The sequence below is a fragment of the Haliotis asinina genome, chromosome 2 (genome assembly GCF_037392515.1).
Source record: "Haliotis asinina isolate JCU_RB_2024 chromosome 2, JCU_Hal_asi_v2, whole genome shotgun sequence".
NCBI lineage: Eukaryota > Metazoa > Mollusca > Gastropoda > Lepetellida > Haliotidae > Haliotis > Haliotis asinina.
This window is the reverse complement of record NC_090281.1, coordinates 88,511,558-88,583,646: the sequence shown is the minus strand read 5'-3', so window position 1 is coordinate 88,583,646 and position 72,089 is coordinate 88,511,558. Positions and strand designations below refer to the sequence as shown.

Here is a 72,089-nt window from a genome sequence, read left to right as displayed (position 1 = left end):
CACAAACTACACTCACTAGGCCAGTTACGAGTGAGTCACAAACAACACTCACTAGGCCTGTCACACGTGAATCACCAACTACATTAACCAGCCCAGTTACGAGTGAGTCACAAACAACACTCACTAGGCCAGTTACGAGTGAGTCACAAACTACACTCACTAGGCCAGTTACGAGTGAGTCACAAACAACACTCACTAGGCCTGTCACACGTGAATCACCAACTACATTAACCAGCCCAGTTACGTGTGAGTCACAAACAACACTCACTAGGCCAGTTACGAGTGAGTCACAAACAACACTCACTAGCCCAGGCCAGCTACGAGTGAGTCGCAAAGAACAGTCACGAGTAAGACAACAAAGTTGTTGACTGTGAAACACATTTGTGTCAGCATCAGTTCGGGCTGAAACATGTGAGACATCAACGACATCGGCTGCGACACACATAGTTTCGCTATAATCATGTTCATGATGAATTAATGTATATTTTATTCACCAGTATTGAATTGCATATGCTATGTTTGATTCATACAGCACAGCTTTGTATCCATACATAAATATACAAAAAGACATGTGCATGTTTATTGTTGCATTGATGTTTGCTGACACATTTACATTTATTATCAATGTAATACAGTGGAAGCTGTCTAAACTGGTACTCACTGGGACTGAAGAAATAATCCAGTTTAGGCAATGTGTCTGATTGTAGAGCTGATGATAAATGTACAAGCCAGGGATGGGACTGAGATTATAATTATGCTGGTGTTGACAACTTGCCGGATTGGACAGATGCCAGTTTTGGCAGCTTCCATTGTATATTTACATGAGAGACACATGTGCGATAATACGCGATCCAGATGTATGCTGTTGTAATTACTTCTGCTATTATATGTACTTGTATAAGTATTTCTGTATAAACTGACCGGGATAAAAGAATACACATAACATACACGTAACTAGGTTGAAAATATTCAACGAAACCATGCAATCCATGTATCCATGTATTACGAATATTTTAGCGTTATGAGAGCTTCGAAACTCTAGAGACCAGATCTTCAAGGGTTACGACAAGCATGATTGTTGAGGATCATTTTAACCCTGATGTTCACGGGTTCTGGTGTAGGATGCGAGGTGTGATGGTGCACCAAAACAATTCCGGCGAAATGTGATTTCACATAAAAAACAGATTTATACATAAAACCATGGAAAAGCATAAAACACAAGCCGAGTGGAGGACGAGTATTCTTGTAACGCAACACTTAGCAATTACAACGGGAAGCTTTGAAACATCAAATCTGAACCAGATAATTCAGTGATTGACTTCATCAGATGCATTCACGAATTACTACCAAATGGTGATGATACCAAGTGTTCTTGAAAGGTTGAGCGTATCCTGCCCCGTCGGTGTCATCCGGCTTAAACATATGAAAATACTAATATGTTGTTTAGCCGAAACAAAAATCTCCGTATTTTACATGTCAAAACAGAGAACAGAGGTGTCGGATTTTGAAATGCTTTCACACATCTACATCAAAACATGTTATATCTTTACTGAGGCATTAAATGTAACCTTGATAGAACAAGCACGAGCCGTATGGCGCTCTTTGGAATCTTGGTAACAAGACCAAGCTCGGTCATAAATCAAAAGTTGTGAAATGTTAACCATGGAGCTGATATTGCTCGACATTAAAAGGAAGTTGGAAAGCTGAAACCATCTCTTTTGTCACAGAGCCTTGTGGAATGGTTTTGTCAAACTGAACCTTCTTGCATAGCTCTATGGTGGAGGGGTAGGGTAGCCTAGTGGTTAAGCTTTCTCTCGGCACGACGAAGATCCGGGTTCGTTCCCCGTCATGGATACACATTTCTGGTGTCCCTCGCCGTGAATATTGCTGAAATGTTGCTAAAAGCGGCGTAGAACAATACTCATTCACTCGCCCGAACTATGGAATACATGTGGTGGTGTCACTTCCTTCCTTTATAAGCTCAATTAACACTCATAACTCATAACGACAACGTGTTTGTATTGTCCAAATAATATTGGTAACAGAACATATCAGTACATTGTACTGCACCTTCCATTTTCGCCACCAAAATGGCGAGTGGCTATCAAAGAAGTGTATGTCACTTTAAGAAGGTCTGTAGAGCCTTAAATAGTCCATATGCACGGCTTCCGATACAGTATATAAGCACGTGATAAAAAATTACTGATGGATGTTATCGTTGAACTGACGGACGATTGATGCTGTAACAACGACCCCTTCCCCCCCCCCCCAAAAAAAAAAAAAAAAAAAAATAGAAAGAAAACATTATTGCCAGTGTGATAGTTTCGGGGTTTCCTACACGTATGCCTGACCGCGTTATGGCGAGTTGGCGCGGGATGTAATAGAGTCAGACGAGGAGTTCAGCCTAATATTGAAGTACGTAATTCGCGGTCACCCATCAACGGATTGTCTGAGCTCGACGTTGCTTAACATCAACTGATTCGTGACCTGAGCTCCGTGCACAGGACCACATGCAATTAGATAACTAGATTAACAAAATCGACTGAGAAACATGTATCATGTATACTTGATACCTATTCAGGGATCCCAGGCACGCACTGATCTGTACAGACAGTTCGTGAATATGATGAACCTGGGACGAGAAAAGAACCCATTCATCATGATATTGAGCTATCGCCCCAACCACAGGACTACCTGTCCCAGCACCTCCTCCCCCACAGGTCCAGTTGCCTGACAACACACATCCAGTGGTAACAACGCGACACAGAAGCAGAGTGCATGTCTTAAATTGAATTTGTACACGGCAGCACACAATAACAATGACATATCAATGTCATAAAAGCACACGTTTGGTTTATGGCACCTTGAAGAGCAAGCCTAACCTTTGTTAAATAGTACACTCTACTTTAAACCACTTTAATATTGCCTCCATACATCGTTGAATGAGCCAGACTCTCGGGTAGACGAGCATATATAACGCGATATGAAACAACTACGTCCTTGCGTCCGTGAGGCGTGTTCCAGCTGGTTTCGATGATAAAGTGTGAATTATGTTCATGCGCCTGAAGGGGGTTTTATGTGGTCGTATTCGACTGCAGTGGAGGGGCGGTTGAAGAATAAAATACCCAAATCTCTGTAGCGGGACGTAACGACAAGCAAAGCTGTTTTTCTGTATTGTTTGTATGTGTTTAGCTTTGATGTTATCTCATTTCAGTTTTTCATTTAAATATTTTCATGGGTGGTGTTGCTGTGTATGGGTTATTAGTGTCAATATTAATCTTTATCTATCATTCTCTTTTTTGTGTCTTACTATAGTCATGTTTCATAAATTCGTTCAACCCGTTAAGATCCTGGTTCGAACCGGTCTTCAGTAACCCATGCTTGTCGTAAGAGGCGACTAATGGGGCAGGGTGGTGGGGCTCGTTGTCTTGGTAGATACATGTCATCTGTTCCCAGTTGCATAGATTGATGCTCATGCTGTTGATCACTCAACAACTCAACACTTAATTATCTGACCCAGGCTTAATTATTTACTAAGCTCAGTGCGTTGTTAATTCAAACTCATTCATTCATTCATTCATTCAATCATTCATTCATTTCGACCAAAGGGGGCATCGCATGGGTAACCATGAGGTCCGAGGTGAGGCAATTAGCTGCTTTACACTGACCTCTGGCTGAACAAATATTGATCCAATCATTGCTTGTAAGAAGCTACAAAACGTATCGGCTGACTCGGCTCGGTTACCTGGCTGATTGCATGGCAACAATTCCCAATTAAACGGATCGTGATCGTGATGGCGTTGGCGTCGATTAAATTAATTAAAAGTGCTATTGCAGCACTTACGCTGTCCATCGTTAAACAACATAGAAAACATACGCAAAATTAGCATGCAAGAAATGTAATATGCAAAATCGATATCACGGTGTTGACTTTTTATAGTCTCTGTTATATAGAGACCGACGACATAGAGCTGGAATACAGCTCTTATTACTCGAACAGCACGTACAGATTGTACAACTCGAACAGCAGGTACAGATTGTACAACTCGAACAGCACGTACAGATTGTACAACTCGAACAGCAGGTACAGATTGTACAACTCGAACAGCAGGTACAGATTGTACAACTCGAACAGCACGTACAGATTGTACAACTCGAACAACACGTACAGATTGTACAACTCGAACAATTCAAACAACTGTTACAACATTAACAACTTCAGCATCTGTTCTGTGGTTCTTGACATATTAATAATACAAGAAACGTTATTTTATCAGTGTCGTCTGCCAACACTCCCAAACCACAGTCACATCCTCAAACATATTTCAGTTGAAACTTTAAGTAAACAAGAAAGCCCTTGCACAATACAGTGGTCTCGTTATCATTTCCAAGCTCAGCTGATGTAGCAGGACTGTTTTTTCTGGGGTTCTAACCACTTAATTATATTTTGTAACACGTGCTGGTATAAGTCTCACTTGCATAAATGTATTAACAGCTTCATACAGAAATTAATGACTCATGTGTTATGCGACATCCACGTGACAAGGTCACCTTCACAAGATGGCATCCTGACACAGAGATTAGTCACTTGACAAAGGACTCAGTTGTCTCAGCATCTGTCTGGCCAGGCAGACGTCGTGCATAGACGGAATTCCAGGTTGCATCAAAATACAAATAACCTCTGAATACAACCAAACTCTAGATATCCTGTTATCTGACGATTATGTTATGTTATTGGATGGCGATATATATGCAATACAGCAACAGACTTAATACCATGGATCATTACGATTTCAAGAGACGATTTGAAAAGAATCGTTATGACCTGGAGCCGTAGGCGCCATAACAGAATTACGATCTTGGGATTACACTTTCTTAGTAAAGCACAAATTCTTGTACTGTTGCTGGGTTCCATCCCATCTGAGATTCGAACCCACACCCTAATCAGACACCACAGCAGTGGCAACCCAACACAATGCAACGATCTGTACTTCACTGAGATAATGTAATCTTAAACATAACACATGTTACATGTAACCACTTTCTAAATGGGATTGTGTAATCACAGAATTACGATCATCGCTAGTTATGAAAGACACTCGGACGAAACAAGAACCTCAGGAGCAACACGAACTATTAGATCTATAGGAAGGGCAAGAAGCACATGGGCTTTGAGAATCCAAGCTGCCGCGGGAATGTGTTCAATATGCATGCCCCACTGTAGTGAGTATGTTCTTGTACAGTTACGAGAGCCTCGACACCTCTGTAGCCTTGACAGCCTCTGATCGGAAGCCTGGGTAGATCATAAGTAATCAATAGCATCATTATCCCGCGTGACGCCTCGGGCCTAGCGTTTCGAAGATCTCTTAGCACTAAGTTAGTCGTAAGTGCCATACATTAACATCATCCTCCCACTATCCTAGCTGTAAGAAGCTTCGTTCTCAAATCTGGGCACTATCGTTGCACAAGGGCTGTCGTAACTCCTATACTGGGCCCCTTTCATAAAGCTCCCGTAGCCCCACAACTGTCGTAAGTCAGTGTCACAGCATAGGAGCTAGGAATGTTACGAAAGTAAGTTACGAGATCTTCGGCTTACAACTTTGTGGAATGAGGCCCAGGTCCTAGCTTTTCAAAGCTGTCACAGCGAAAAGACAATCGTAAGTGTCAGGCTTAGCGCTAAGAGAGTATGGAAAATCAAGACACTGTAACACACACATACTTGACATCCCAGCATTCCGCATACTAATAACTTGTCATCTTTAAAAGCATTTGTTAACTGAAGTGACCCCATATTTGCATATTTGCAACGAAATCAAACTTGACTATGATGTGGTTATAAATAGCTATGTAGGGATTAAAATTCGGAGGTGTTGCGATGCAATTTCATATTTATATAGTTCATAGCAGTTTCAGTCACGTAATGCAAAAATTAACCCAAAGAAAACCCTGAACACCCACCTGTCCTTGAGTGACAACACTGTTTTTGAGCTCGGCTCTGTTCTCAAGGACAGTATGTCATAGTTACGCCAGTGACACCTGAGTTACATAATACGACAGTGTTATATTGTCACCAAGTAAATTTTCAGTCTCCGTCCCCAGTACACTGCAGTCAGTGTTAGATGTAAAACACGAGTGTCTATTATACAAGTACAGTCTATCTATACTCCACAAAGTCACATTGGAGTGGAGAAAGTCTCCTAGTACTAATACGGTTATTCTAGTTTCTGAAATGAGCATATTTTATTACAGAAAAAAGCTCATAACAAAAAATAAAAAATAAAATATAATGAAAAGGAGCCCTGAGACATTCATCATTGTCGACCTGTAGCTGTAGAAATCTGGACTTTCTACATTTTCTAGACTGGCGTTGATCAGGGCCTGTATAACAGACTATAATACGGTTATATTATTTTTACCTAATATGGGCCTTGTTCTACAGTGTGTCGTGATCGCAGCCCTGGAATGACCCTTGCTTTAACGGGGGTACAACGTGTAAAGCACATTGCTGGTGTCCCCGTTCATATTGCTGGAATACTGATAAAAGTGGCGTAAAATTGACCTCAATCAGCGATCTTCTCGTGGCACGGGGTGGGAGTGTGTGGTTTGAGCTGGGTTGGATTGATGGTGATTGGGGATGGGGGTGTATGGGGCTTAAATGAAAAATTAATAATTTCTGGGTTTTTTTGGTGTTGTTTTTTTTTATATAATACAACACCAGGCATAATTCCGGTTCTTATTCCAGTTATTGTGTCGTCGAGGAATATATACTCTTCAAAAACGGTAGCGGATAATGAACTTTCAATTTGGATGGGAAGTGTAAACGTTAACAGACGTTTCAAGGACAGAGAACTTGTGAACGCACCACCATTTCCCTCCATTACCACAGCTAAACATAACGAACGATATGTACGTGCACAACGCAGTAGCCCCATACACGTGCATGGGGTCGCATTCTTGATTTTGGCGTTTTTTCAAGATGGTCGAGAAATCACTTAGAACATTAATTTTGACGCTCATCTTGCATCACACATTTGTTAGTGTTTGTTTCTAGTCGTTTGTTTTAAAATGAAAATTACATGCCATACACCAATCATCTTTCAAAGGCGACTACAAGCCAAATAACTATGGTTGTAAGGAAATGCAAATGGTGGTGCACTCTCAAAACATTCAATAATTGCATATCAACATGGATTGACTCACATAAATCTCCTAAATATTTTTAATCGTAAATAAAAAAAAATTAAGATCCCTACTTTTTTTTAAGAGTAAGGGTGCAAGCCATTCCAGGACAGCACAGGTGTTCTTAATTAAAGAATCCTGAAAATAATGGGCCAAAGTGGTCAATGCCTCAGACATTGTCTCTGGGCTCGTCCTACTTTACTCCTCGACGTGTCTTGATAAGTAACATAGTTATTTAAAAAGCGTTTGAATTCCCCACTGTCTGGATGTAAAGAATAAAGGAATTCACTACGTTGGGGATTAGAGTTCCACCAGTTAACATCTACGACTCTTGAACTAATCTTCCTGGCTTTTGAAAGTGTGCATTTGTATTTGCTGGTGACAAAACGTGAAGCAAACAAGACGTGGTTGGTGAGTGAGTGACTTTAGTTTTACGACGCACTCTACAATATTCCATCCATGCGGCGGTGATCTGTAAATAATAGTCCGGAAAATCCAATGATCAATAGCATGAGCATCGATCTGAGCAATAGGGGCACGATGACATGTGTCAACCAAGTCAATGCGCCAGACCATCCGATCTCGGTAGTCACTTCTTACGACAAGCACGTGTTACTGACGATCGATTCAGTTCACACGACTTGTTATAAACCGTCTCCAAATAGCTGGAATATTGCAGAGTGTGGCATGAAACAACAAATGTCACATTTGCATATCATTTATGAACTGACAGTTTATTTTGACAACAGGACAACTCATGTTAGACAAGAATAATCGAGCAAGAATGTACATGAAGTAAGAACAATGTGGTAAACGGTATGTTAAGTGCACGCAAGTACAAATCTACGTGTTGAACTAATCGTGACAAAATTCCAACCGAAATAGATAGGACTGTTTTCACAACATATATGATCGAACTTTCATCATTTCTCGTTGAAAAGGAACGAAAGATCAACATAGCTGAAAAGAATTCAGACCCAAAAGATTCGGCGTCGAGGGGGAATATTTCTGAGGTAAAAATACCATGTAGAGGTTGATCTGCTGGGAACCATTTGTTAATGACGCAAGCACCAAAGGACCAGACGGCAGGGAAGACTATCTTGTCGACGTATTGCCAAGATGGCACAGACTTCCTCGAGGAGTACATAAATGCTCGGCATCTTTGTTATGTTACCTTGTGATGTTACATCATCTGTATCTAATGTTCATGTATATACGTTACTGAAGATTCGCTGCCCTTTAACAGCGTGCGCTCGTTACAACGTGTTATATAATACACGTACACTTACATCAACTGATCGTGCTGGTTATCTGCTGTTATACTGTATAGTTAAAGAACCGCAAATTTCGAAAAAATGAAATCTGTTAAAAGTAAGCGTTTATGTTTATGTCATCTTATTTTAAAACTTGACAAAAAGCCAGAGTTATGTTTCTTTAGTTGTTCAGTATATTAATACTTTTGACGATCTCCTGGCTTCTTTTTCAAAATGCCCCCTCAAATAAGTGATTAGCTATGCTCATCATTGGAATAAAGGAAGGTGAAACGAATGCCGAGGATCGTCCTCCACCCACAAGATTCTTCCTGTATCACGCTCTTCTATATAGCACGTAATTGTACTGGATAATATATATAACAACATCGTTAGGCTAAATAAAAAGGTGAAATGTCATTGTGCGTCACTTTTATTTGTGTTCGTAACAATTTTTTATTGCTATTAAAAAATGATTTTGCCGCGTCCCGACCATCCATTTGTCCACTGTAAGGATGGCTGTCTGTAAGAACGGGTGTGACTGAATCTTCAACTAATTAACATGTGATAAACTTTCCAAGCTGTGTTTCTCAGAAAATAATATGTTCCCTGGTCAATTTTTTTATCAAAATTTAAAAGAAGTCCTACCGCCCTCGTCACTTTTGAACAAAAATGTGTCCGAGAATCATTATTTTTTTTAAATGCAGCCTTAGGTAGAGACATTCCGTTTATAGAGTTGATTAATTAGAACATGACTCTGATCATCAATGAGGTGGATAATTATGAACATGCATCATTTACAATGTGGTATTTGTTTCGTGTTTAATCGTCTATGACGACTTTGATCTTACATAAACTGTACAAGGACATCTCCAACACTAGCGGTGGGATAGCCAATTTGTGCAAGGGTTCCCTCGTCACATGTTTTACTTACGGCATGGGTACAATGACATAATTAACATCATATGTTCATCTAATGCTCCAGACTCTACCCCCATTGTCAATGCTCATTCTATAGTATTACCCACGATGAGCTCGTACTCATATTTCTCGACTGCCTGGGGAATATACAACCCAGGGGGCCTTTTAGCCACAGAGCCCTCCCACGTCACCACGTCACCACGTCACGCCTCAATGACGCAGATATATATAACCATGAGATTATGAGAGAATTTACGTGTCAGTTTGTTTGGGGCTCGTAACGAATCCCTGTTATCAGCTGAAGCATATCTCAAATTTACCTCACCACCATTATTTATATGATATTGGGGGTGGTGGGGTAGCCTACTGGTAAATGCGTCCGCTCGGCACGCCGAAGGTCCAGGTTCGATTCTCGACATGGGTAAAACGTGTGATCCCGCCGTGATATTGCTGGAATATTGGTAGAGGCGTAAACCCATACTCACTCACCAAAGTTAACTAGCCAAGTGGTGAAAGTGCTCGTCATGAGTACAGTGTTCAGTAGATGTCTGATGTCACCTGCCATTGTATTGCTGGAATAGTGCAAACAGCGGCGTAAAAACCCCACTCACACGATCCCTCTTCTGAAATCCGTTTGTTGTCACTTACAAATCAATGAATAGCATTTCTGCAATTATAACGTGATGGAGAGCGGAGATTATAGAGCTACAGCGTTGTCAGTTCTGGCATTGGAGCCCTGGGTTGTTTGAACGTTCCTGGAACCTGCGTGAAAATCGGGGTTAACAACGGTACAGGTACCTGACTACACAGTGTAGGCGGCCTCTCGGGTTACATTGCCTGCATTCCCAGCTGCGTTCCCTACGAAGATCACGGCCCCTTTCTGTCATGGCGGGTCAAAATGAGCTATATCTACCATCACCTGAAGTGCACTTCGGGTCACGCTCTATAGTTATACAACAATCCCCAACCCTACTGAGGCCTTCATCCAGGTCCACATGGGGCATTAGACATAAAGATAAATGTTCCAACCCTACCAACGCAGAGGGTAAACAGAGGGTTGTTTCCAGGCAAGGGTATACCCACGTGAAAGATTGCTGTTTGGTGGTTTATTTGTTGCGTGAAACTCCTCAGTTAAAGCCAGTATTTATCAGATTTGACTTAGTATTGCTACATTTATCATTTGCAATATCCATACGTTTGCATGTGTGATTTTTTTTATTTTTATTTATTTTGTGGTATCGACATTTGTAACAGGAAGTCAGAAATGAAATTGTAATTCCCAAAATAATATTTTGATGTCTTTATGGATACAATAGTTTGTTTACATAGAGGCGAGTGTGTGACCCAAAGGGACGTTTTGTTAATTATTCTGCACTTTTATCCCAGTTATTTCTATCGGCAACCGCATTTGCATAATAATATATTACCAGATTAACTTGTCTGTATGAGCAATCACTGTTATGCGTACATGTTTGTCTCGTTACAGACCAGCTGACGTCACTGACACAGAAATGGTGTACGGCTGTCAGTCTTTGATGGTCGTGATGAATGACTGTGTGTTCTCGAAAAGGAGAAACCTGTGTGTGTGTCTTTCATTCACAAGAGTAACCCAGGTGCGATGTCCATCACGGGAGGATTGTACAAGTGGACGAACCAATAGCTGGCACGGTGCCATCCTCTCAAAGTTTACTGCTCCTGTATTACTAAATACGACTTCAGTGTCACAACTACACTTTTTCAGTGTCACACATGCATCACAACTACACTTCTTCAATGCCATGTTTACACTACAACTAGCCTACGCCAATGTCACATTTACACCGTGGTTATACTTCAATGTCATGTTTACACGTCTACATCAATGTCACATTTACGTCACAACTACACTTCTTCAATGTCATATTTACACAACTACCCAACGACAATGTCACATTTACAACACAACTACACTCCTTCAGTGTCATATTTACACAACTACCTAACGACAATGTCACATTTACACCACAGCTACACTACGTCAGTGTCACATTTACACCTCTACGTCAACGTCACATTTGCGTCACAACTACATTTCTTCAATGTCATATTTACACCACAACTACACTTCTACAACAAGTCCTACAACAGGACATGATCGCAATAACGTGACGTGCTCACCGTCTGAACACGGATGATAAATATTGTCACTTGTGCAACACGCTATTACTGGTATTTCAGTGTGTTGCACAACAACATCACATGCACCATACATCAGTAGAGTATTACAGCTATTCACATGCTATGCCAGTGCGTTGATGCAAACAGTGTAAAATTCACCATGGCTTCATCATAACCCCTAGAGTCTCCTTTGTCACTAGTATATCTACGTTGCATCACATGTATACCACCAAGACTTCACTGGTTCATCACGGCCATATTACCCCACTGCAACAAAACAAATGCACCTCGGGTATAATACAAGTACATCACAAGAACAAAACAAATACATCACGGTTATATTACAAGTACCTCAAAGCAGCAAAACAAATACATCACTGTTATATTACGAATTCAGCCAATCAGCTTACTGCAACTTTTCAAATACATCAGACCCGTGAAGGTCCCGGGGTAGAATAGGCCTTCAGAAACCCATGCTTGCCATACAAGGCGACTCAGCTTGTCGTAAGAGGCGACTAACGGGATCGGGTGGTCAGGCTCGCTGACTTGGTTGACACATGTCATCGGTTCCCAATTGCGCAGATCGATGCTCATGTTGTTGATCACTAGATTGTCTGGTCCAGACTCGATTATTTACAGACCGTCGCCATATAGCTGTAATATTGCTGAGTGCGGCGTAAAACTAAACTCACTCACTCAAATACATCACTGCTTCACCACGACTACATCATTGATACAGCACAGTGCAATATATTTCATGAACGAGATTTCCTAACTTCACCGTTGTTGTAGCACAGGGGGTCATGTTAGCGACTAGTTGTGCACTCGACAACGTTTTATGCATCTGTTACTCATATTAAATATGCATGTGGCCCTAGCCTTGGGTGAGTACAAAGCTATTATTATGGTATGAGAAAAAATGACAGTTGCATATTTTAAACAGACACACGTTTCAGACAGCAGTTAACTCCAAGACGTTAAAGGGACGCTGGCTAAGTATGTTTTCAGAGGACAATACAGAGAAGCCCCGCAAAGTGGTTGCACAGAGCCACATTGTCAGTAGACAGGTGATTCTCCGGTGATACGCTCCGGTGTGAATACCCTGAATACCTGGGAGGGGAGGGGTGGGGGTTGGGGTGGTGGGGATGTGATACCAGGAACGGGAACAGAGAACAACAATTACTACCGGCTCGTTATTGCACGCTCACTTGGCTGACATTTGTGCACAAGGTCTGTTCTCTCTGCGACGTGCCAATTTCCCTCATCCGCGCACCCTCTCTTTTCACCCTTACGCCGCAAGACATTCACCTCATGATCGTATAGTCGTCTTAAAACGCGTTACCCATCGAAATATCAACTACAGTTCACACTACGATCCGTGAATTTAGCTTTCGTCCTCGCTCCCTGTCATTCCCTCATTCTTCTACATTCTCATCCTCCCCCACCCCCATTCTCTCATCCCTACACTTGCATTCTCTCATCCTGCCGTCCTGTCAATTCCCTCATCCTACCACATTCTCATCTTCTCATCATAAAGGCTCTCATCCCCTCGCCATGTTATTTTCTCATCCTACAACCCTCACACCTTCTCTTCCAACCACACTCATTTTCTCAGCCTCTCAGTTCTCTCATCTTTTACCCTCATCGTTCAAGCTTATCATTTGACACCCACTCTCTCACCCTCTTACCACCATTCAACATCTTCATCCATCCATACCTAAACGTTCTTCCCTTTCCCTCTCATTCATTATTCTTTCTGTCTCTCATCGCATCAGCCCATCGCATCCTTTCTCCCCTCCTACTCTCGTCGTCTCACCCACCAGCCTCTGCTCGTATTTCCTATTCTCACGAACAATTCCGTTGTCCTCCGTCCACCACGATGTATTTTTAGTGGAAGAGTGAGTACGGTTTTACGCCAATATTAGCAACATTCTAGCCATATGACGGCAGGGGACACCAGAAATGGACTTCACACATTGTACACACGTGGGAAATAAGGCCCGGCCCTCCGGCTTGACGAGCGAAGGCTTTAACTATCAGCTGCTGGCCACTCCATCGTGCTATATGGATGTACGATAACCAAGTTCTTTTCTAAACTGTCTTGTAAAGGAAACGAAAGTATTCATTAACGTTTGTTTGGTGGAGGCAAGAATGAATAAGGAAAGAAAGGGTTAATCTGATATATAGGTATTATGTTAATGAGGTTTTAGTCTGGTAACAGCTGTAATCATTTCGTCAGAAATGCAAAAAATAATAACAATGTAAAGGAGTGAGGCGTTCAGCATACTATGAACAGAACTGCATCAAAAAAATAAACCAGACACGACTAACACAAAGAGGGCCAGGACGTGAAAGCTTCTTAATGGCTGGATCTCCTGGGCACGACACGGCGCTTGGTGTTCACCTTGAGCTCTAGACATACGGTAGCGAGCATCAACACGAAACCGGCAAAACCCGATGTCATCAGAGAACTGGGTTAGTCCCCAGGCCTCCCTGTCAACGTAGTTCCAAAGTGGATCGTGGACGACATGCTGGGATGCCATGATCCCACTATCGTCGACGTTTGTCTAGACTACGACCTAGTCCATGAAATGGACCTATTTTATACAAAAACAAAACACAGAGAACTCAATGAAAAGAAACCCTGAGATTCTCTTCATTTTCAGAAGCTGTGGAAAATAGTCCTGGCACATTTTCTAGACTTGCATGGGCTTTCTTGGATACATTTGTTTCAGGCGACCGTCTGATCCCTGTCCGCCGTAAACGCCAGCCAGGAGTCTCCCAAAACAAGATCTGTCAGTTGTCTCTCCTTTCGGTCACACTCATATAACCGAATAACATGTGTGTCTCACTCCTGCACTGCAACACTACAACAAATCTCCCTGTTTCTCTCTCTTTGCTTATCAGTTTTGCACGAACATTTTCTTCTACGAAAGGAGGGACAATGTACATTTTTCATGAAATCTTACACTCTTGCGCATTGATTCATCGAATACGTCCAGTTGTATTTGTGTGGCAAACGTCACCACGATATATATGTTTTACAGTTGTTAAAAAAACCAAAACTATTTTTGTGGGCGCCCATTTTGTCCAAGAGATTTCCAAGCAATATGTGAGTAAAGACAGCATTGCTACCAGACTTTCCTTACGCTTGTTTTGAGAACAAAGGGACACATTATTGCAAGGGTCCTTCCGCCTCGCATTTCCATCGGGCCTGGTTGCTTTTTCAAAACGTTTAAGTATGTGCACACTGACCTGGACTTGCCTGTCGTCAATTGCGTCATCGGATGTTGCACGTGGAGTTCATGTACCTATTGAACCTTTACACACATGCAGTCGGAGTTGAACAAAAGAGCAATTGATCGTTCAGACGGATGTCAGGCACATGTGCTGTTCAGGCTATAAACTCCAACGGCCTTCATCTGCTCGCATAAACTCACCATAAGCAATCCATACAGGTGAAAATTAGGTGACTGGTCTACCCCCACCATCAATCATCCGGCTTCTATCCACAACCTGCTGACTTCAGTGTACCCCTTCGATCAACCATCTGCTTTCTATCTATCCCTTCCACAATCACCGTACTTCAATCTATACCTAACACAACCACCTGACATCTATCTACCCCGAACGCAGCCACCTGACTTCTATCCATCCCTAGCATAACCACGTAATGCCTATCTTCCCCTACCATCAACCACATAATTTCTGTCTATCTAACAACCAGCAGGCTTCTATCAATCCTACCACAACCACATGACTTCTAAATACCCCTACCACCAACTGTCTGACTTCTATCTATCAACACCATCAACCATCTGGCCTCTATCTACCCCAGCCATTAACCTCCTGACCTCTACTCACAACCATCTGACTTTTATTCAACCCTACTATCAAACACATGACTTCTAACCACCCTAAATATCAACTATCTGACTTCTATCCACCCCAACCATCACTCACTTGACTTCTATCCACAACCACCTGACCTCTCTCCACAACCACCTGATCTCTATCCGCCCCGACCATAAACTACTTGATCTGTTCCTAAAAGAAGCTGACTACTATCTACCATCAACCATTCTTTCTACGAGGTAGTGGTTAAAGTATGGGTTCGATTTTCCAAATGGGCACAGTGCGTGAAACCAATTTCTGGTTTTCTACGCCGTGAACCAGCTGAAATATTGATAACAGCAACGTAAAACTACTCTCAATAACTCTTTATTCATCCATTTTTAACTTTAACAACATTCCATTATCTACTGATGTGGTAATGTTGACAAGCATTCCCTAATTCGTTAAACTATCTACATAAGTGCCCGAAACTGTAAGGTACCCATCACATGTCTTCCGATACATTGTAACCCTATCTCCTCCATCTGGTTGAGACCTTTCAGTGAGCGCACCGCTCTATTGTGCCATATACATTTCATCCAACAATATACATGTTACATCCACGTCTACATAGTCCCATTAAATGGATTACACTAGAAAACCGAAATAGCTTCATACTAGCATCTGAGGATTATAATATCCATCTTGTATTCTTAACATTTGATATTTAAGAATCAAACACAGCAGACAATAGTGTAAGTTTTACTATTGCCGTTGAAAAAAACCCCGAAACGTTAAAACAAACATTTCCAGTTTCCAAATATAACACGCTAAAGAGCATTGAACTTTGAACCGGGAATGGGGAGGGGGTATCAGAGGTAAAACGGTGATCGCAACTGGAAGAAGGGACATTACGTTTTCAAAGTGTGAGTGAGTTTGGTTTTACGCCGCTTCTAGCTGTATTTCGGTCTTGCCACAGCTTGTCATGCTAATATATGTCACGATAATCCAAGGTTAGATGTGTTTCTTGAGATCCACGAGCACAAGGGTGCTAACAAATCAAAACACATTCGGATTCGAAAGGACTAAGGTTTCGTCAATAACGTTTGTTCGAGAAGGATGGACTTTTACACTGAAACACATCTGGTACAAGTAGTCATTAATTCACCTGAGGGAATTTACAGGTAAGCACTGGAAACATGGCTAGGGCACAAGCCGTTATCTGTTTACACAACGTTTTGCAAGTCATCCGTTGTCACACAGCATGCACATTCATTCTGACTTTCAAAAACGTGAACATAAGAGGCGTTTATATTTTAAGATTTACACAAAGAGATACCTGAGACTAATGTCGGTCACGCCAAGGGCATCGCTCCGGCGGAGGCTTTACACGGATATGCGAAGAATCGATCAAGCATGAACGTTAATACAGCGATCACACATAAGTGAGTGAGTGAGTTTCACGCCGTACTCGGCAATATTATAACCTTACGGTGGCGGTCGGTAAATAGTCGAGTCTGGATCAGTCACTCTAGTGGTCAACAGCATGAGCATCGACCTCTGCAACTGGGACACGATGTCATGGGTTAAACTAAGTCAGCGCGCTTGACCACCCGATCCTGTTAGTCGCCTCTTAATGCACGCATCGATTACTGAAGATCGTCAAGGCTTGATACTTCAGTACCTGTATAGAAGACTTAGTAGGTAGTGTGAGTGATGTCCCCTTAGGTGACCATTTCGATCATTTTTATTTTTATTTTTTTTGTATAGTTTCATTTCAAAGAGGCCATTTCGACAATTTCATGTTTGTAGGACGCTACATCAAGATGTTTTGAAATGGATATAAACAGAAAAACATATATATTTCGGGGAATGCATCTTGTGAACTCGGCATTAAACAGTGAAGACTATAACGACGTTGGGCATGTACCAGTAAAACAAGGTATGAACAGCAAGTCGAAGCAGAACATAAGACACCAGAGTAACACATTTGTCCAAATACACAGCAATATATCTACAATGGCTTCATTGGGAGACGTGTACAGCCACGGAGGTCAGTACATGTAGATCTACGTCCTTCACTAAGATTCACAAATTATGCAATGCAAAATATTTTGTTTGGCGACCCATCCTGCTAGACGTTTATATCAGAGACATCAATAGCAGAAGCTGTGTTTGTTGTTATATGTTTTGTCTGGGGTGTTTCCTTCGGCGGTTATTTACAATAGGAAGACAATGTCTATGTTGAGTACTGACACGTTGATGTCCTTGGTAGGCATAACACAAATATATATTGGCTCGTATAGGGACGCAACATCAAGACGATGTTTTTGGGATTCACTGTTGTCTACCGTGTCTGTAGACAGTTAATGGAACAACATGTGTTGCACTTGTGAAAGGTGTACACTGGGGCTCTAACGATGCATCGAACTATCCAGTGATTGCAATTGTTGAGTTTCCGACAGAAATTAATCGATGGTAGAAACGAAAAAGTATCGATGAATCGATAGTATGTGTAGATACGTAATGTACTGTCAAATGCGCAGCGAAATATACAGGAAATACCACAATTGTCTACTTTGATTTAGAGTTATCCACCCCTGGTCCCTGTTAACTGTTTACTTAATCTGTGTCAAGTTTCTAAAACTACGTCAACCTTTTACTTCATATAAACTATTCATTCATTCAGGAAATGACTTGAAATGAGACAATTCAAGGAGAGAAAAACTATTGCAATAGTTGGTCGCAAAGGACTATCGCTATCGCAATAGTTTGTTGCCATAGTCTAATAGAATAATTGCAAATAGTTTCTCTTTTTACTACGGGATGATCTATCGACGGGATTTGCTGTTGCCACTTCTGACTTTACTCTACTTTGTATGACTGATGACCCCATGATCTATGACGTAGATGCCCTGTCGTCAACGCTACTACTCACTGTGACAGGTCCTGACAGATGGTTATGTGACACATCGGAAACCTATTTAGCTTTGTTTACGTAAGGTTTGGTATTCTAGGTTACGTTTGAAGTTTTTTTTCACAGCTTAACAAGCAATATATATAGACATGAAATTGGAATCAGTTACACATAGCCTATACGTTCCTGCATCCATGTCTTTGTTATTTGGGATTATGCTTCTTCGTCCAATTGTTATTTCATATTTGGTCAGAGAAACTATACTGAATATTAAAAGAAAGCGTAAATAGATAATTGATGGTGGTCAAGAAACGGTTATACGACTGAAATGTAGTTAACAAGGGTATCGCAGGTGTCTTCACGTTTGCAGTATTTTGTTCTGGTGACATTGTTCTTACATTTGCGATCGTTTGGTTGAAAGACATTTTCAAAATGTATAGTTTCTTCTTCACATCAGTATATGTAACGAAAGTAAATAATTAACGACAGACACCATTGCCTAATGTGTCAAGTCCTCGCTGTAAACATACTTAATTTTGAAACTGGAAAAGTGAGCTTAATTGTAACACTGATTGATGTACCACACATATGCGACTTTGATATACGTATATAGGACGCTCGGTGAAAACGCCATATGTGATAGGATTAATTGATGGGACTTAAATGGACACTTATAGGTGGCCCTTCTTCGATAAGCAAAATATGCGGTTAGACTTATCTTTATGAGGCGATATGTGCCACTGACGAGGCCAAAAATGGCATCCGTTATAAATATGACACTCACAAAACATTATATCAGCAAATGATAAATACATTGTTTTGTGTTTTGTGAGTGTTTGTTCAGTTCAGTTGTGTTGTTCATAAAAAAGACTATGTCGGTCATCAAAAACCAAAAGCGAAAGCGACGTTATGTGGTTTGCCTCGTTATGCACATACAACTTGCCTTTCCGTCGTATGTAGTAGTAAGGTTGGTGTGGGTAATTATCCAGAAAGGATTTGGGCTTAGCGAAATTTCCTGTGATCATTGGGTGACGACACTGACCGTCAGAAGACCTTTCGGTTCAAGGAGTCTGACTTAGCTGTAAAAGGCATAAATTACAGTATAATTAGGTTGTACAACACAAGGCACATGTTTTTCTCAATGAAGCAGAGTGTTGCGATGCCGGGACATAATTCTTAGTCGTACGCTATTACGTAAAGTATAGTCGCGACACAGTGTGCGACAGCCTGACACAAGAGACTGCGGCCACAGTGTACGACAGCCTGACACATGAGACTTCAGACACATTGTACGACAGCCTGACACAAGACTGCGGACACAGTGTACGACAGCCTGACACATGAGACTGCAGACACAGTATACGTGAGTCAGAGACACGAAGCTGCAGACACAGTATAACACAATCAGATACACGAGGCTGCAGACACAGTATACAGCAGTCAGACACACGAGACTGCAGACACAGTACGTAACAGTCAGACAATTAGATTGCAGACACAGTATGCGACAGCCAATCAGACGTGACCTCAGTTACATCGAATGCGAACCGTTGTCGCAAAATACACGAGGCGACGAAGCCCTAGTTCTACATAATAATACTATTTTCTGATTAAGATTATTATAATAACTGAATATTTGTTTACGAATCCTTATCGAATTGTGCTGCAACCAAATGTTCTGAAAATGTTGGGCACAACCATCCCTGCCAGTGGCACTCGTCACAAAAAGGTAAGTCAATACTCACCCGAAAAAAAAGAATAAAACACAACACGAGAACACGTGATACTAAACATCAGAACGCGCTCAGGTTTATGTTGAGGATCTAAACGCATCTGTACGGTGTAACAAACCCAGACAGGAACATGTGACTCAGATTATCTATCCGGTATATTACCTAGACATATGCCATGAAATCGATATACGCGATACAATATGGCCACGTGTTATACAGTACAGTCATCGCCAAACTGTTACATAGGTAACACGAGGTCAAAACATGACAAGTTTGCTTGTTCGGGGCTGGTTAACGATATAAAGACCGCTTTGTGGTCACACAACCATAAACGTTGACCTATATCACAGCTATTAAACGATGTGGACGCTCGATAAGGGATGGTTCAGTCCAGAAACTGGCCATGTACCATGGCGGTAGGTCGATGCCATTAAAGGTGAAATACATATCATGAACTTGAGAATGTTAACACTGCCGGGTAGGGGCTTTTAATGTTAATCATGACGCCCCTCCTTAGTGTTAGACCTCATTCAGTGGCAGGGAACTACACATGTATCATATATCATGCCAAATTCATTAATGCTTGGCTAGTAAGGTCTGTTCTTAATCAATTGTAATTAATCTATCTCTCTTGCCCATGTTGGTTATGGCTTTGTAAACCTTTCGTTCAGGTTTCCAGTATTTCATGAAAGTATAATTGGATTTACATCGGTCGATAATACAGATTGGTTGACTGTTTATTTATTCAGGATTTCCCATTTACGTTCACATTCTAAATAAGATGTAACTTTAAGTTTTGTCATTAGGAGGCTGGATAGCATTGTTAACATAGAATGGCATTGTAAAAGAATGCCAGCATTGGCTATCCACAGAAATAAATCGGTTTTGTATTATAGAAAAATAGCTGTGAAAAATATAAGCATGGACCACTTAAAATCAGTGATGACGTCAGGTAGAGTACAAAGAGTACAAAACAAAACAAAGAAACAAAAAAAACCAAAAACAAAACAAAACCAAAAACGATAACGATAACGATATTTACACATACTGAGTGATCTACACAATTGGGATACGATGACATGTTAACCCAGTCAGCGAGCCTGAAAACCGATCCCGTTAGTGTCCTCTTACGACAAGCATGGGTTACATAAGGTCAATTCTAATTCGGGTCTTCATGGGTTTATACTTACAGGGACGTTAACGATATTATCAGTCGGTATACTCCTCAACTTAGGTACGATTGCTTAATTTGAGATACAGCAAGTACACGGGAAGGTGGAAACTCCTGACAAACATTGCCAGCTGTTCAAAAACAAATTAAAACTGGGAACTTTCTGAGATGTTTCGTTTTTGCGCTGAAATTTTGACAATACTGATACGAAATGTTGTCAGAAAATAACAGATGATAAAACAGACAGTGCCGAATATGTTTGGCAGATAAAACAACACAAACACGAGCGCCATCAGACAAGCAAGAGACTGTTTTGAAAACGTTCACTGTTTTCGATAGATTTTCAGGTTTAAAAGTTAATACCCCGAAAACAAAAAATGATAACGATAAGTGTGGAATTGGATATAAACTATGTAAAGAATACAAACTGGATTACCCTTAGACAAAAACACACACTTTGGGGGATAAATGTTGATGCATGCATAGAAATATCCTAGATGGTAATTACAGAGATACATCTGATCAACAAAGAAAAAGGAAATGACCCTTCGGTTTATGAGATACCTAAAACACATAGGAGGAAATATTATAGTGAAATCTTTATTTCTGAGTACGTTGAACCATTTTCACGCCTCCCTGCCAAGTCCTTCTGATGATGGTTTGAACAATTTTCAGAAAAGAATTATTCTGTACGTCTAAATCCTGATAGAGTATTTCATGTATTTACCACCAAAATGAAGAGTTATGGGTGTGTCACTTGTTACGAAATTACTAATACGATTCTTTATATATTTTTTGTTTGATTACAAAGCAGTCTACTTATAGAATGACCAGAAAAAATGAACACTCGGTTTAAGACTAAACCCTAGGGGAAATCAAATACGAAGTACTAGGACATCACACTTGGAAAAATCACAAGTTCATCGCACTGGAACGTCACACAAGTGTTTCACAAAAGTACATAACACAAATGTTTCACACTAGGACGTCACACAAGTGCTTCAAACTAGGACATAAGACTAGGACGTCACACAAATGCTTCACAAAAGTACATAACACAAGTGCTTCACACTAGGACATCACACAAAAACTTCAAATTAGGACGTCACACAAGTCGTCTACTCTTGGACACCAAACAAGTACACCATAAGCACATCATACAACTACGTCACAATAGCACATTACAAGTGTAAATCACAGGAGGACATCACTCTATGATACACACAGCTACATCAATTAGAACTTCACATTTGGGCATGGCATAATTATATAACACAAGGACACCACACAAGGAGGTCACACAAGTACATCACACAACTACTTCACACCAGGACATAGCACATTTACATCACACAAGGACATCACGCTAAAAGGTCTCAAAGGTCTCACCAGGACATCACACAAGCACATCACATAAGAACATCACATAAGAACATCGCACTAGAACACCACATAAGTACATTGCACAAGTACAACATGCAAGTACAGATCGCAGTAAAGCATCACATTAGCATATCACACTAGGACATCACGCAAGTACATCTCACTAGAACATCACAGAAATACACCACTCAAGTACAGATCACATAAGAACATCACACCAGTACATCTCACATCTCACAAGTACGTACCACTAGGGAGTCACAAGGAGTACACAACAATACGACCTCAAACTAATATATCACACAATTGCTTCACATTAGGACATCGCGCAAGGGCATCACACTAGGGTGTCACACAACTACATTACACGAACGCATCATGATGACAGAAGAACATCACACTAGGACATCAAACACACATGTACACATGACCTTGCACACGATACACCATTGCAACGTTGGACGTTTTGAAGTTGTTATAAAGTATCGCAAATCCCTCTTTCTTTGTTCACATATATACATAGTTTAGACAGTGAACGGAAGTCATTCGCATGACAAGGTATATGGACAGCATTTTACTTAATTAAACTGACCGATTATGTTTACTTTACAAACAAAACAAAAAAGACCCCCAAAAACACTTCGATGAATGCTGAGGTAGATTATACAATGTTGTTACCAAACACTGTTCTGATGGACGTTTGCAAATATACCTGATAACACATACGAAGGTAGTAAACTATATTTCAACGGAAATGAGTCATTCCCCGTGCAGCTACAAATATCAAGCAAACGATTCTGAAGTCCATTTCCATTAGTTCACAAGCATAATGTGTATAGTCTCCTGAAACTAGTTAAGACAAATGTGATGAATGAAGAGTACTATACACATTATGTTAGGGGGCATGGTGGGCGAGCTAGCTAAGTCGCCAGGCTAGTGATCCAGTGAGGTTGGGGTGTCGGGATCGAGCCCACCTGTGACCGGGTGTAAACAACCATGGAGTCAGCGTTGTGTGCAGACTCTTTCAGTGTTATCACAACCCGTGGTGTACAGTACACAACCCTGTGCACTTAAAAGAACCCACGAATCCGTTGGTATATGACCAGATGGTGGCCACATGAAAACGTGCAGACACCTAGTTGTGGGTACAACAATGTGTAGTGAAACTGGACAAAGTATGACTATGCAGTGTGACTATGTGTCCCAGTCCACCCAGCTGTGAATGGGTACCTCGTTAGGATGAGAGAGCCTCAATAAACTCGGTGCGCCAAGTGGCAGCAAGAGTTGTATACTCCCAAGGGAGTTGAGACTGAAATACGATGTGCTGTTGAGATTGACATCCAGTGATCGAGAGTCCAGTAGAACGGCTACTTTGTAAAAGAGAATCTGCTTTGGTTGCACAATTTTTGTCCATATACATGATAACATCGTATGCCTGAGAATGAACTATTTGCCCATGTTTTGGACATTTTTTACTACAACTGAAATCTGTTTAACAGTATTGAGACAGGTGTAAAACAGTAGCGAGACTGGTGTTAGACAGAAGCGAGACAGATGTTAATCAGTAGCTGTGTTGATTTCATGTCACGGTTAGCATGTATTGCACGTGCATAATCGTCAAACTACCTGTAGCAGCCAAGTGTACTCGCCCAATTCGTTGTACCGCCTCTCTTGTCACAAATGTGTTTAGTGTGCAGGATCATCTAATATGTGTCTAGCAGTAGTGCGTGGATATGTGCGCTATATAAATATCCTATATCTGTCTATAGCTATCTACTATATTGACTACTACAGACACCGGGTGTTGGTACTGTTAGTTCAGACATATAGAACTGAGTTTCTGAGTTTGTATTTTTTTTCTTTCTTGGACATGGAATTAGTATTAGAAGTAGAGCTCTGCATACTCTTTTCTATCTATGCCACAAAACGTCCACAGTTTTGCCTGAATATGTTTTCGTGTCTGGAAACAGCATATAAAATGAGAAAAATGATTGTGTGTCATGTTCACCGAATATATTCTAGAAACATTTGCACAGCCCAATGTATATGATACAATAAGTATAAATATTGATCAGGTACCTTGCAGTTCCCACACTTTTCTTCCATGAATTATCAACAGTTTGCAAATAAACATAGGTCACGCAACGTGTTTCATAATGTGAATTATATTGAGTTTCACAAACATCTGGTACAGTCACTGTTGTATATTGTGATGACTTGTAGTTTATCTGGTATTGTAATGCTACAGTTACCTGTCTTACAGATTGATATATCCCATACAACCATGCGTGCATAATGTGAACTAGGTGTGGATGAAATTTCATTCATACACATATTGTTACCAACTTAAACAACAAAAAGCCGATATAGAAAATTCAATCATTTTGATAAATTACCTCTCTTATTGCACCAAGAGATCGGGTTTGTTGTACACATCTTTTCCGAAGAATATTACAAATCAATATGTCATTTTCCATGAAGCCCTTAACGTCTTCCATGTCGTATCACCGACCGACTAAACATATATTTGATATCATATATTTTAATAGATAACTATACACGATTGACGAAACAGCGATGTTGCTGGCTGCTATAGTCTGACAGTGTCAATACTCTAAATTTCAACATCATCGTTCTTGTTGTTGCTGCTGTTGCTTTTAATAACAGCTTTAGTCAGGAACTCAGTGTCTAGATTTTCAACAGGTATCATCAAGAGTGTCGAAAGTGGGGATTGCCCAGTATATTTTTTGTTATGCCGAAGACACGTGTTTGACTTCCCTCAAGGGTACATAATATGAAGACCATGTGTGGTGTCCCCGCCTTTATACTCCTGGTTTAAATCGCTAGCTTGCGTCGTAAAACCGATAGTCAGTCCCATGTGAAATGTGTGAAACGTACTTACTCACATAATACCCATATCCCGGACGACAGTTCGACCGCGCATCTGTTATGGTCACCTGTGCTTAATACATTTGGATACACATTTATACCATCCCAAAGAAGAAACACATAGACGAGAAATATGTTGATAAAATGCTATATTTTCTAACATGCATAACACGTCCTCAAATAGACTTTTGTGCATGAAGTTGTACACCAGTTTCGAATATACGACAAAATGTTATGGATGTCAACTTCTTGAATGTTTTCACAACGTTTCTTAGCTATTCCTTGCCCCTTCGTCCGGTGGATGCTAACAGTTAAACAGGATATATATACTAGTAATGTACATGAAGCCAGAGTGGTGATATTGAGCATGTGTATACAATTAAACCATAGCAGATGAAAAGAGAATTAAAATATACAAAAGCTGGTATGGTGTTGTTACAATGGATTAAGCAATAGAAGCCTATGTATTTGATTGGTGTATAATAGTGGGTGGATGTTTTTGTTTTAAAAAAAACCATGATGTCATTGCATCGTTCATGGCAAAATTCAGTTCCCTTGGATAATATATGACTATGTAATTCCCACTAGGGCTGGATAGTTATTTGTCTGCTGGATTCGACATATATACTTCCTTGTTTGAGCAGAGTAGAAAAATCTGCGGGCACTTGGGTTTCGGGAGTGGGATCATTAAGCCATTACATTTGTCATTATGCATGGAGCCATGCTGACCCAAGCCACAGAAATATGAAAATAAATCAGATAGGGGTGTACCACCATGACATTACAATGTAGTTCAGTGTTTAGTTGGACTCACAGTGCCTGAACCACATTATTCTTCCTACAGCCTGTCTGCAAGTCTAGATTTCCTCAGGTTCTGAGTCTCTGGTCGAATCCTTTTCAATCTAAATAGGTTTGTTTGTTACAATCAAAATGATATATTCAGAGACTAAACATTAGCCTATTCAGTGTACTCAACGTGCTGTAACTAGCAATGTGTGATAGCATCCTTTGTTATAGTCCCTGGTTGATGCATCTGGTATTCAGCACAGATATATGATCACTGTTCTCATTTCTCACACATCGTTAACGAGAGACGTCCTGAATCATATATAATGCAAGCCAGTACTGTTATAAAGACACAGTTAGTGGTACAATACCAAAAGGGATACCACAGTTAGTGGTACAATACCAAAAGGGATGATGCGTTTCTGCGATAAGAACATGCATCTTAGTATTACAGTAGGCGAGGGTTTAGCAATATTCCAGCAATAGTGCGGCAAGAGAGACCAGATATAGGATTCACACGATGTGCTTATGTGGGGAATTGAACCCGGCTCTTCGTTATAACGGGGGATAGTTTTAGTAACAGTAATATTAATGGGAACTGTCCACTTATATGGCGATCATATCTAGTCACTTTGCCTGCTCACAGAATTACCTACATAACTATCCCCGGTCATAGGACACCATAGTAGTATCCGATACCTTTTCAACTCCTTGGGCAACATACCAGCCATGCTGCCTGTTAAACGCAATGAACTAGCACATCCTGACGGGTATGCATTATACAGCCGGATGAAGTGACACAATATGGATCTAAGAACCTTGTCAAAGGCTACTACGCAAATCTGCCCACCTCGGAACCCGAACCTAGCGCCACGCTCTTGGCTACAAAATAATGACTACAAAATACTCGAGCGTGTAAACACGCCCGTACATGTTGGCCAAAACAGTTCCTGTACGAGACTGACAAACTTTATGGATAGCAGCTTGTTTATTACGATAGTGCTACGTTCCAATAAAGATTCGTGCACCGTTGTCAAAATGAACCTGTTTTGTTCCTTTTTTCCCGTTATCGTCTGCATAACGATTTACATCCGTGTCAGAAATAAAGTGTCTGTAACTGTTTACAGGTCACAGGTGGGGCAGTCAGGTTATTCAGATATGAATCCCGAGCCAGATTCGACCTTGATAAAAATATAAGCGAATGAGAGAAAGAGAGACTGACGAGAATTGTGGTGAGAGTGAGAGATTGTGGAGAGGGTAAGGAAGAAGGGGGGAAGCGCGACAAAGAGCCGACAGAAGACGCGCCTGAAGTTCTGTCAGTGATTTATAATGTGTGAACATGATTTTCACCGCTTTCAGCAAAATTCGAGCAATATCACGACGAGGGATACCAGAAATGGGCTTCATACATTGTACCCATGAGGGGAATAGAACCCGAGTATTCGGCTTGGTAAGTGAACGTTTTCACCACTAGGCTACCTCACGACCTCACGACCTCAGGGCACGAACTGATATGGAAAGTGATTGAGTAAGTTTAAAGTTAAATCTTCGGCATTTTAAGCAGCAGATCGACGTTATGTGGGGAGAAAAAAGAAGACTGAGAGAGAGAGAGAGAGAGAGAGAGAGAGAGAGAGAGAGAGAGAGAGAGAGAGAGAGAGAGAAGGACAAAGGACAAAACAAAGTGAAGGAGCTTATACCAAATGAACAATCAGTCGTATCCACGAAACTTTGACAGATTATGTCAGTACATCTCACACGTTGGGGAGCTGCCTGTTATGTTTGACTTAAGATAGTACTGATTGTGATAGCACCACCCTTGGCTCTACTGGACACATACAAATACTCTCTTTGCATTTTAATTACCCCAAAATTGCCTTTAAACTAGTGTTGTGTTTACCAACAGAACAGGGACTATGCAGATCCTGTACAGATCCTGTACGCACTGGGCGCCATGAACTTCTGTTACAAACCCCTTCTAGCAACCGTAATGGCGATTGTGTGTTCTCAGATCCTTACACCAACCATAACAATGCACTGAGGTAACTCAAATCTCTTATCACGGATACAAAACACGTAGTAATTCAAAACTACTGTGAATAAAGGACAGGACACAGCCACTGACATGTCAGAAAACCAGACACCCGTGAAGATCCGGGATAAAAGCGACTAAGGGAAACCGGTGGTGATCATGCTCGCTGACTTGACTGATGGATATTGTCGTACTACAACTGGGTCGATGCTCATGGTATCAGTCACTGGATTGTCTGCTCCAGGCTCGATTATTTATAGGCCGCCGTCACTTATATGATATATGGCTGAGTTTGGTGTTAAACAACAACTTGAAAACAAGGAGATGTGACACTTAACAATACGCCAAAGTGCAAGCCTAGATTTGTATTGAGGAACCTGCTCTTTCCTTTAACAAACGAAATATTTATTTCCACAAAATCAGTTCAGGCACTCTCAGCCAAGTAGCTCATCATCACTATGCATGTGCTTGTGCTTATACAATTCTTCCGGAGCTATAGGGTAGTCTAGTGGTTAAAGTGTCCGCCTGTGTTCGATGCCCTTAATGGGTGCAATGTGTTTTAGAATACATTTTAGGGTTAGAATTAAAAGGTGCATTTTCATGAGTCCAGTCAACATTTTACTCGACATCTATAATTGATAAAGTAACTTAAGCTTGTCGTAAGAGGCTACTAACGGGATAGAGTGGTCAGGTTCGCTGACTTGGTTGACACATGCAATCTGTTCCCAGTTGGGCAGATCAATGCTCATGCTTTTGGTCACTGGATTGTGTTGTCCAGGATCGATTACTTACAGACCTCAACCATATACCTGGAATATTGCTGAATGCAGGGTGAAACTAAACTGACTCACTCACTCCATAACTGATATGTTGCAACTTTATATGTCAATCAATATTCCTCACAAGACACAAGAGGCCGCACTAGTCCTAGTTAAACATCCGCTATGTCGGAAGTAAATTTCCTCTATTAACATCAGCTGTGAGATAGCCTGTTATCGGCATGATAACTTCATGCGGAAAATGGAGATACTGTCAGACTTCAGTCGAAAGTCAGGTTAACACACGACAGCCTGAATGTTTGAAGCTGATTGTCACATTTTATATACTCGGGGAATAAAACAAGGTATCACATGATCCCTTCTTTACTTTTTGCCAGGTTTATTCACAAGCCTCGATACAAAACATGTGGAGAAACCTTGGAAAACGAAATAGACACTTGTGTTTTCAAATGATCCCTTATTTTCTTCCCCCAGTATATATGCCATATGTCATTGAAATAGGTTGCGAGCCGGCAACTTAATAAATAACAACAACACGGAATCATTGCAGGCGTTGCTGTAAGTTCGATTCATGAAAATAATAGGTGAATACTTATAAGCTGTGAACAAAAGATTTGTATACTACTCCAAATTTATTAAGGATCACCACACTGAAACGTAAAGCATCAAATTGTGTGCGTCTGTTAACATACCCTCAGACAATATTGCATGAAGACATGTTTGTAGAACGAATGGTCAATGTCATGTCATGTCCAATATGCAGATCACCCTTAAAAGACAAAGCATCTCATGAAAACTGAAATGTCGAAATTCACAGAAACAAACACACTGTCCAAAATTATCCAATTTTCAAAACAGCGTATGTGATCCATATTCTGTCTTGTCTTGTACCTTCGTCCAACTATTCCAATTAATGTCTGTGCGGCTGTAGAGGGGACAGTTCTACTCTTTGGAAGGAGCATTGCCGTCTTCCTGTTGTGTTCCAGAATGACGAGGGCTATAGCTCGTTTCACATGAGCTCAGGCCCAGTGACCGTCCTAACTACTCCCTGTGGGCAGTGTTAGTCTGCTTAAAGTGGGCATCAGCGATCTCAGGTGTAAATTCAGATATTCAGGGCGGCCGCATATACCTGTAAACCGTTATCCAGTTTTACCTTCTCCATATCGGCCATGTTGTACTTTCCAACTCTAAAATTTCCTTGATGACGCTCACCTGGAAACGATGATTTAAACGTGAGTCTTGACAATATCTCGACCCATTAATGAAACGTACCGATCCCGTCCCCTGTTCCAGTAAAAACTTTCAAGTTGCCGGTTTGCAGGTCACTTCTGAGTGTGCTAACAGTCATGGCTGCAACCACGATAAACAGGGTATTGGAACGCTGTTACTCACCATGTCACCGGGTAGTTTATTCAGATGTTCTGTATCGATTTTATGTCCCTCTAATACAAAGAGTGATAATGCAATCCTCATCAGGTTGTTATGCTTCCTGTTAATGGTGCTCAATGATTCTGTCACGATGCATCAAAACAAGTTTTCGAACATCATGGCCAGGTTCGTCAACAAATTAAGGATTTCCTAAATCATTGTACACAGGGGTGATTAAAACTGAATTGTTCAAATGTGTCATCCAAACATGAGCGGAGGGCAACATTGAATAATACTGACAACAGTGTTTCTAGGCGAAATGTGAAATGTTCAGGTTAGAATACTGGCCTTCAGTAATACCTACTTGTCGTTAGAGGCAACTAACGGGATCGGGTGGTCACACTCGCTAACGTGGTTAACACACGTTATCGGTCCCCAGTTGCGCAGATCGATGTTCATTCGGTTGATCACTGGACTGCCTGGTCCAGGCTCGAGTATTTACAAACCGCCACAATATATTTTCACGCACTAGGCGATTCTTTTGTGTACGGTTGGTGTACTGTTTGGGTTTTGAGTTGGTGACAGAATTAGGGAGTGAGCGAGTGATTCATTGAGCGGCCTGTTTGGTGAATGAGCTGTTTCACTGTACACTTCGTGTGCTGCAACGAGGTTTGAGTTGGTGAGTGGATGGTACAGTGAGTCACTTGATTTCTGACAGAGAGTGTGATTAAATGAGCGGGTTATTTAGTAGAATAAATTATCACAGATGAAGTCTCTACACTCCCTTGATTCATCAGCTCATGAACATGGCGACGAAAGGCCAGTCTAGCGAAAAGTAATAATATGTAATGTTACCGTTATCAACATGTGCACGTCGGCTAACACTGAACTCTTCAGACCACGTAATGGTTACGACTTGATACAGTAAGCATGCCCTGTGCTACGCAAAATCCGGCTGGCTGTGTCATTCTCGCTTTACAAGATAAAGACTTCCTTAACGTTGAAGATCGTTTAAGGTGTGAAATGTATTAACACCAACGGAATGTCCTTTTTATACTGAAGAGTCCTTGAAAGATTAAGTAAACGGTTTAGATTTCTGTTACTGCAGCTAGGCCAATATGATTTCCGTTACTACTGACCTATTTGTTTTCTGTTACTGTTGACCTATTTGTTTTCTGTTGCTGTTGGCCTATTTGTTTTCTGTTACTGTTGACCTACTTGTTTTCTGTTGCTGTTGGCCTATTTGTTTTCTGTTACTGTTGACCTATTTGTTTTTGTTGCTGTTGGCCTATTTGTTTTCTGTTACTGTTGACCTATTTGTTTTCTGTTGCTGTTGGCCTATTTGTTTTCTGTTACTGTTGACCTATTTGTTTTCTGTTGCTGTTGGCCTATTTGTTTTCTGTTACTGTTGACCTATTTGTTTTCTGTTGCTGTTGGCCTATTTGTTTTCTGTTCCTGTTCAGCTATTTGCTTTCTGTTGCTGTTGGCCTATTTGCTGTCTGTTACTGTTGGCCTATTTGTTTTCTGTTGCTGTTGGCCTATTTGCTTTCTGTTACTGTCGGCCTATTTGTTTTCTGTTGCTGTTGCCCAATTTGTTTTCTGTAATTGTTGACCTGCGTATTTGCAGCTGCTGTTGGCCTGTTTTTTTCTGTTCCTGATGGCCTGTATAATCTCTGTTGCTGTTTGACCTACAAAGGCTATTATCGCTGAAAACGTATGACTTTATTTTGTAGTTAATTTATAGGAAATGTCTGAATATACAATTCGCATAATCTGGAGTACATTGCAAATCCATAATTGTAAAGCATGCGACAGGTGGCAAGTTGTTTGTCGCACAAATATTTTATAATGTAAATAACTATGCACATTAACTATAAACCAAGAAAACATGTTAAATGCCCAAGTAACATTTTATAAAGTAATGTTGCAATGTGAACGTCAGAAATAAAAACAAAGCCGAATGGAATTGCAAAGAAAACACAAATTACTATCTATGTTAGATTTCTACCTCCTCATGAGATTGATAAAGATTTCATTCATTAAAGTGTGTAGATTTACTGATTTTGATGAGTTGTGTATAGACAGTAAGCCACATAATGCCAAGACGTATGTCATATGCACTAGACGGATACATTAGTAACAGAAAACAATAAACTTAATGTCCAAATGCTTACAATGTGTGTGCGTGTGCTTGTGCGTGTGCGTATACGTGTGCGGAAAAATGTGTGTGACCTCCAGTATTCCAAAAACATAAAGCCGACTACACAGGGAATGGCGGAAACTTCGGTGAGACGAACGAACGCTTTTTCGCCGCTACTTTACACCATCACATTTGATATATGGCATATGATAAATATTTACTGCAATAATAACAGTATGTTACATTTGAGCCATCGGGGGCAACATATTGGATAGAAGTATAAATTACGCCACAACAGAAACACATTCAGGCATAAACCTGACTTACAGATTAATTGCAAGTCACCAGGGACACCTCTGAGGGCAATTCTTTAAAATTCGTACCGCTTTGACTCGCTAAGGTCGAGGTTGACAAACACCCAACAAACAACATTACTCGCACTGTAAATATTTTCACTATCAGAGTCATACACTCCCATGCATTCTCACTATGCTGAATCAACAATGCTCACTGTCAATGGAAAGTTACAGTGCGGGGTCACCCGGGGACAAGCTGCTGGAACCAGTGCATTGGCAATAGAGGCACAAAGCGACTATGGACAGAATGCGATTTCCATTTTGAGATCACATGGGACCTGCATGTGTATGGACAGTGTGAAAATGAAAATAATGCGTAGTGGTCTCGGACACTGGAGAGGTGTATCTTATCACATATCAAAACTTCAGCAAAGGAACTTGATATACTGCACCAATTATGCCCAGAGAAGCAGATTGGATTTCTGTTTCATTTTAAGCTTACTAATTGTTCGAATGTTTCTGTGCTATTGAAATAGGTTGATAGCGGATTGCCTTCAATCCTGGTTAAAGGAAAGAGCATGTACCCAGAACCTGAAGCTTGGCGTATGAACTGACAAGTGTGATCTATGGAAGGGTAATATATTTCTTCAACCAGTGTTTGACGACAGAACCGAGAACCGAAATATTGGCGTCAAGCTTAACCGCAAAGCCGACAACTCAGGAATGGAAGAGAGCAGGTTACATCACCCTCAGTTAAGAGCTGGGGAGAACCACAATGCAACAGGTTACATCACCCATGTTTGACATAGGATCTGACTGGGGAGGACCAGGACACAAAAGGTTACATCACCCTCTGTTTGACATAGGACCTGACTGGGGAGGACCAGGTCACAAGAGGTTACATCACAATCTGTTTGACATAAGACCTGACTGGGGAGGACCAGGACACAAAAGGTTACATCACCCTCTGTTTGACATAAGACCTGACTGGGGAGGACCAGGTCACAAAAGGTTACATCACCCTCTGTTTGACGTAAGACCTGACTGGGGAGGACCAGGTCACAAGAGGTTACATCACAATCTGTTTGACATAAGACCTGACTGGAGAGGACCAGGTCACAAAAGGTTACATCACCCTCTGTTTGACATAGGATCTGACTGGGGAGGACCAGGTCACAGCAGGTTACATCACCCTCTGTTTGACATAAGACCTGACTGGGGAGGACCAGGACACAAAAGGTTACATCACCCTCTGTTTGACATAAGACCTGACTGGAGAGGACCAGGTCACAAAAGGTTACATCACCCTCTGTTTGACATAGGATCTGACTGGGGAGGACCAGGTCACAGCAGGTTACATCACCCTCTGTTTGACATAAGACCTGACTGGGGAGGACCAGGACACAAAAGGTTACATCACCCTCTGTTTGACATAAGACCTGACTGGGGAGGACCAGGTCACAAAAAGTTACATCACCCTCTGTTTGACATAAGACCTGACTGGGGAGGACCAGGACACAGCAGGTTACATCACAATCTGTTTGACATAAGACCTGACTGGGGAGGACCAGGACACAACAGCTTACATCACCCTCTGTTTGACATAAGACCTGACTGGGGAGGACCAGGACACAAAAGGTTACATCACCCTCTGTTTGACATAAGACCTGACTGGGGAGGACCAGGTCACAAAAGGTTACATCACAATCTGTTTGACATAAGACCTGACTGGGGAGGACCAGGACACAACAGGTTACATCACCCTCTGTTTGACGTAAGACCTGACTGGGGAGGACCAGGTCACAAGAGGTTACATCACAATCTGTTTGACATAAGACCTGACTGGGGAGGACCAGGACACAACAGCTTACATCACCCTCTGTTTGACATAAGACCTGACTGGAGAGGACCAGGTCACAAGAGGTTACATCACAATCTGTTTGACATAAGACCTGACTGGGGAGGACCAGGACACAACAGGTTACATCACCCTCTGTTTGACGTAAGACCTGACTGGGGAGGACCAGGTCACAAGAGGTTACATCACAATCTGTTTGACATAAGACCTGACTGGGGAGGACCAGGACACAACAGGTTACATCACCCTCTGTTTGACGTAAGACCTGACTGGGGAGGACCAGGTCACAAGAGGTTACATCACAATCTGTTTGACATAAGACCTGACTGGGGAGGACCAGGACACAACAGCTTACATCACCCTCTGTTTGACATAAGACCTGACTGGAGAGGACCAGGTCACAAAAGGTTACATCACCCTCTGTTTGACATAAGACCTGACTGGGGAGGACCAGGACACAACAGGTTACATGACCCTCTGTTTGACATAAGACCTGACTGGGGAGGACCAGGACACAACAGGTTACATTATCAACTGTTTGATATAGGACCTGACTGGGGAGGACCAGGATACAAAGTCATGACCACTTAGGACCAGGACAGAACGTGTACTATTTACCCAATATATGACATATATATGTTGCAAAGCCTACTAACCATCTCTTACCAATGCATTATGTTTCAAACTACTCACATCGATGAATCTGAGTAAGCCCTGGAATGTATTTCACATAATCAATAAGTCTATGCATGCTTCTAACCTACTACGCTCTGTAGAAAACTTCACATATCAGTGAGTCCGTGAATGTTGCCAACTTCCATATACTTGCACATTAATGAATCTATAAATGTTGAAATCATGTTTGCTCTGTACTCCTGCGAACATGAACATAAATACATGTTTGTATTAAACTGTTGGCTTCACAAATCTTATTTCGTTTAGGTTTAGCCCGATATTCAATACGTTCCGAAAGCGACCTCACCGAGACATGTGACTACATAAATGGGTCACAATGCATATCATGTCATACGATGCATTTTTGTGCATTTCAACAATGCGTGTACAGTTGATGGCACAGTAACAAACAACCCTCCTTTAATCTACCGACAACGATTCACCAATTAACGGAGGGGCGTGTAACAGATAATAGACATGCAATGTCGGAATATATGGATGAATTAAACATGATTTCAGCGTATCACTTACCTTTAGCATTGCCAATTGTTAAGTTATGTGCCTTGAATATTGGCCAGTGGCTTTGAATAGCAAAACAGGCCTGCATAGAATTTATCATATTTGGCAGCTGAAGCACATTTCTCACTCAGTGTAAGGGCCTCTTATTGCAGTCCTGTTGTCTCCATTTAAACACAGCCAGAGTTTCCACAACGTTAACTGTCGGATTTGTAATCCCAAACATAGCACGTGTAACTCTGGATCAGGAATGTGGCATACACGTGCAATTTTGGTGCAGTAGTTTGACGTTTAAAATAACACTAAACCATATCCAAGCTAAATAGTGGACTTTGAATACCCAGAAGAGCATCAAACAAACTCGTGATCGATATTGTGAGCAAAGTCCGGGTAGTCGAGTCACGATAACATCGAGCCTGATACCCAGATCCGTTTAGTCGTCTCTTAAATCCAGGATAGGTTATTTGGTTCTATTCTAATAAACAATACTCACAGTGTTGCTAGGCTGGTATTCATATCACTTCTCTGAATTGTGTGAACAAGTATACAGCTATAGAGGAAACATCCGTTGTAGGGGTTATAACTGTACACTACACTTAAAACAATTTACGTCTATAATTTACATGGATAAAACGAAAAGCCACTCCATACTGGAGAAGTGGTTATGTATGTTTTCCTGTTCTGATGTGAGGAATGGTCGGTCTAGAATTTCAGAAAGCGTATTATTGTCATGTACGGTATATTCATGTCATGTCATCCCCCTCGCTAACCCTCCGGAATAATGATCATGTTAGGTTCTACCAACTCCACGCACTATGACCCAAGCTTCATAAAATGAGTGAGTGAGTTTAGTTTTACGCCGCACTCAGCAATATTCCAGTTATATGGCGGCGGTCTGTAAATAATCGAGCATGGACCGGACAATCCAGTGATCAACGACATGAGCATCAATATGCGAAATTGGGAACCGATGACATGTGTCAACCAAGTCACCAGATCCCGATCACCCGATCCCGTTAGTCGCCTCTTACGACAAGCATAGTCGCCTTTTAAGGCAAGCATGGGTTTCTGAAGGCGTATTCTAGCCCGGGACCTTCACGGGTCTCATAAAATGAACGAACGCTAGTTATGTTTTTCCATGTAGCTACGCTCACAGCAACCCGAAGTAAATATCGAATTATGCGGTGTGAACATCCTCCGTATACCACCGTAAGTTCAACAGAGTTTCAAGTCCTGAAAATGACCCCTTTCTAGAAGGTCTATGACCTCAGCAACACCAGAAATGAACCTCTGAATCCACGGGTGCTCCTTTTGATTAGTTTTCGTGCTCTTTTTGAAGCTGTTTGAAGGTCCGTACGCTTTGTGATTATGATAAAAACAATTTGCCTCCTCCCCCTCCTACACCCCCCCTTCCCCACTTCCCTGACCCGAAACACACACACGCACGCATACACATCCACTCACACAACACCGCCGCTCCCCCTTCCGACTTTCATGTACCGGGGATAAAATTATTTCAGCCCGAAGTGAATCATAGTGGAAATTCGACGTGCCTGAAGTTAGAATCACACTTGTGTCTTCACTTGAGGTATATTTCCATGTGAGACTCTTAACTTACCATCTTATCTCATGTATGATGCATTTAGCTATCTACTGTAGTAACTGTGGTTGATTCTATACATGTGCCCTTTTCTAATCCATCATTAACTCATATTGGTGCGTAATTGTAACAATTATCATCACATACTTGTTACTTGTTGCAACAACATTTGCCTTTCATTTACAGATACAAAAATTGCTTAAGTGTCTAATTAGTTGTAAACAGTGTGTTACTTCTCGAAATAACAGTCTGTTACGTGTGGAACTAAGTCAGCGGTTGGTGTGCAAATACTGCTGAAACTAGCATACTACTCGGTCTGTCGGCATGGCTTCGGCTAATAAGTCCAACAGACAGCAGTGTACATACTGTGTACAAACTAACACACCTTTACATTGAGAACAGCTCTGCTATTGGCTAAATTGGAGTTATGTATTTATCACTGTTGCCCAATACGCTACGAATAAAACGATAACGACACATTCCTATCGGAAAACAAAATTATGTTGTTAATGATATCCATCTTCAGACATAACTTTGATGTGAAAATTGTGTGAGTTTTAGAGCACCTGCACGTGTAGATTTCACACAGTCTCACAGGGACGAGTTAAACAGTTTTCCAGTCTCTTAACTTCGTCAGAAACGAATCAAAAGATTTAAGCTCCCGAAAATATAAAACCATTTCCACAATTATAAGAAATTCAGTACAAAAACAACTATGTTTTTGTCGTGAATGCTGTCGATTTACGATTCTCTATCACATACTCATGACCCATGGCTGACAGCTGTCTCAAACACAGTGAGTGAGTAAGTTTAGTTTTACGCCGCTTTTAGCAATATTCCAGCAATATCACTGCGGGGGACTGTAGGAATAGACTTCACACATAGTACCCATAGGGGAAATAGAACCCGGGCCTTCGGAGTGACGGGCAAACGTTCAAACCACTAAGCTACATCGAGAATAGTGTATTAATCTATAACATCAACCGGTTTCTATTCTGGTAGTGTAAAAATGAATATAGTCCGTTAAAATTTTGTAGCTATATTTGTATTTGAAAATACTATTTGAAGCGGCATACCGACCATATGTGAGTTTATCAACTTAATGTAAGGAGGGCTTAATGAGGCGATCAGCAAAACAGATCAACTGATACAGTTCAGTATAAATCTCCTCCCTGCTTGGGGACGTTGCCATGGGTATTGTTGGATGGGTGCGTTGAGACAGCAGTTAAAAAGGAAGCCAAAGACTGGAAGCAGAGCGTGACTAAAATACGCCACAAAGGGAATTCCCCTTATAACCAACAGTGTATAAATCCTTTATGACGATAGCGACATCATTTTGATGTAAGTTTATTTCTGGGTTCAAGCAGTACTTTTGACAAGAACATGCTGTTCGGAGGTGGATAGCGATGTTGAGGAGCATTTGTCACCCTTGTGATGATGGCTGGATGCAGATACCAAGGTGACTACAGACTGTGCGAACAAATGTACGATTTCATCAGCCCTCTATTTAGAGATCATGTCGTCAGTGAAACCTGTTGCCTTATCCGTGGCATCCATTCGGGCTAAGCCACAGTATCCTCCACTCGATCCGCAAAGCTCTGCGTCGGTCGGAAGCCTATGACAAACTACAGAGTTACGACAGGTCGTAACGTTACGCACGCTGTTTGGGTCAGGTCCCAGGTCCTACAGATAGTCTGCTGCTTCTTCCTATTGTTTATGTGCCTGTTATTAAAACATGGCCTGGATGCATATTGTTCCACCTGTGTTGGTGTACTTCTTTTCCATATGTGTGTACATGTTTTCACAGCTGGCCTGGGTTCATATATTGATAGCTATGCTGGTGCATGTTCACACAGATGGTAAGGGATTATATACTTATAGCTATGTTAGTGAATGTTCAAAAAGATGACCTGGGTTTATATCCTTCAAGATATGTTGGTGTATGTTCATAACGACGGCCTGGGTTCATATCCTTCAAGATATGTTGGTGTATGTTCATAACGACGGCCTGGGTTCATATCCTTCAAGATATGTTGGTGTATGTTCATAACGACGGCCTGGGTTCATATCCTTCAAGATATGTTGGTGTATGTTCATAAAGATAACCCTGGTGCATGTCCTTCTACCTATGTTGGTGTATGTTCACAAAGATGGCCTGGATTCATATCCTTCTAGCTATGTAGGTATGTTCATAAACATTGCCTGCTTGGAAAAATTTCTAGGTAGTTGGGTTTATTTTTTTTTAGAATGGTCTGGGTAGATGTTTCCCTGTAGGCTCGGCCGATGTTCACGGTGATAGCCTGGGTGGACAGGCTTTGAAATACATGGGCAAATGTTTCCTCAAGATACTTGGATTGATCTTCTGCCCAAATGCTATCATGAATATATAATGAAATTACTGCATGAAGGACATCAGATACCTGACCATGGCTCCAATGTAGACACAGTTTCGTTACAGTAGATCGACTATCGACACAGCAGCCGGACCGTGCAGGTTCCACAATGTCGATGGTTTCGACACAGCAGCCGGACCGTGCAGGTTCCACAATGGCGATGGTTTCGACACAGCAGCCGGACCGTGCAGGTTCCACAATAGCGATGGTTTCGACACAGCAGCCGGACCGTGCAGGTTCCACAATGTCGATGGTTTCGACACAGCAGCCGGACCGTGCAGGTTCCACAATGGCGATGGTTTCGACACAGCAGCCGGACCGTGCAGGTTCCACCATGTCGATGGTTTCGACACAGCAGCCGGACCGTGCAGGTTCCACAGTGGCGATGGTTTCGACACAGCATCCGGACCGTGCAGGTTCCACCATGTCGATGGTTTCGACACAGCAGCCGGACCGTGCAGGTTCCACCATGTCGATGGTTTCGACACAGCATCCGGACCGTGCAGGTTCCACAATGGCGATGGTTTCGACACATCATCCGGACCGTGCAGGTTCCACAATGGCGATGGTTTCGACACATCATCCGGACCGTGCAGGTTCCACCATGTCGATGGTTTCGACACAGCAGCCGGACCGTGCAGGTTCCACAATGGCGATGGTTTCGACACAGCAGCCGGACCGTGCAGGTTCCACCATGTCGATGGTTTCGACACATCATCCGGACCGTGCAGGTTCCACCATGTCGATGGTTTCGACACAGCAGCCGGACCGTGCAGGTTCCACCATGTCGATGGTTTCGACACAGCAGCCGGACCGTGCAAGTTCCACCATGTCGATGGTTTCGACACAGCAGACGGACCGTGCAGGTTCCACAATGGCGATGGTTTCGACACATCATCCGGACCGTGCAGGTTCCACAATGGCGATGGTTTTGACACAGCAGCCGGACCGTGCTGGTTCCACCATGTCGATGGTTTCGACACAGCATCCGGACCGTGCAGGTTCCACCATGGCGATGGTTTCGACACAGCAGCCGGACCGTGCAGGTTCCACAGTGGCGATGGTTTCGACACAGCATCCGGACCGTGCTGGTTCCACAATGGCGATGGTTTCGACACATCATCCGGACCGTGCAGGTTCTACAGTTAGACCTTGGAGACCGAAAGTTCACATTCACCATCAAAAGAACAAACATATCCTGTCTTGCGCGACACATCATAGGAGTCACAGATGGTATGGATCGCTCCTACCGATGATACGTGATACGTTTGTTTGTTTTGCATAGCGACTCTGTATGCACCTCATTCATTATACGTATGTCCACTACGACACAAGACACCGGAACGTACCACATGCACACATTTACACTTAACTCTCGAGACGAGAAATATCGCTATCATTTTTCTTCAAGTTTGCTTCTTTGTTTGTCTTTTAACGCCCGCAATATTACAACTATGCGACTGCAATCTGTAGAAATCGAGTCTGGACAAGATAGTCCAGTGATTGACATCATGAGCATCGATCAACTCGACTGGGATCTGATGACAAGCATCAAAGGAGCTAGCGACCCTCTCTTCTCATTTGTATCTGAATAGGGATTACAAATCTTTTTGTTTGCGTTTTACATCAAATAGTTTTCGAAACGGTCCCGTTAGAGCGTGCTGCATACTTTCAATAGATGAAGGAATTTAGTAATTGCATGGATAAACATTTTAGTCATTTAGCGTTACACCAAACTGGGACATCATTTCAATTATCTCTGGACATATGTTACTGCTGACACTTTACAGTGTTAGTAGGGCTATGTTATCGCTTACAATTTACAGCGTAAGTCGGGCTGTGGGGTAACATAGCGGTTAAAGAGTTCGATTGCCCACATGGATGCAATGTCCGAAGCCCATTTCTGGTGTCTCCTACCCTGGTATTGCTTGAATAATGCAAAGGCGGTGTAACACTAAACTCACTCACTATCTCAACTGGCCTACCTGTACCTGCCTGGCCACACACAGAACTTTTTTGAACATTTAATTATTATTGATAATGAGAGGTGAGTGGATCCCGGTGCAAATCATTAGTATCATTCATTCAGTATCCCCAGAAGCCACTAAACTAGAGACAGAGAAAGGAAACACACAAAACAATACTCACTCGATGACTCAGTTCTCGTTGTACGAGACTGGGTTGTTGGTAGGAGTTACACAGCCACAGAAAGCCATCGAAAAATACCCCTATCACAGACACAATCTCAGACTAATGATAGGACTAGCTAGAGAACACATGCTATTGCTTTCACCTAATCGCTAGTATCAATAACAACAACATGACGCTGTCGATGCGATTGTTATTTTCCGAGTTTTGTTTTGTTCTTGTTTGTTGTTGATGCCTTACAAGTATATATGGGTTAATGATATTAATATTTTCAATATTTCAGTACAGGTACGCACTCCTATGTTTAAGTCTATCAGTCTACATTGTATTTATGATTATAAACACATTTAGAATCTAATACAGCGATGTTGGCAAAGTCTACTAAAGACTAAAATTTACATGATTGAGTTATATATATAAAAAAAAGGACTAATGTTTGTCACATTACCGCCATCAATACAAAATTCACTGACAAAACGGCGTAAAACAACACTCACTCAGCCATACGAGTATTATTATTAAAACGCCGCACCATGAAACAATAACACAACACAGCCTCGCGGGGAAACACCAAACCCGATGTAACGTGACAAATGACCCCCAGACAAAAGCACACAATGTATATGCTCAACATTCACACATTGATGACGATACAGGGAAAAGCGTGCGTTTAAATCGCATGGTATGACGAAACACGGCGCTGCGCGTTCACAGAAAGCCATCTAGCGGCGTCCAATGGATTGAAAACACTCCGGCAAATGAAGGAAGCTTGTGGAGTCACGTGGGCCCCGAGAACCAGGGCGGTTATTTTCCATTACCAGGACGACTTTGTTTCATTGACGGGCTGACGTTCCCTCATAATCTGTGGAACTCTTGTAGCGGTAACTTCTCAATTCCACACCGTACATTGTTGGCACACAGAAACAAGGTAAGAAATGACTTTTGAGGATTTATATTCATTAATGTTATCGCCTACAATACGTGATCATGCCTGTTTTCTTTCAATTAGTGGTCTTATTTCCATATATCAAATTCATAAATTATGTTGATGAATCCATGGATGCTTCTAACACAAAGAACTTCTACGTGCTACATCTGAGGAATTAAGCAGTTATTTAGTATGCTCATTATTGTAAATTTATTTAACTGTTTAACCAAGAACCCGCATCTTTTGTATGCTTGAAAAAAGCGCCATCGTATAACCGTGATATTATAATCACGAATAGTCGCTCCGTGTTTTTCCTTCAAATATAGAATTTTATTCATGATAGATTGATATTTTTATATACTTACTGAATTCCATCTATAAATTTCATGATTTTCCACCGAGACCTGTATATTAGAGTGATCGTTACAATCAAAACCCGCGTGTTCAGTTGCCGGTATTCACTAGCAGGCGCCACATGTTCGTGCCGGTTGAAAACGCCGGCGAAGCATGGAGAAGGGAAACTCCCCGGCTCATGTATTTCGCTTTGCATTCTCAGCACAGTCACACCCATAGCTGAGTAATGAATTTCGGATCATTAGTATGCTTTTACCATTACCGACTAAAACGCGACATTTGATGGTGAAAATCAATTTAACCCGCTGGTCGCTTTATGCCGGTAATCAATACACGTTATGTTCTCTGACTAGCATTACTATCCGGTGAGAATATGTACGTGTTGTATGTATCAGACGGTACACTGTATTATTGCACTGACGTAATTCTTTTCTTGGTGGGTGAAGGGAGGGCGCAGAACACGTGGGTAGCTAAACCACGTTATATTTTAATACCAGTGCATAGGTAAGCTAACGAGACTCGGGAGATGCATGTGGAAAAGAATGAGCTATTTGATTTGCAAGCAGATATAAGGATGGATGGGTTACTATGGCAACGGAAGCCGGCAGTTTCTGTGGAAGCCGGGCACCTGGCTCAAATATAGACCGCCAGCTGCCCTAGGTATTAAGATCTTTCCAGTATAGCGAGGGACGGCGAGTGTGGCGGGCTTTCATTTCGCTTGCGGGTGAAGCGTTTCTCAATTGGGTTTTGTTTGTGGTTCGCGGCATAGTTATGTATAATACCCTCAACGTAATATGAAAAGGCTTACTTTTTATGTGACATGTCTCACGCACTGTATCAATAAATCACAGACCTGTGACGCAGTGTTGCCTTGTGTAGATCTTTTTGTCAGTTATGGTGATCTGTCAAAAGAAAGCTTGTAACCCGCCGGTCGGCCATTTTGCTGCAAGACCGTGGAATATCCCCACATGACTCACCGCGAACCGGGAAATATAACCTGTAACTTGTACCCAACACTGGTAATTAAAGTAACACGGACACAGCTGGATATATGTAGTTGTCGCACCGTGAAGATCGAAACTGTTTTGTGATGTATATATAATATTATCAAAATTTAGAACGTCTATTTTCCAGATACGAATATTGATTAAGTTAGTATTTACCAGGTAGTGTCCTTACAATGATAGTCCTAGTTCATGATACAATGCTGAAATATATCAAACATGTAAATTTGAATGTTGTAACACATCACAGACATGTAAATGGCAGGTAAGGACGTGTACCAACGGGCCGTTAATGTGTTTTTCATAGGAACAACGCCGGTCCGCCTGATTTTACAATAAGCAGCTTATGTCCAACATAGGAAGCACAGTGCTGAAGGGCAAACGCTACCTTTTATTCCAACAGCGCCGGTCCAACGTATGGCGTTATTGATACCTGCCCCTTCTGTTGCAGTTCTGTTTAGCATGGGCATGGAGAGTGTTCCTTTTATGTAGAGAGCCTACAAGGTGGATAGATTTTCTTTAGTGCTTTAGGCTCTCGTTATTTGACCGAATGCAATTTGATTTAGGTTATTGTGGTTCATGAAAGATATATACACAGAATAGCATGTGGTTGAGTTACTATTGAAAGGATTAGCGTCACGCATGTTTTATCTGCCAATCAGGGAGACCGATATTCAGGCAGATACTCGCGACGTGTTTGCCATTGGCGAGCCAATAATAGCACACGTATACACGTCAGTGATGAAGCGGTTAATAAAACAGTGTGTACTCGTGATTAAAGAAAGCCATGTGTATTTGATGAAAGTATCAAGATGGATATAAATAAATGTTACAGGTGAAACTGATACAGTAGATAGTTGATATTTGTGATCGTTAATCGTAAACATTGACTCGGTATTGATTCAAACATATTAGGTTTATTGATGAAAGGGGAGTACACAGTATAATCGTTGTCTTAGTGAACTGCAGGTACTGCTCTGTCCACAAATGATACTGTCATCAGTAATACGACAGCGGCCAATTACGTGGTCGAACCTGTACCACACAAACCGACGTTATCTATAACAGGCATGCTACTGTGATATCATGGCCAGTAAGATTTGTACGCCACTTTTTGCAATATTCCAGCAAACATCACGGTGGGAGATATCAGAAATGGGCTCCACACATTGTACCCCTGTTGGGAGTCGAACCCGGATCTTCGGCGTGACGAGCGAAATGTTTAACAACTGCATATGACTTGTAATTTGTGTAAATTATGTATGAAGGAAATTTCTCGAGCGCGTGATCTTTTTAGCAGATACAGAATTAAACGCTGGCAATAATGAGATAAAACAGGCTCACGAGAGACTATTTCTGTCGCGGATAGAACAATTAAACATCATCTATCTGATGGGAGAGATTTATAGTAGAAATTAAGACCGCTGATGGTCGCTGAAATTTGACGACCTTCGCTTACTCTTAATTGTACATGAATTAGGAGTTGCATCATCTAAGCCGTGAGCCGTCGAGTGCCGGTTCCACGAAACCACCGAATTCGAACCCGTGTCGTATGCGGTTTAACCACTGGGCTATTGTGTCGTCCCTATACGGAATATGAATACAGTTTCCGCCTAGCGTTATCTTTGTGTTACACAGTACACAAACACACTGCCCTGCATCAGCACAGAGTATATCCAGTATTAAAGTATCAAATCAGTATCAAGTCATACTTCCTCCATTAAAGCAGGGAAGCTGCTACCCTAGTGTCTACTTGAATTTACATCCTGCTTCAAATGCCTTTATATTATTTGCAGGTTTCACGTGCATTCTGAATCGCAGTGTTGTCATGTCTATTTTGTGCTTGACTACCACCATTATGAAATCTATTCGTTTTGTTAGCTGTTTGTCAGGTAGTATTGTCGTGAATATACATGGCCGAATATATTTTCTGTTTTTCCTGGGTGTAACAAGTAAATATTCATGTTAATGTCAAGAGAGTTTCAATGATTCATAAGCAAGTATATTGACGTCAATCAGCTCGTAAACAAAGAAATTGTGTGAATTTACACGAGGAAGTACATAATTTATACGTACAATGATACCTATTGTGTGAAATATGATAGATGACATGCATAATTTATGGATTTTATATAATAGACTAGATTCGCACACGGTCTAACAGGATACCTAATTAAATTAATTAATTTAATTTGTGAAATCGGAGCACAAGACCCTGCGACTCCAAGAGAATCTCTTTAAACGTTTATATTTGTAGCTTCAAAAGGTTTGCTAACCTTTAGCGGTATGCTTTTTCGGGTCATGGGTTATTATTGTTACTGAAATATGAAACTACCCTTTGAAACATTTCTTTTTTGGGACTGAAGGTTAGTACTGCTAATTCCTTTTTAAAGGCGTGGCAGTAAGCGTTTCCCCGAAACGGCATTTGTCACGGTTTTTTGTCTCGACGTTAAAATATAAAGTGGGTCATCAGTGTCACCCCGACATTTTGAGGGATTGTTTTCTCTGGCCCGGATGTCTGCAAAGCGGAAAGATTCACTATAATGTCAATCACGTGCCCTGCACGAGTGAACGATGAAGACGGGCTCACGCACTGGCGGTGTAATGAGAGCATGTTGTCTGTGAAAAATGTGTCGAATTTAGGCGTTCGTCGTGCAAATCATGTATATACTGAACCACAGTGACGAAGAGAATACTCGCCTCGAAAACATGGACTTAAACATTGGCGACGGCCAATTTGTAAACAATAATGATAATGAATATGGCACGTGCTTAAACCGATCCATTTGTTACTTCTGTCGCGGAAAAAACAATTAAACTTTTCTGACGTCAGAGATTTATGGTAGAAATTAAAAATCGCTGATAGATGCAGGGAATCGACGACATCCACTGGTGGATTATTGTCTGGGTGTGGCTGACTCCAGCCAGTGAACATCCGACCACATGCTATTCTATTTACAACCAGCATGCACCATGTGTTTAATTTCATGATTAGTACCATCACACATTTTGTATTTTGGCATTCCGACGGTAATGGATGCATTTTGACATGCGGCATGGAAACACGATAACAACCTAACATTTAAAATTAATCAAACATTTATAGAGTATTTTCGGGGAATGATAAGAATTTAGGAGAGCTGTCAAACACTGCCATATGACAAGGTAGGGCAGAAGATTGTAATGACAAGTTGTCTGATCATGGCCGATCTAATGCTGATTATGTTAGCTCAAGATCCCATCAGTGCACTTGACTGAAACATGCTTTGATAACCCATAGCAGGACAGAGCTGACGCGTGGATCAATTCTCGTATTGCCATGGCTACGGTCAAATGAATGTCTGTCTAGACGCTGGCGAGCGCGTGAATCACAAAACGCACGCGCGACCTTCAGTTTGAATCACGCTATGAGAATGACACATACTGTGAGTTCATTTGTTCGTGTTTCGATAGCTTCAAGACGATAGTCCTTAAGGTTGGTGTTCTGAAAACCTTTCGAATATATTTCTTAAGCAGTCAGCTACTTAATGTTAGAACTTCATTATCGACACTCACATTAATAAATATAAATAGATAACTAAAATAAACACCAACATATATTTCGTGTTTTGCCTGCATGTTATGTTGTAATACGTGCAAGTGTGTGCACCAAACGCTGATTATGTTCAATGTTATATATTACGGGATTGTTTTTTTTTCTATTTTGTCTATTTTAATTCGCAATGTTCCATATAATTCTAGATGGAAAACAATTGCTCGCTCGGTCATCAAGCAATTTGTAGGTTCCAGAAAGCCGAAAAGATAACAATGTGCCTACTCAGCAAAATGTTGCGTCTGCAAATGACATGTTTGTCGTACGAGAAATGACTGTTGCTACGGGTTGTCTGCCGATCGTAAACGTGTTTCGCATCTCAGAAGGTAGCACGCGTTAAAAATAGCATATCAAAACATGCACAAGCCGAAGCAGGGACGCGTGGATTGAGGCACCAATGATAGGTGTTCCTGCAGTTACTGGCGTTGGAATACAACTCAATTCAGTGGCACATGCACCTGCTTATCGATTTGTATGCAAATGCTTTGATTTTCCATTACGACGCAAATGGTATATTGATTTACCCTTTTTTCATTTTCAATTTATCTTTGAGTCTACTATGAGTTTGAATAGAGTTGTGAAAGATGATGTTTATATTTGACGTGAAATATTTACATACTGAAAAAACACTTATTTCGTTGATTTGGATGTCATTGGATTCATGGAGATATTTCATTGTGCGTGCTTACTGCAATAACGTCATACTCCGTATGAAATTAACACAAAGCACCTGTTGTGTTTGTTTCGTTAAGAAACTCATTCACCTGCTGCAAAACTAATACATGAAGCCTATTCGACCAATCGAAGCAAAGAATACGCCAGTATCTTGATCAGACATGCAAAGGAAATATACCAAGTGACAGACATGCGATATACGACCAACGGAAAAACACTAGCGACCCAGGCGGCTTAAATAAGGCTAAACCTCCAGTTGTATGGGAGGCAAGTCGACACCTTTGATTAATCTGAATAATTTATTTTGATTGTACCTTGTCGTCTAGGAGTGCCGGTAACGCAGATTATTTTAATACCCTTCTTGATGTCAAGGTCGTTGCCACCCCCTTATTGCGGAATGAATGGCGGCCATGGGTCTGACTTAGTGCCAAAACTCACAGATACACAAGCCATTGTTATTTTGCCCGAATAAGTAACCAATGGGAGAACACATCTGTCGTATCTGCAAGATGTGGTATGACGTCACAGCAGTTCCGGTTGCAGCTGGCATATTCAAGGTGAAGCGCCAGACTTTCTTATGCCGGGAAACGGATCAAAAGCTATCATCTTTACCACATTTGGGGCCTGCGAAAATTCTCTTGCGCCTAGCAGAAGTTTCCTCCTCTTCACATTCCAAAGCCAGACATTCCTTTACCCAGATAAAAACCCACCGAAGAACAGAAACAGAGCCAGCATCTTTCCTTTTCGTAAAATATCAGCGTACGGTTGGCTAAAATAGCTGCTCTTTCGTTAAACATAGATAAAGCTGTCATGCCGCGTAACGTGGACAATCCTATCTGAATGTTAAGGGAGCCTATTACACCTGCTTCTACATCTCAAACATAGAGCTGTATAAATACCATGCCTGTACACCATGTTATCAAATTGCCTAACCATGAAATCCGATCTAGAGACGGAACTATTTTCAATGCGCCAAGGGGCGCAAGATCAGTTTACTCAATACCGTGTGCCCAACCGCCTGTAGTTATCCGCTTGGTATTTTCCGCGCCGCCAGAGACATCCAGGAGATAGGTTTGGTGCCCGTTGAAAGATCATCACTTGAATGTCAGCATGTTTTTTCTGCATCACATAAACACATCGCGCTGAAAAGTAATCATTTCTGAGACTTTTGTTAGCTGGAAGATTACCTTCCACTACTGACGCTTCAGCTTCAGTATATTATTAATATACGTGACTTTATCGTATTTTCAAATCGCTTTATCGTAATTACGGAATCTAATGGGAAAAAATCCCACCTACTATGATGGTAATATGCAATTTGTTTTCAATTTAAAAAAAGATGTTGGCAAGGAAAGCGTTGAAGTTACGTGTCTGATTGTTTACGGAATTACATGGATTAGATTTCCTTCCTAACCTCTAACCTCAGCGCAGAGCGAAAATTAAATTTAGCTTAGAGGACTATATTTGTAATCCCTTTGACTAATATAGCCTGGAACTATCGGCGTTGGCCAAGATGTGTCAAAACACTATCTTGCTCCATCCCACAAACGCTGACGTGTAGATGATGCAGACTGCACATATGCTGGGAAGATGTGTAACTATGTATTCTGCTTGCAGACAACGTTAGGAGGTGATGTCTAAATTTGACAACCGTGCTGAATCGACAGAACGCCTCAATAAGAATAAACTGTCTTCTCTGCTCCAACTTGAAGACAGAAACAATTGTAGTGGGGCACGTACATCATACCAAAACAGCATTGTACCACTTGTAGCGATCTTGTACTGTGTGGTTAATTGCAGCACAAGTACTGCTGACATGTTATTGCTACTACGCGCTACGTCACGAGTGTGAAGGGTTTATTCCAAAACAATGTCAACACTTCGGGTATCGTTATGGAGATCGCTTTCTGGCAAAAGAGAGAGATGGGCAGTATGGAAAATGATGTGGTTCAGGGACTGAAAGACGCACTACAGGTAGAACTAAGTGCCCCTGGATGACCGAGGTCATTTGAGGTCAGTACACACACACACAAGAACTGGATTTCAATGTTGGACATTTTCATGGTTTTCATTGCCTGACCGATGACATAAAATGTTTCCGTCCCTATAATGATGTCAGTCGTGGACAATATTCCGTTAAAGCTAATAAAAAAAACCCAAAGTCATACAATAACAAGCCTTGAGTGTCCACGTGAACAGATTTCATTGTGTGTAAATGGTATACAGGTATGCCTAATATAGTTCACTTAACTCTAGAATGTATTGCAAGTCTAGAATGTTTTTAATACGGTCTACAGGTTCAAAGACAAGATGTTGGTCAAAATAATGTCATAACAATCCACAGAATGTAGCAGTAAACTTTTGTATCGTTCCCAGGTGAATATGGACTTTATAGAAAAAAATAGAACCAGATTGTGTCCAGACTTGTCGGTTACACAAAGCTCAAACATTACAAAGAAAGGTCAGAAACGTAATCAAAGTGGCCGTTCAATCGTTGTCATCGGCCACCACGCTTAAAGTACTCTATAACTCGGAGGATCATGTCAACTCAACACAAGGAAAAAACAAGTCTATGCATATTTAAACAGTCTCGTAAACACATTTGTGTTATGGAAGACACATGTTCATACTAATACAACAATAATCCTTTAACAAACAACAAACATTTGTCAGGTTGTCGATCTGAAAACATCACGCGTGATGTTTGCGTTGCTGCAGTAGTCAAGTGTCCCTCTTCACGGTCATCGCGATGTTTTGAAACGCAATGGCGTGTTTGTAAATAAGGGGAAAGGAGCGTAGCGCCCATGTTTTCCCCACCTTTCACAGAAAGGAGGAATTATGGCACGACTCCTTGTCATCCTGTGTTCTAGCCCTAAGATTAACATAATCCATCACACAACGTGTTATGGTGATCGTGGCATTTCCTACCGACCCTTGCTGCTTCTGTGCCGTCATACTCTGGTATTCTTAACGTCAATCACTTGTCTGCCTGGCTGAGTTATCAGGTTGTTGGAAAGTGGTATAACCTAGTGGTTAAGACCCGGGTTCTATTCCCCACACAATGTGTGAAACCCTTTTCCTGTGTTCCTTGCCGTGATAGTGGTGGAATAGTGCTAAAAGGAGGGAAAACCGAAACTCTTAGCTAGTCATATGTCTAAGTAAATTACACGTCATTGTTAATATAAAGCGCCGTCATTCATCTTGAAGATTTAAATCATTCACACGTTGTTGGGCGACTATTCACAAACGTAATTTCCACTCCTGTGAATCGGGCGGTTGGGTAGCCCAATGCTTCAAGCATTCGCTCATCACGCCGAAGACCTATGTTTGATTCCCCACATGGATACAGTGAGTAAAGCCCATTTCTGGTGTCCCCCACCGTAATATTGCTAAAATCAGCGTAAAAACAAACTCACTAACTCACACCCGTGAATCCAAACATCATTTCAATTTACAAACATAATCGTGTATTTTAGCACGTATAAATATTATTTCCCTTCTTTTCCCAGATGAGTACGGAAAAAGTTGATGCCTCTCACGTTCTGATGAACGGTGAATGCCCCGGGTGGAACGTCAACCTAGATCCTGCTTCATCGGACGGTTCATCATCAACGGCGGACGCGGCTGATGAGAAGATGATGAAAAGGGAGACATGGGCCAACAAATTCGACTTCCTGTTAGCCTGTATAGGTTTCTCAGTCGGTTTAGGCAATGTTTGGAGATTCCCTTTTCTGTGTTACCGAAATGGGGGAGGTGAGCATCATTCGACCTTAGTTGACATTCCCTAATTTGTTTGGCAATTATGTGCTCAGTTTTGCCAAAATCCATACCCAAGAGGGTTTCGAGGATTTCAAGCTGCATCCAACAGTCACTTCACTAGTATTACTCTAAGGCTGCACTGGATTCTAAGCCTATGGACATATAGTAATTTTATGACATCTAGGGGACAGTCAGGGACGCCAGTCTGTTATTTATATTTATTTTTGGAATTTTCATTTAAAGTATTAATTATTACCTTAGAGATTTGTGCAAGTCTACCAAAACACCTACAACCTGTCTATATGCATCAGTTGAAAGTGTTGTGGAAAATCAGCGTGGCAGTCAACCACAATGGGTTGTATGTATTACCCTATTGCTGACGTTATGTGTATTAATGCATGTATTAATGCATGGTTGAATAATCCCCTCTAGAAGCAAGGCGGTTAGTTGTGAAAAGTATTCATAACTGCATCGTGAAGCACCACCCTTACATTCTCGCGCGTAGATTACGTTTATCTATTAATATGTGTAAGGCCGCGGAAGAAGAAGAGTTTGCCCAGAAGTAATACGGTTCCGGCACTTTTACAAAATAAATCTGTTTCTTTCAATGTCCTCTGAACCAGTAGTGACGTCATCTGGTGACCATTCGTCCTGTGGAACACATCCTTTGCCATTAGCTGCGGCTTAGATAGTACCGATCAATATACACACAGCGCTAAAAGAGTAACCAATACCAACGGAAACTGGTAGAAACCGGTACTTTCCTGCGTATAGAATTATCTTGCCTTGGCGAAATCGGTTCTGAGAGACAGTTTTGAAAAGGAGAGGATTTCGCCTCAGCTCACTTCTCCGGGTTTGGTCGTAGCTTCAAATGGTACAGTACAATTTCTGTTGAAGAAGCCCTACATTTCTGTATTGTTCCAGTTCTCGAGTCGATTATTTCGTAGTTTTAGAAAGATTAGGCTGGTATTCTTTGTAGCTCTGCTCATACGTCAATGTACTGGGCGATGCAATTAGCAGACTAAAGGCGGCAGTGGGATTGGAATTTGTCCAAAACCTGTTCTAAGAAAAGCTGGTAATTTAATTAATCTAACGTAGATATTGCCAGAGCATCTTCTCTGAGATATTGTGCCTGAGAGTGATTATTTGCCCCAATACCATTATGCAAAGACACCACATCCGCGTGACCCGTGAGGATGATTCCGGGTACGCTACCGGGAAGCTATAGGTTGGTCGTAAGAGGCTAATAAATTGATAGGCGAGTCAGGCTTGCACTAGACAAGACACTTCCGATAACAGGAATGGTTGCATGCACTAGACGAGTCACTCCTGATAACAGATACGGTTGCATGCACTAGACCAGACACTTACGATGACTCCGATTGCAACATACACTAGTCCAGACACTTCCGATGACGCCGACGGAACCATACACCAGACCAGACACTTGCAGTAACGCCGACGGCAACATGCACTAGTCCAGACACTTGTGATGACGCCGACGGCAACATGCACTAGTCCAGACACTTGCGATGACACCGACGGCAACATGCACTAGTCCAGACACTTGCAATGACATGAACGACCCACGAGACTCCGTGATTGCTGCAGTGGAATCGATTCTCTTATTTGCCGATGGTTCGGCGTTTTTCTAGTCATGTGAATTTCGAGTGGTTCCAAGTTACTGCTGCCTGGATCGATCGAAGGTGTAACAAGCGGTGACTTATGTGCGAGTGTAATACATGTTTGGGAACACGGTGTCCTGTGAGGGGCGTCTTGGCTGCATACCAAATATGAGACAAGATCTGAACAAACAGGATATTTGTTGACATGCATTCCTTTTGTCTACACACATGTGACACATTTACTAGGTGATTTGTTTATTTATACACTTTTGTTTGCAAACACACACACGCACTCACCTAATTTTCAACCAGTCATTGCTAAGATTATTTTAGGCAATCATTGCATTACGCAACAACAATAGTGGTTCTGTATTATTTACCGCCTTGCTGTACAGACGTCTAGTCTCTAGACGTACAAGTGTCTATTTTGGCACTAATCGGCAGAAGACACTCAATGTCCGTCACCTTGAACTATTCGACGAAAACGACAAAAAGCTGTCCTGTTTTGTATCTAGTAGTCACTGTATACCTTAATGCTTTTCCAAGCAAGCCCTAGAAATGGCATGGGATATAATTAAGACTTGTCGACAGGACTGTTTGGACCTTCGAGTCCTGAGAGTATTTTGGTAGTTCTGTTTGAACAACACAAAACATGTTCAGTTAATTTTATTCAGTTCAGTTTTGATGCAAATATTAAGCATCGTAAAGTGCCCTTGACCATATGAGGCAAACTCGTGAGTGAAGGATCGCCACAGTTGGCGTTTTCTTGTCCTCAGTTCGATTTAATTCTTTGGGTTGGTAGACAAACATAGGTTTTCAGGCTCTGATACTAATCCTTCCCTGTTCGTACGAAAACACCAGCGCCCATACTGAAATAGTATTTTTGTATTTTGTATATTACACATGTATTAATTCACTCAGTATTATTTACTGTTCTCTCCATTACCTTTCGTTATCCCCCTTGCCACGATTGTAGATTTTTGGTTCGTAGTTTCAAACAGGGTTGATACGCGCATCACTTGAGTTGTACCCCCCAAAAATGGACACGCCTTGATATACCGGTGTAGTGTTACCTTGATATACCGGTATATTGTTGCCTTGATATACCGGCCTAGTGTTGAATGCAGCGTGAAACCTACTCCCCTCACTGTTTACCTACTAAATGTCCATGCGTGTGTTGTTTTATTCCAGGTGCCTTTCTCATCCCCTACTTCATTGCTGTTGTTCTCGGAGGTATACCGGTGTTTTTCCTTGAGGTGACCCTTGGTCAGTTCATGTCTGAAGGTGGCATCGGGCCATGGAAAATCTGCCCTCTCTTCCAAGGTAAGATATGGCTTCTGCCCACTTCTTAACAGACATAATTCATGCATATTCGTACACTCAAGAAAACGTCTGTATGGAGGCTTATGATGTCGACTTCGTGATGCAATATTGTAGGACAGGGGCTCCTTTCACGAAGCAATATTTACTAAGGTTAACCGGATCTCCCATTCTTTAACATTGCACTGAGGTTACCTTAGTGTCTTACGATCACCTTGGTGCTTTGTGAAAGGAGTCTTAAGTTTGTGTGTCATTTCCATGAATGCTCACGTGACAGACCTTGGTGCCGTTTAGAGGTGTTGACCCTTGCTCCATTCATGTCGAGTCTGTGGTAACGGTTGTGACGAAATATACGTATGTATGCCATCCTCTTTAAGACCTGTCACAATGATTCTGACGCCACATTCATCCCTTGATCCATCCTCGGACAGGATCACAGACCCATCTATCCCATTTGTCAGTCCATCATTTCCTAAGACCGAGTGGTTTTTCCAAATATTTACAAGTCTGATGCTGATGGTGTTTTTCCCATCTGCATGTCTTGACACCAAAGGTCATGCTGACCATGCCGACCACGACAAAGGTGAAACATAGCTTCCTAAGACTATCCTTCAACATGGTATCACTGACCCTATGTGTAATGAGTACGGCGGTACTCCGATGCTGACGACACTGATGTCCACCACATCTCCTCCCTGCAGGTATCGGCTACGCCAGCACTGTTATCGTGTTCTTGTTGAACTGTGACTACAACATCATCCTGACATGGGCGTTCTATTACCTCTTCTCCTCGTTCACGGCCCGACTGCCGTGGTCACATTGTGGTAACGAATGGAACTCGCCTAACTGTTCTACTTTCCGAAGACATCCAAACGCATCGGATTCCGGCAACTCCACGGAAACGATGTTCAATGAATCGGTTGCTAATGGCAGCTACAGCGTCTATAGCAACTTGACGGCTGGAGCTTCTGGGAAACTGGCACCACTGATGGATCCAGTAACAGAGTTCTGGGAGTAAGTAATATATTTCTATTTTCTATGATTAATTCACATATACCAAACAATATGAATACATTTCGCTATAACGCCGTCTCACTTTTAGGGGATAGTTAACCTTCCTTTGGCATATTTATCATATATTTTGACTTTCTTGCACCACAATTCTCAGCTTTCAGGGTTTTAATGAGGTAAGGAGTCTTTAGAAAAACAACGTTTTATTTTAGTCGCTTATGTTTTTGTTTTTATTTACGTTCATGAGTGTTCTATGTTAAGATACTATATTGGCATATGTCAATAACTTCCCTAAGATACAATGCATGACTTTCACTTGAAATCATTCAATAAAAGTATGTTCCTTAATGCAAATTGTATGGATCTAACATACAAATGAATATTATTTAGCGCCTGTGATGTTCGCATAAACAGTGCGATTTATCATGCTAGCATGAACCTCAGTCGAAGCATTGTATCATTATCAGTTCGGCGTTTCTCGGTAGTTGTCCACAAACTCCGTTCTATTTCCTTCTATGATCACTGAAGCATCAACTTGAACATATTCCACGTCATGCTTTCAAAACCATACGAATGTTTGCAGATTCTTATTTTGGTTGTCTTTTCGTTAGTTTTCAACAGATTTGTGCGTATAACTAGTTTCAAGTTGATGTTTCGCCACGGGCTGTTTGATAGACGAAAACTACCGAGATTTACCGAACACTGACTGTACCTGTAATATGTTTCCATAGTGATATCTTTGAGTTCCTTGTGATTTTCTTCATGTATTGTTAATGCTGTGGGAGTTTAGTTTGATATACACGGACCTACAACAGATATATCTGTTGATATATCTGATTTTCAGGGAAGTTATTGTCATAATAACCACCGACTATGTATATTCATATCCTGTCACTGCATCCATGGATAACATTAAAACTATACCGTTCACCGTGCGTTATGGCAACATCATGTCTTTATTGCTCTTTTCTATTTTCACTTCTTTGATCGGCTCCAATCGCCGTTATATATTGAATAATATGACATCAGTATTATGTATTTTGTACACAAATGTTCACACGTTTTAATGATGCATATATATGTATATATAGAAAGAACTATGCTCAAAGCATATTTGCAGAGACAAATTCTACATTTATGCATTTGATGGAAATTATCAGTTGCATGCTGTTCAATTTATCAATTGTAAGCTATACTAAGGTGTGCTTTGATCATAGCGTACCAGATAAATATCACTATGATATTGTGTGAAAGACCTTTTTGTTGTCAAGAGGGCTTGTGTTACATATGCGTTTTCACTAGTTACTTGTTTATTTTGGAAATGAAGAAATAATTAATATCAACACCTAATGTTTACATATACCACAGAAATTGTTTCAAAAATTTCAAAGGCATATTATGATTCTTATTTGGTTTTCTTTCACTTAAATTGTGCAAGACAGATTTTTTTCCCTTTCATGTTTGATTTAAATGCTTTCTACAAGAACATTGTAAAAATTGTGTATTTATTTCCATGCCAGCTCAAGCTGTTTTCATTAACTAAGAGAAAATATATTCTGTTCCTTCTGCAACCCTGCATAGAGTGAGTCATCTAGGATACTGATGTTGGACATTGTCCTTTTAGTGTAATTATCTGTGCTGTCGAAACTACCAGCGGCAAATCGTCATCAACGCTTTACATCTATCGGTGAACAGCACATTCTCATCAGAGCCAGTGCCTCTGCTTAGAAGTTTACGAGTTTTGATGAACATATGTATTGTGTATATTTCTTTTATGAGACTTGAAGAGTGATTTTATAACTTTTAGGGTGTCTGTGCCACAAGCCTGCACCAACGGCCCAGCTAGTTTGGGGTAAAAGACGTAAGGTTATCTCCCCTTGTGGGTGTAACCGACACGATTTGTGCTTACATTTAATATGCATCGTGCAATACCTTCATGATACAATACATTGTACAAAATTAATTGATTCTTTTTAGCAGGTTTGGATTTAAGTTTGTTGGGCTTTTATCAGTTATCCAAGAACCGACAATTATCTCCCCTTACAGGCATTGCTTCTGCCCACTTCCTGTCAATGGATTGTGGAAGCCATGTTTGGTAGTTGAGTGGAGTGGGTCACAACATTACTCCCGACCAGTTAACGATGGCCGCACTCGGTCCGGGCCCGATGGGAAAGCCCTCCTGGCGCTCCCTGACGGCTGATCGTGACTGGTCGGCTTCCCCATAGGAGGGTGGCTGAGTAGGAACGTGTTATAGAGAACTCTTCAACAGACAATTACTGCAAGTCAACATCTTAACCTACACTTTTGCCAAAGCAATACATTTTGGAGTGCGGTTCAAAACCATCTTCAATCATACACAGGTGAAAATCTAGGAAAATAATAATCTCCGCAAAAGCAGACTTCAGATTGACGATCTCTCACTCTAAGCCGCCATTTTGAAATAAGGCAAAACTAACCCTGCCCTGTGCATGGAACGCCGTGTCTCAGGGGCAGAGTATTTAAACAGCCACTGTAGTGTAGCACTTTCTTCAGGCGCAAAGTCCTGCTTCTCTCCAACGATGTCGGTTCACCTGGCAGCATCAAGTGGGACCTGGCCCTCTGTTTGCTTCTGGCATGGATCGTCGTGTATTTCTGCATATGGAAGGGCATAAAATCCTCCGGAAAGGTGATCACTCACTCGCAGTGAGCGTGTGAAAGCTAGCTCATATTGCCCAATCTCTTGTTTAGGTCGTCGGGCTACCTTTAGAATTTGACCTTGACCTACACGAGCTGTGGTGTCGTAGAATAACGGGAAACAGTGTAGAACACGCCTCCTCTTCCATTCATTAATTCTCATTTACTATGGCGTGGGTAAGCTCAACGTGAAATTTGAAAACAGGCTTCCATTATTTTCCCCTATTGCGCTGACAATCAGTTTCAAAAGGTTCAGTTTCCTGAAATGGGGAATTCGACAGTAACGAATGGAAATTAAACTTGTAATTACCTTGTTGTTCCACAGACACCACCAATTTAGATACTCCATAATCTAAACTATCGTTTCATATATCGAGTCCCTTCCCCTAATGGCTAACGTAGTTTGTTTTGCAGCAATGACTTTGTAGAATTTCTTGAGAACTGCTCTTTTTTCCTTTCTTCTGTTGCTAGGTTATGTATTTCACTGCAACCAGTCCGTACGTCCTAATGTTGGTGCTGTTAATCCGTGGAGTAACGCTAGAGGGCGCTGTAGATGGTCTGAAATACTATCTGCTTCCTGACTGGAACAGACTGTTGGACACCCAGGTAAGGGCCTCTGTACTACGGCTGTACTGTCTATTGTTTAGAAATTGACTTCCGTTGATAAATGCGCAGCGCAAAATACAAGAAGTACCTGATTTGTTCACTTTGACTTGAGTTCCCCGCCCTTGTTTACTGTTTACTTGACCTGGGTTTCAAGTTACTTGTCTATTACCGAAAGAGACCGAAACTGTTTCAAGTTGTCATTATTTCCAAAAATACTATGCATCCATTTGTCAGTGACATCAAATGAGAAAATTCAAGCAGAAAAGCTGTTGCAATAGTATTGCAATAGTCGGTCGCAATACACTTTGGCTAGAGACTATAGACTATTATTTTGAAATAGACTTGGCTGCCGTTATAGTGATTGCCCCCTTAACAGTTAACTGAGCTACGTATTACTGAGCTCTTCTTTATATAGAAGAGACCTGATATTACTACTTAAAGGATAAAAAATAGGTAGTTACTTATGCGACTTCATACAAGTTAGGGTTCTGGAATAACACTACATTAATACGTAAGAATCCGCTTTTTGTTGTGTTATTTTGTATTAATGTGTCCAATCGTCCAATTTTCTGTTCTTGCAGTAATAGGAAAGAATGAGACGATCCATAGGTGTTAGTACATACTATGTGTATTTTACATTTCTTGTAGGGCCACGTTAATAACTCGGGGCTAACATTAAGTCATTGGGATTAACGCAAATCATATATTTCAAAGTAAAATATTCAAGTGGATGCTTTCAAGTGAGTGTGGGACTGAATTACCTGTGCCCTAGTTTGCTCACGCCTACTTATCACGGAAGTGTATAGATTTGTTTTTCAGACCATTCTGACTCCTGGTTGATAAATGTGTATGTGGTGATTTTGATTTAAGAGAATGTATATTTGGTTCTCCTGAGGTGATACGAGCATGCTTTAGTCAGTAACTCGAGGTTTTCTATGTTGACATGCTAATATCAAATATGTTTGCAGATTTGACTGGTTTGTCGTATGTTCTCAAACTACAAGTATCTTGGCAAAAATATATGAGCGTCCTCAAGTTGGCGACCGTATTCCTGCTGTGGAAGTCCTTGAATCTAATGAACGCGGCGTTGTAATTGCCCCCGTAGATTTACTTGGTGGTATTATGGAATAATGTGTGGTTGACACTAAAATGGCGTGATTATTACCAACAGGGAACACACCATATGTCCAGTCGATGTTTCTGCAGATGCAGAAGCCATGAATCAAATAAGAGGTTGTATCTAATTTGTTCAGATACCTGTCTGCCTGAAGTCTGTGAGTAAATTGCCACAAAGGAAGAAGGATTGTTTATTACCAGCGAGAATGAGATCGTTTGGATGTTAATGACGTAGATAATATGGTGTCACGGTTTTCAGTGCCTCTAATGAGGAAAAGTTGAAGATAATAAATACTGTACGATATTGTTCGAACCAATTTCTGTATAATCACAAGTATTTCTTCTTCGGTATTTCAAAAATGGTTGAAATTAAAAAACACCATACGGAAATATTAACAGTGAGTCTACACAATGACATCGCTTGGTGAATGTTATGAAATATTATCGCGGCCGAGTCGGTGCATTAGGGGTTTTTTCCCCTCTGCTTTGTGGTATTGAATGTCTCGCGTTTCTATTTTGTCGTCTGCTGTTTCTGCAAACGCAGCAGACGACTTGAGCAGACGACAACAGCGCGCAGACGATCGGCAATTGACAGTTAGCTCCCGGGAAAGTCGCAGTGGAAATTTCCACTTACAAAAGGGCGGATTTTATGGAAAATACTGAATAGGACGCGAGCAAACTGAAATCGATAAAGCCGCGGTAAGAGAAGGTCGGCTGTTGTATGTTCTCCGGTTTGTCACAGATGCTCGAACCTGATAAATATATCCGCTGCGATTGTAGTAGATCGATATAATAATCCGTTTTGTTGACAAGATAGTCGGTTACCACACACCAAAATATCATGACTACAGCTTGCCGCTCTGTACAAGAGCGGGCCGGTTTGCTCCACTCGCCACTGGCAACCTCCAACAACCCCGTCTAATCGTTCATGTTTGAAGAGAATATGTTGATCGATGCGAAAATCCGTTTAATCTGAGCAGATGTGTTTATATGGATTCAGCATCACGGAATATAGGCTATAACTCGAGGTTACCAGTTTGTTCAGTTTCTTTGGATGTTTTACAAAAGATGCTTTAACGGTCTGTGATTGGGACGAAAACATAACATGACCCCTTTGTAATTATTGTCACACTGATCATCATTCATTTATTGTTATGATTATCAAGCTGTTTAAAGCATGATCGGAATTTTCAAATTATTTTAGACCAATCATATCACCAGTTTGTGTACGGTAGGAAACGACCTTGATTTTCGACTCTCTCTTGGCGATAAGATAGTCGTGTGATAATGTTAAGGTATGGCACTTACGACTGTCATAGCGCTAAGAGAGCTTCGAAAATCTAGGTCCAGGTTTCTATTCTCCAGTTTGTTATATTAGCAACTTAAAAACGTAATGAAATATAAAAGTGTCCCCTGCACCAACTGTATCTCGAATGATGAGTTCGTGAAGCGCAATAAATAGATCTAACATGTGGACCATCTGTCGTGGCTCCAACTGATATACGATGCAAGTCCCATATGTTCCCGTCACGCATGAGAAAGAAGCATCAGTTTTAAAGAATACCTTTTTAATGCTGACATCTGCAGCCAAGCGGCACGGGCTACTGAAGAAAAACTGAAGTTTGAAAAATAATTTGATCCTTTTTACTGGTAGCCTTAATGATCAGTATGGATGTTGATGTGTCTGTATGGGTGTATTCACGTTACAAACCAAGGTCACAGACCGAGCTCTGCAGGGTGTTATGTTTCCATAAAACAGAGGTCACCTTCAGTGATAGTATGTGAAGATCGATATGTCTTTTGGAAACAGCGTTACAGAGACACTAAGGGTAACCGCTTCCCTGGCTTCTAGAGATGAAGCTAAAGCAGACCCTGTATCGATTCTAAACACTTTCATTTGATAAAACTGGGTTAGTGTTCTCCTGTGTTTATATGCCTATTTATCTATGACGTTTCAGCTGGTGATGTCCCGTTTTAACAATTCTATTTTCCTACGACTGTTGCAGGTGTGGGTGGATGCAGGTACGCAGATCTTCTTCTCATATTCCATCTCTTTGGGAACACTTACTGCTCTGGGGTCCTACAACAAGTTTCACCATAACGCTTGGAGGTGAGTTAGAGGGAAGAGTTGTCCCGCTTAGCCGTTTCAGGATCCGATTATAGTTTTTCATATATTGTCAGCATCTAAATCATGTTGAGGCTGCGATCATATACTACCTCTCCCTTCGTCCCAGTCTGACATGTGACGGAACTGAAACACTTGTCAAATCACTTCCTCAGTCACAGTAGCTTATAGGAGTGTTTGTAAGAAGATCGTCCACATCTTCATGACATTTCTAATTACCAGCGAATTCAAATAGGGCAGTGGTCATACAGTCATCCACTGGCATTGTGGCATCTCTGTAATTTTGTTGAATGCAAAAATCAAGAACTCATCATCATTATCATAATCTCTCTCATCTACTTCATGTACTGAAATGCAGAGTTTTCCGTTTCCAGGGACACTGTATGTTTTGCCTTGGTGAACAGCGTCACCAGTTTCCTGGCTGGGTTTGTCATCTTCTCAGTATTGGGATTCATGGCGTTTAAACAGGGCGTATCTGTCGAAGATGTTGCAGAGTCGGGTATGTCCACTGACCACACATTGATAATATTACAGTTTTTAAGCTGTTAACAGGGAAATGCACTGACAAACAAAGCCTCTCATTACACAAAGGGAGTTCTAATATTTACACCTGACAGAGACGTATGACCGTATGTTCGAATCCGACATTAGCTATGATCATGCTGCTAGTGTTTAACAAAGGCGGTTAATGTCAAATACACTCTTCCGTGAATCACGATTTAAGCTGACAGTTTGCTATTATTGAAATGTTGTGAAAAGGGACTATAAGCAACCAACTGATGTAACGTAGCGTTTAGTGTCAAATGAAGGTCAATTTATGTGGCGAATATACATTTTCATAATCCAAGGTATAAAACGAACACCAGGTCGTTCACATGTGTGAAAAGTGAATTAATGATGTAATACTTTCTGAAAAAATAGCGTGCTCATTATAATAACACCAGAACGGAAAATATACATTGGCCGAACGTAGTGTTGTGTGTAGACGCGTCCAATGGATTTTGTATATCAGATGGTACTTTCAGACTATTTTATTAGGCAAATAAGATAAACCTGATAGTCTCTGTGTGTTGGGCGCAGCTGTAACTGATGATGTATGGCTGGCAGTATTGTGTTCTTTCCTGCACAATTATGTACATATTCCCTCAAAATAGTCAACGCGTGATTCCCCGTTTTACCTTCAGACAGATGAAATAACAAGCTATTATTTCTATTTACATTACAGCAACCATGGTCGATTTAAATGCTTTGATAATGCACAATTGTAAGTGTGTATGTATGAAAACAAACAAAAACGCATTTTGATGGTGCTCTTTCTTTGATGATCATTCGTGTTGTGTGTATGTTAAATTATTTTTATGGCATTTTATTTCATTTTATTGCATTGGATTAAATTTAGAGAACACTTTTAAGCTAATTATGAACACATGTAGAAATTAGATCTTTGTTATCGCCGTTTAGGGGATCATGATGTTCGTGCTTTCCCATTAGGGAAAATATAACAGTAAACGAGAATGCTGCTTGAAACATGAAGGGGAGGCAATTAGGAACATTTGCGTAGATATGTTCCTGTCTTTCAACTTGTTATTCTGGTACTTTGTATTTATACATACCCCTCAACTTTTGCAAACTACCACATTAAGATATTTTGGTTCTCAACAGATGATGAGTAGAAGTATTGAAATCATGCTTGGCGTGTTTCATCGTCAGAAATCACAAACAAATGATAATTGCCTCTTTCACGTATTTTTCCATTTTTTCATTATTTGCTTATTACGACAATTTTCTTTATTATTGTCAATTTGGATACTCTCTCATTTCATGAATTTTTACACCATACTCTACATACTTGGTATGATAACCAGATAACTGTATTTGACTGCAAGGGACGCTTTGCCTACGAAGACGCTACTAAAGCAACTTTTTGAGTAGATTCCATTTAAGGAACAAAGGCAGGTTGTTTTTCCGTTGATATGCTTATGGAAACAAATAAGGGAACACATGAAAGAACAAGTGTTCCTTTAAATATTTCCAGAATTTCACCCACGGTGCTACGCATACCTTGTGAAGAAACCTAGAAAAGAATAAAGGAACACTAGTTCTCTCATTTGTTTCCATGAGTATATTTTTTGTGGAGACGTCCACTTATACTCCATCTCAACGTTTGAAGAACGTACTATGAAGCACATGGTCAGTTAGCAATTTTGTTTTCACAGGTCCCGGCCTTGCTTTCATTGCTTACCCCGAGGCTGTTGCACAGATGCCAGTTGCCCCACTTTGGTCCTGTCTGTTCTTTGTGATGATCATCCTTCTCGGTCTTGACAGCCAGGTGAGCTTCAGCTTTACATTAATACCGTGAACGTTGAAAATAAATAACACGATAGAGGCCTGAGGCCTTTCACCAGTCTTAGAGCTCGAAGGTCGTCCTGATTGACTGACTGAGTTTGGTTTTACACCGCCTTTAGCAGTATTTTATTAACGGCGGGGACACTAGAAATAGGCTTCACACATCATACCCATGTGGGGAATCGAACCCGGGTCTGCGGTTTGACGAGCCAACGCTTTAGCCACCAGGCTATTGTTTCGTGTGTTAAAGAGTAGCGTACGCCACTCAGTCAAGCAAACGTATGGGTAATAAATGCATGTGATGGTACAGTAGCAAAGATGTTGCTCTATTTTAGCAAATTAAATATGACTTCATTTTGTAATATTTAACAGAGACATTTACAAATCATATGATACACTGCATTATTTTAAAACATGTTGATTTGTTTGCACAGTTTGTCGGCGTGGAGGGTTTTGTGACCGCTGTGGTTGATATGTTCCCCCATTTCCTGAGACAAGGGCACAGGAGAGAGATATTCATCGCCTGCGTGTGTACGATATCCTTCTTCATCGGACTCTCAATGGTCACTGAGGTACGTGCTGACCTTCAGTTAGCTTCACCTTAATCCTGTCATTTCTCCAGTTCCCAAGATAAAATGTTTACTAAAATTTATTTCAGGTTATTTCAACAAGACATTAAAACTTCCCAAGTTAATTCAAAGACATAAAGCCCCATTAAAAACATTTTATGTTTGGCAACAAATTCATTCATCTGACAAAAAGAATTCCAAACCGTTTTTTCTCTTTGTTACAGAATTCCAAATTATATTTTTGGCAGAAAGGGATAAACTTAAGGCACCGCAGTCGCCATTATTCATGGTTGAAATTTGACCTTTTAATAAAATGGGGGGTGGTTATGATGCTGTTCAACATGATTTATCTGCTCTGGAACGTCCAGTATTTCAGCCCTCTTACTGTCAACTGACCCATGATACCCGCACCTTTGCAGGGCGGGATGTATGTCTTTCAGTTGTTCGACTACTACTCAGCCAGCAGAATTGTGCTCGTTGTGGCTTTCTTCGAGTGCATCGTGGTCGCTTATATTTACGGTATGTTAAACAGGCAGGTACAGGTTGTATGTCCTACCCGACTGAGGGTTGCTCCCATGACCGGAAGGAAATACGGGATGCTCCCTCTGCCGGACAATTACTTCCCCTTGCGTGATGCTTATCCCAATCTGAGCATGCGCATTTCCAGAGATAGAGTGTGCCTGAGTAAACGTAGGAAACATTCAACGTAAGATGCCCACTAGAGCCGACAGGCTTAGAAGAACACGTAATCACCATGGCAACCATTGTTCACAAAGATCCGCCATTGATGTGCCCACGACCTTGACATTTCCGGGAGTCAGATGAGGGATGTGTTAGACGGAGGGATACCATCAAACGCCGGCTTTGTAGAACCTTCCAACTAGCACCAAGGCCTTCTCACTCTGAACACTCGGGCCCTTCCTTACCCATCCCCACAACATTTGACTGAAATGCACAAACAGCATATCTGAAATGTTCGTATCTTCACACGGAATTTCTTCTGGAAAATGTTACAAATATAATCAATTTAATCGCTTGGTACTGTAAATATTATGAGGATATGAGTCTATTTGGTACGTATTTGTACAAATTAAGGAGGACTTCTGTGAAGAAAACGGACATTTTGGAAGTGATATTCCCGTTTTTTGTAGGCTCTGGAAATGCTCATCAGTCCAGTTACTAAAGGGAGACATTGTACATCACGTGTATAGAGAGATTCATTCAATTCTTGTCCATCGCTGAAGTGCCATACAGTGTTCTATGTGCATGTACAGTAGTCATAGTAATTTTAATGCAACTTGATCCTCGTTGGAGACCATTTCAAAATTTCACTTAACACATCATGATTGGTTTTCTTAATGCTTTTGGAGACGGAACAGGATTTCGATTGAGAAGCAGTACATCTAATTGAAATCTTCGAAATGTATTATCGTTAGTGTTTTCGGGGCGGAGTTAAAGCATTACAAAAATTATGGAAACTTGAAACAAAATGTTAATAGTTGAAAGAGTTTACGGAAATTGGTTCGGAACAAAGACGCTTAAAATATGAGGAAAATATTTAGGACAAAACTGGTTTTTGATGATGACAATGTAAGGACAATTGGCAGTCACGACAGTCTCACTCTTGGTCCTTCTCCAACCCATTCGGTTTTGGCCTACAACTTAATAACACTCTAAATCACGGAGGGGTCTTCATTACGTCACTGATTTAACAGTTAACATTTCATGTTGGTCATTACCCTTCTCCATCATCTCCACTTGGCCCATGATGAATGAGACCTTTAAACAGAGATTTGGGAGCCCAATTTTCAACAATTGTCACAATCTAGGACGTACCTCATGGCATGGAAGCATTAAGTCAACGAAATTGTTGATTTCTGACAGCATAGTTCGCATTTTTCGCATTTTCGCATTTTGATGTACATCATTGTGAATACCCATACGCGATCGCATTCATTTCGCATTGTAATGTATTCTGGTTATGTAGAAATGTCAATAAAGCATAAAGTCATTGTTTGCAGTGGCTCAGGACTGGTTTAGTGTTTAGAATAAGGAGGTCAGCATCGGTCTCCAAATCAACGAAATTTGTCATCAAAATCCACGTTTTTGTATTTCAGGAATTTTTATATAAAAATGTAAAATAATGGTAACCACGAGCTTTGAATGTTTGCTTCTGTGTTGACATTTGCTGTTCTAGAGTTGTGTCTCAGTTTTAAGTATATTTGCATGGACTACACTTTTTTTGTTTGACTAATTGTTTTTTTTCTTGGTTTTTAACAGTCTCTGTTATGAACACGTATCACACCACTACGCGCTTTTTATTTCCAAGGATGATTTTTCTTCTGATCATTCTAATTTGAGATATTGGTATATATTTTTCTAACCAAATCATCGCGAAACTACACAGCATTGCTGGATCATTTTGTAACGTATGAATCCATCCGCCGAAAAATAGTATACGCCCGCGGGATTTACTTCCTTGACATGGAGCTTTCATTGTCTGCGTTTTGTTGTTGCAGGAGTGAACAGGTTTTATGATAACCTTCAAATGATGCTGGGCTTTTACCTGAACCCCTTCATGAAAATCTGTTGGATGTTCCTGACTCCAGCCTTTACTCTGGTAAGTCTGTGCGTAGAGAACAGTAGCCTGGTGTTTGCAGTGTTCTTGAATATTTTTCTAAAACATGCGTCAAGCTATTCAGTTAATAGATAGGTCATGATCGAAGGGGCGCTTGTGTAGCCTAGTGGTTAAGGTGTGTTCGCCATGAATATTCCTAAAAATTGGTTAAGCCGTAAAGTTAATATTTACCTCATGATCGAAGGGGTGGTAGATGGTAGCCTACTAGTTAGTGTCCACCCATGATATTCCTACAACGTGTGTAATACCATACAATTAAATAATAGATAGGTGTCTTCAGGTTCGGAGGGACAATGGTGTGGCCTAGCGGTTAAAGGGTTTGCTCGTGACTCCGCAAACATGGGTTCAATTCCTATTGTGTATACATTTCTGGTTACATTTCTGGTGTCCACGGCGTGATTTTTGCCGGAATATTGCTGAAAGTGGTGCAAAATTATATCCCAACACTCTTCCACTGTGGATGGTAAGTGGGTATTGGGTGTTCCTAAAGAATTTTGGGTGTTCCTAAGAAATTCAGACATGAAGATCCAATGAAACACATGGACGACGAATGTGTTAACAATTATGGTTACGGTTTTCAACCTACCCATGCCGTCATTTCGTCATGAATCCTACGTTAATGATTGAAATGAATCATTTATACTCTCCCCGTTCTGTCCTCCTCCTGCGCATAGGTTCAACTGATTATTCTAATGAGCAGTGTCCAAGGATGATGACATCAACATCTCATTATGGTAGTAATGGGCTGTGGAGTAGCCTGTGGTTAAAGCGTCATGCCGAAGACCCGGGTTCGATTCCCTTATGGGTACAATGCGTGAAGCCCATTTCTATTGCCCCCCGCCTTGATATTGCTGGATTACTGATAAAAGCTTCATGATCTAAATTCACTCGCACTCATTACAGTAGTCAGACTCTGCACTTCCTTTGCAGAATGTCATGTGTAACTCCGGTTAGCGAAAGAACATCAATTGCGTTTGCACAATATTTGGAAGATAGCATGACATCGAACAAACCATTTGTTTATCTAGCAGAGCGGTGGACACACAGGATGAAAAGTGCTGATGTATTTTCAGCCAGTCCTAGTTCGAGTTGAGCTGGTTCTGATGTTGAAAGCATCATAACAAATATATAGTTATTATTACCCAACTGGCTTCTTCTGATTTTCAGGTGATCTTTATCATGGGCGCCATCACGTATTCAGAGCTGACCTACGAGAGGAAGACCATCAGTTACGTCTACCCCAACTGGGCGATCGCAGTGGGCTGGATGATGGCCTCATCTTCAATCATCTTCATCCCTGGAATCATGATCTTCAAACTTCTTACAACCAAAGGAACGCTTATGGAGGTACGGAGAAATGTCAGCATATGCATTTCCTTGGTCAAAATATTGAACGAATATCAATTGTGGTTGTCTCACGATGTCTTCGTCTCGCCCAGACTTTCTTGTGAAACCGTTACAGTAATAACAGTAATTACAGTAATAATATTCATGCTTCCCAAATTTACTTTTTCGAACATTATGACAGAACACCATTAGAACATATTGCACAAGCAAATAGAAGTGAAAGACGCCCTCCCAACCCCATTTATTATCACAATTGGAGTCGGGCAGCCTAGTGGTTAATGCGTTCGCTCGTCACGCGAAAGACTCAGGTTCGATTCCCCATATCGGGGAACATAACAATATGTGAGGCCCATTTCTGGTGTACCCCACCGTGATGTTGCCGTGACATTGCTAAAAGCGACGTAAAACCAAACTCACCCACTCATTATTACAATAGTTTTCTGCCCTCGCAATGTCACTTTTTAGCAGTGTGTTTCAATATGTGTGAGAGTTCCAGTAGATAAAGTACAAGAATAAGTATGTAAAATGGTTCACTTTTCTTGCAGCGATTGTCCAATCTGACCAGACCCAGGCTGAGGAGGTATCAGATTCGTGAAAATGAGGATCTTGCCAAAATCGAAATTATCGATGATATATACCAAAATACCAACAATGTGAGTTCTAGCATCACCGGCGAACAAATACAGGTGACAATGAGCCTTTTAAAGGAACCTGCAGGAACTGATGATTGTGAGAAAACCCCAAGTTTGTTTGGTTCCAATACAGTCACAGACTCTAAACACACGATACAGAGCTAATGTTCAAAAGTGATAGCACGTGTTACAAACTCATGATTGATGACGTCATGCATGACGTCACATCCGCCGGTGGTGTAGACAGCTTAGGAACTCATTGCTGTTAAGAATAACAATTCCTATTAACACCTGTCAACAGACTATCATTATTTGACAAAACAACTTCTGTACTTTCAAAGTACTGTCGCACCGCAACGAAGTTCATTGAAAGAGGAAAATCTGAACAAAAAAACAGCTTTAGTTGCCAAAACATTGTGATTCAAAACAAACGTGACCTTAAATTTGTTAATTTTGCCGCAGAAATATTGTCATATTTACTCTCGCTAGCTGTACGTAATTTTGCTTGCATATGCAAATATTGTAAATAATTATTGCAGAAACAATCAGGTATTCCGATCCACTTAGAAGAAAATTACCAGCTTGACAGGTGTTCGCCAGTCGAGCTATTTGTTTCCAACATTGGAAACTTCTCACAGACGCTAGCTAGTCGCTCTGCTACTCCAGCGTGACTAGTAGGTCATCCACCGGCTATACACGTATTATGACACCGCCATCTACTAGTCTTTAATGTCACGTGATGTAACAAGTTTTGCGTCACGTGATAAGCTGAGTGCATGAATATTCATATGAATATTCTCTACGTCACCAAGCCATCGCAGCTAAGTCCGCCAAGGGGAGACAACTCTGGCGAGGCTTTTGGGAGGTACAAATTTGAATTCGGCTGTAAATTTTGTACAAAGTATTCATGTCGCTGTTTTTTTATTTTGTAAAAAATGAAGGATTTATTTAAAAGCAAAAGTTCGATTTGGAACGATGTGATATCACTTGGAAACTAGATGCATGACAAATTGCAATACATTTGAATTCAGCGTTCTTCATTGTTAATATCATCAAAACCAAATGAGTTTGACTGTCTTTGTATCATCTAGACTATCGTGTTCACCAATGTTTGACCAATTGTCTCAGATTTTGGAACCTAGTACTCAATTACATACAAAGAAGACATTTGAACACAGATGTAATGCAGACGCATATCAGTTTCACGAGGGCAAAGCAGGACATTTTTATACCGTTGTTATTGTTGAAACGAACAAAGATTTTATTTTTCTTTAAAATGTTTCGGACATTTGATCTGAAGTTCAACCTTAGCAAAATTTTGTAGTTTAACTTAAGGAAGAATGCATATTCAGGCTTCAAAATTTAAAGCGATACATTCTCATTATTTAATATTTTTGCATTTTTAGATATTTCTAGAACGAACAAACGAAACAAACATCTGGAGAGTGATATATTTTAGCTTTTCTTTTTACGAATGTGACTGTTTTATTTGATAAAAAGTTGAACTTTTACGCTTTATGTGTTTTATTATATATTTTCTCAAAGTGCACACAGTGTATGGAATGTTCCCATTCTCGGGCATTCGTCAGCACGTACTCCATATGTTGTAAATGTCCTATCACCCATGGAACAGAAGGACAGCATATACACAGAAGGAGACAAGGATGACAGTGTCTCAATACAATAGTGTATACAGATTCAAGGATGTTAGGGCAGTATTTTCTTACAGAAACAACCATAGTAGAGT

General features: G+C 41.1%; 1 protein-coding gene across 1 annotated transcript; it reads left to right on the top strand.

Moving 5' to 3' along the window:
• The first annotated feature begins 42,767 nt into the window (after positions 1 to 42,767).
• Positions 42,768 to 71,853, top strand: LOC137274539 (sodium- and chloride-dependent GABA transporter 2-like). The gene is made up of 14 exons (XM_067807781.1): positions 42,768 to 42,950; positions 52,085 to 52,328; positions 55,151 to 55,282; positions 55,981 to 56,293; positions 58,823 to 58,955; positions 59,435 to 59,569; positions 62,692 to 62,795; positions 63,185 to 63,309; positions 65,027 to 65,139; positions 65,591 to 65,728; positions 66,145 to 66,244; positions 68,245 to 68,345; positions 69,531 to 69,710; positions 70,256 to 71,853. The coding sequence occupies exons 2-14, from the start codon at positions 52,085 to 52,087 to the stop codon at positions 70,505 to 70,507; spliced, it is 2,070 nt and encodes a 689-aa protein (XP_067663882.1). The 5' UTR covers positions 42,768 to 42,950; the 3' UTR covers positions 70,508 to 71,853.
• The last annotated feature ends 236 nt before the right edge of the window (positions 71,854 to 72,089 follow it).

Coding starts and splice junctions, on each gene's coding strand:
- LOC137274539 (XM_067807781.1), top strand. CDS start 52,085: ATGAGTACGGAAAAAGTTGATGCCTCTCACGTTCTGATGAACGGTGAA. Junction 62,796..63,184: donor TTTCACCATAACGCTTGGAG/GTGAGTTAGAGG, acceptor TTCCGTTTCCAG/GGACACTGTATGTTTTGCCT. Junction 65,729..66,144: donor GACTCTCAATGGTCACTGAG/GTACGTGCTGAC, acceptor GCACCTTTGCAG/GGCGGGATGTATGTCTTTCA.